This window comes from Camelus bactrianus, chromosome 35 (assembly GCF_048773025.1).
Source record: "Camelus bactrianus isolate YW-2024 breed Bactrian camel chromosome 35, ASM4877302v1, whole genome shotgun sequence".
Taxonomy (NCBI): domain Eukaryota; kingdom Metazoa; phylum Chordata; class Mammalia; order Artiodactyla; family Camelidae; genus Camelus; species Camelus bactrianus.
This window is the reverse complement of record NC_133573.1, coordinates 25,181,432-25,253,520: the sequence shown is the minus strand read 5'-3', so window position 1 is coordinate 25,253,520 and position 72,089 is coordinate 25,181,432. Positions and strand designations below refer to the sequence as shown.

The 72,089-nt window shown below is 38.0% G+C and overlaps 2 pseudogenes; one reads left to right on the top strand and one right to left on the bottom strand.

The window, feature by feature from the left end:
* Positions 1-38,656: 38,656 nt before the first annotated feature.
* Positions 38,657-39,345, bottom strand: LOC105074174 (max-interacting protein 1 pseudogene; annotated as a pseudogene).
* A 261-nt stretch (positions 39,346-39,606) lies between these two features.
* Positions 39,607-60,473, top strand: LOC105074615 (poly(A)-specific ribonuclease PNLDC1-like; annotated as a pseudogene).
* Positions 60,474-72,089: the final 11,616 nt, after the last annotated feature.

Below are 72,089 nucleotides of genomic sequence, written 5' to 3'. Positions count from 1 at the left end.
CTCAGAGTGTCAGCCTGAACTCCAGGAGGGAGTCACATGTCAAAACAATGCACTTCTGAGTATATAAACGGAGCTGACCGGGATCAGGATGGAGAAGGCTTGACAGCCTTTCCATTTTTTCTTTCTAGACTCTCCTTCCCTCCTTCGTGCCCAGAATTCTCCTACCAGGAAGGCAAAAATGAGTGAATTGGCTAAAAGTGTGGGCTCGAGGGTCAGATCACCCACGTTTGGATGGAAGCTGCCTCCACCTCTCACTCCTTCAGGCCAGGTACTTCCCACTCAGCCTGGGAGGCTAGTATCTAAGCGTCATTCTCCTCACGCTGTACCAAAATTCAGTCACTGAATTAAGAATACTCCCAGTAATGCCTACCAGTGACTACAGTGATGGTGAGGCTTGGATGAGACCAAAGGCACAGCGGTAACTCTCAGTAGCTGTTAGATATAATGTTACTGGTCCTTGTTTCATGGGAAAACATGAATTAATCCACATCTTAATTAATTCACAACTGTGCTCATGAATTTCTCCCAAGAGTTTAGCATTAAACAATGAGCAAGGGTGATGCATAAGGATCAAGGGTTCTCTCCAAAGGTGGAAATGTTGGCAGCGTAGTAGATAAGCAGAGGAAAACACAGTCTTCTAAACCCAGGTTTATTTGATCTTGGTGAATGAAGCTTCTAGTCTAAGAGAGATGTTTCTGAGACTGAGAAGGGTGTGGCAGAACTAGGGATTTATCCAGGACCAGGAGGGGATGGTCCCCTTCCCAACTTCAGAGGAGACAGGGGACTGAAAGCATCCTCAGCAGAGGTGAATTTCTTGTTTTTTAAATGCTGCTGAGTGTTTATTTTCTGCCATCTTCTTTCTCCAGATCTATGGCCATAATTTACACTGGACCCCTGGGGGTAATTAAGCCAGCAATTCCTTTGCCAGTGAAGTGAGGAAAGCCAGCTCTCAATAAATTCTGAATTCTACCATGGATGTTGCAGAAACAGGACTACAAAGAGCTGCAGTTTATCTGTGCTGCCGAAGTGACTATAATTTGCTGCTACCCTCACCCATACCACACAGCAATCCGTGTACAGAAGTAGAGAATTTTAAGATGATGAATGTTTTATTTCTTAAAATAAACAGTAGCAATGTAGAAACACATTTATGTATTTTTCATTTATTTTATTTTTTTTTGTATGGTGAAAGTGTACTAGAGACTTCCTTGGTGTCAAAATCCTTCCGTGCACTTGTCAGAAATATCAGGATGCCAAGCTACTATGGAATTCAGATTTAAATAATAGACTCTTCAGAAAGATTCCATGAAATTTCTGATTGTTTTGTTTGCACTGAAGGAGCAATGCCTATTCCTTACACATGGCCGGGTGTTTCAAGGGTGTCAGTGGTAAGAGTCATGCGTTCCAAAAGTTAGTACTAGGCTAAAATGTGAGGATTTGTTTTAAAGCTAACGTTCCACCCATCTAGCAAATTCCAGTCCCTGAATTAGTTTCCTTGTTTGGAGTGGCTTTCCCAGTCTGATAATCCACGTGCATCCACTCACCGTGTTTCTAGCCCTCCCCCAGATCCTCATGAAAGTTGTTTTTTTAAGACTATCTCTTATCAAATCTAAGCTCCATGGATGTTAATATGCACTGATGTTTCATTTACCACCAAATAAGAAAAAGCACTGCCCATTAAACTGTACTACACTACAGATTGTTAAGCTGTCCACCCATCTCAGAGAGAAAAAAACTGTAACCTTAGGATCAGTGAAATATGACATTTCCACTTTTCGGAGGAGAAACGGGTCAAGCGAGTGATCAGGGTTTACACAGCTACTAAGCGGCAAAAACAGGAGAAACAGGAGACTCCAGGCTCCCGTTTCTGACTCCAGAAATCTTTCCAACCTTGCTTGTCCAGCACTGTGACCTTGAGTCATCACGGGTTCTCTCTGTTCTCCCCCTTTCCTTCTTCGTTTCAAGTGAAGTTAACAGTGATAATAACAGCGTAGTAGTGAGGCACAGTGGGATACTGGGCTAAAAAGGAATCTTTGAAGTCAAACAATCCTCTTTGCTCCCTTCAAGGTCACCTGATTTCTCTTTTTTCCAGATTGAATGATGTTCATTTCCCCCTAATTATTAAATATAAATGTTCAAATACTATGTATCAGTGTTTGAAAATTGGAGAGCAGTAGGAGAGATTTCAGCTCAAATAAGTGACCTTTCATCAAAGCAATTAAGATAATAAAGTATGTGACTCCAGTTGAGGATTTGGGGAGATGTCCTTGTATGGACATGGCTGGGTTTAGTACATATGATAATTGTGTGATTTTGTGAGTCTACCCAGAGGATCTATGCCAGCTTCCTTAATACATGAAATCAATCGTGAGAACTCAGCTCAATGTTTCTAAAACGTAATCAGACGCTATTACAGAAGGCCTGCCTGAAGCTCCGAGGGTACTTCACGTGTGCAGTTCCCTCTGTCCTCTGCAGTTCTTGCCGTACCTGGTGGTGGGTTTATTTTTTGTATTTTCAAATCTTTCAAGTTAAAATGCTACAGGCAAAGCGTTTGGTCCTTGCTGCTCTTAGACATTCACATTGAGACAGGAGGGAAGGGGGCAGGGCACAACCACTGAAGGAGTGACACAGAGATTGAGGACACGACAAACTGATTAGAACCAAGATGGGGGAAGATTTGACTTCCAGTAGACCTTGAACCTCATGGCACACCCATAGGCCCTATGACAGTTCCTAGGCTGGTCATAAAATGTCCAAAAGTGGGCGGGGGCCCAACTCCTGGAAACCCTGCTCCTCCCCCAGTGTAGTTGGAATTATTTTCCTGCTCTTAGCATATGAAATTCCAGCCTATAAAAACTAACAATCATGCACCTCGTGGTCACTCTCTCTCTTACCTTCTGAGACAGCCCTCTATGGAGTGTGTATCTACTTTTATTTTAAACTAAACACCCCCACACGTCATGGCCTCTCTCCCTTTCGCCCGTTGAGATGGTCTGCATTCTGCCACTGAATGTGTAAGTCCTAAGCTGCTCTCCCTTCTGAGTGGGACAGCCCACACTGTCTATGGAGTGTGCATCTCCCTGAATGAGCTTTCTTTCACTTTATTATGCCTCGCTCTTGAATTCTTTCCTGCACAAGACAAAGAACCTATTCTCCAACCACAAAACTTGTATGTGTAAGTCCTTGTAAGTAAACATGAATTAGCTGTGCCTTGCCAGGCATCCGGAGGCTATCCTGATCTTGCTGATGAGGAAGTGGAGGGTACAATTCACTTTGGGGCAATAATTTGGATCATGGTGACACAATGACAGTTTCAGAATTAGCATTCATGTCTTTGATCCCTTACTTCTCTGTTTAAGCCACACAATCATCACTGGCTATTTGTTTACTTTGGAAAGGGACCCAAAAATTATCTGTTTTGCCTGCACGGCTCCCCTGACCCTCCGACGACTCCTAGCCACACCAGCTACTGTCCTCACCCTGCGGTGAATCCTCAAGTTCATCCCACTGTCTCCCCAGGTTCCTCTTAGGCTGGAATTCTCTGCTGAGGCTTAAGGCACCTCCTTTAGGAAGTTTCCTGGGCCTCGAAGTTTCCAGAACTTGACCATCTTCTCTTCCTTGTGCTGTTGCTTCATGTGTTGGTTTTCTTTAAGTAAGTTCCGAGAAGCAGGGACTCTGTCTTTCATTTTTCTTTATCCTCTGCCTCCCTTAGATGATGCTCAACATTCAGATGCCCCTCAGTAACTATTGATTCATAACAGGAGGCGTATTTGATCCAGCTGAACACCACTGATCAGCAGGTCAGCTGTGTCTTTGACCAATCAATTGAAAACCAATTCCATGAATGGATCTTCCTACAGCAACAGTCCAGGGCCCTTTATCCCTGTTAATGTCTCCCTTCCCACTCTTCCAAACTGAGTTTTACCACCTCTCATTCCAGAACACTTGAACTCAAGAACTTTATATTTGCCTGCCTTCCCTGAGGATCTAGTGATAACATCATCTAAACCCCTCAGGGGTTCTGTGTACTTGACACAGAATATGAACGAGGCTGTCAGGATGGAAGCCATCAGGAGTGGATGGCTTTAGGGTGTTTGAGTAGGTGATGGAAAGTGGGAGATTTGCTGGCAAGAGGAAGAATCTAGGCTTTGTTTGTTTAGGGAAGGAATCTAGGTTTTGCTTACCTATGTTAATTTTGCACCTTGTTTGGAGCAATTTAGAAGGTGGCAGGATCTCCAGCAAAGTAGAATCTGAGTGTATTTCTAAAAGTTAAAAATCTTTAAAGAAACTAAATGCTTGATGATTTTGATTTCTGACACATCTTTTGATACTATCATCTTGGCCATTTTACTGATATTGGAACTTTCTGTTCTGTGTGGGGATTTCTGCTAAGGTGATCTTGAAACCACAGGATAAACTGAGGTTTCCAGTTTACTTTCATTTTTTGTGCTCCATGGTTTTTCCTCTCCCACTTTATATTAAACGAAGGAGGAGGATTTCACTTAACTGGATAAAAGTAATTATTCTTATGGATTGGCAGACTTCATCTTCCCTCTTAAAAAAGGCTTTGAAACACAAAGTAGTAGAGGGAAATCTTCTGACTCTCATGAGTTGACTGTATCAGGATCAAGGAAATGCTGCTCTTTGGGCAAATCGGGGCTAGGACTACTGACAGGTCTAGGACTAGCTGTGAGGATGCCTTGGCTGTGACATCTAACACCCTGGGATGACTAGAGTTGGTAGGGTGATATCATTTCTTAGGTATGTCATCACAATAAAAAAAAGTGACAAAAATCTCCAGTGCCCTGTGAACCGTTAAGATACATAGAATTTGGTCCATTATTAAGGCTTAACTTGAATCTTTTAATGGACACTGATTATTATTATTGAGCCACACACAGAAAGAACAGTAAATGAAAGAGTTGGTGTCTTGGATGACCTCATGAATCTCCAGAAGTCAGCCACCTTCACTCCTGTTTTATTGTGTCAGATCAATCATTAAACTGCTGGACTTCAACTTTAGACAACAGGCAGCTTCATATAAAGGAGCAAGTGAAAGTCATCAGAAGATTATTTCTTTTAAGCCTGGGATGGAGGCCAGAGTGTTGATTTGACCACCCGCTAAGACTAATAGCTGGTCTTTCTATCTTCTGGTGCCAAAGGAAATTCAAAAAAGGAACTAGAGGGATGACGGTGGTTTAACAGGAGGGTAGGAACTAGCAAACAGCAGAAATCAGAATGTCTTTAATTGGTCCTCTTAGAGTTCTCAGTGGTGTCTACACTGGACTTCTCAGAAGAATGAAGTCTCGTGTTAGATGTGCACTGGCAGCAGAGGAATCGTTTTCTCTTGTCATGGTGTGGGACTGTTGACACTTGGGGCCATGCACTCCAAATCCTGTCACCACAGATGTTGTCACCAGAAGCACAAATATTTACCGAGTTCCGACCATAGGAAGAAAGATTGGAGAAGAAGCGTGCTGTTCGATCACAGAAACTTCCTAAATTGCTTGTTTTATTTATACACTGAAGCAATGAGCTTGTTAGTAGATAAACAATTGAATAACCAGAAGGGAAAACGACGGTAGCTTTGCCAGATTCTCATGGTCCTTCAGGAATATACCCGTTTCGATATTTGTCTGTTTTGAGGTTATGGTAATTCAATTCAATATCTATATATTAAAGGCCCAACCCTTACAATCTCTTGTTGGCTCTATAAAAACTAGTCAGGAGAAAAAGACATGGTTCTCGCTTTCCAAACTCTTTCAATCTGAAAAGAGAAACCATGAATGTAAAGCATTAGCCTCAAAAAAGAAAGAACATCAAGCCTTTCTTGCTCTTACTGTGCGCCGCAGACAGTTCTAAGTGGCTTACTTGCATTTATTTACTTAATTGCTCTTACAACAGCCCTTGAAGTAGGTGCTATTACTATTCATTTTTGTAGATAAGGGAATGGAGACACAGATAGGTTGAAATACCTTATCCAAGGTCTCATCGTGAGACTGGTGTCCCAGCTTGGGAGAGTGGCTCCAGGCCTGTGTTTGTTGCCACTACACACATCACCCCCTGGACAACAAGCCCCAGGCTACAGGGGGCTTTACATTCTGAGTTTATTGACTTTATTATCAGACTCTATTCTTGTTTTTACTTTTCTCTTTTACAATCTGTTCCCCAAACAGCAGAGTGGTAAGTTTTTAGAAACACAGACCAGATCGTGTAACACAACATGCTGGTTTGAAGCCTTGCTTTGTCTCCTCTCAAGCAGAATCCAATCCACACTCACTGCGGCTGCCACCTCTCTGAGCAACTCTAGCCCATCCTGTTCCATCTGCCTCTCCCCTAAGAGCTGCTGCTTTTTGACTCACGCTCAGTCTCTCTTCAAGCCTTGTGCGTCTGCTACTGTCTCAATCCAGAATCTCCGTGATGGCTCCCTGCTCAGATCTCTGCTCAGATATCACCTCCCTTGACATAACCCACAGCAGTCATCCCATGCCTGGCCCTCTGCATTCCCTTCTTGCTGTATTTTCTTGATGACACATCATTTAAGATTTATGACAATGTATTATTTATGGATTTGTTTACTGTCTCTCACTGCTATTAGAATATGAACCCCCATGGGGGAGGGACACATCCTTTTTGTTCACTGCGGCAACCCCAGTGACAATAACACAGCCTATCATACCAGTGCTGATAAGTATTTGGTAAATGAATGAATAAATGAACCAATGGGTGAAATATCACCTTGGGGAAGATAAACTTTTTTATCAATCTAAAATTAATACAATAAGATTTTGATATTTTCTCTCTCTCTGCCCTCATTCTCATGTTGTTCAGCACCATCTCGAGACAACACAAGCTAAAAGAAACACTGCTAAGAGCTTCATTCACTATAGAGAGAGTTGTAGAAGGGGCTAGAAGCCACTGGCTTCCTGAATCAAGTATTAAAGGATGACTTTCCATCAGTGACAATGTCTCATTTTCATTCATAGTAACAGCACTTTGAGTTTTGTGAAGAGCATGTAAATATCATGAGGACACGTACATCCAAAGGGACCATCACTAAAACCAAGCATAACCGAGAAAGAGCTAATAGATTAATATTAAAGGCAATTATGGTTCAGATAAGTATAATTTTTTTTCCAGAAAAGGGGAAAAACATCTAGGAGTATCATGCATGGGTAAGGGCAGGCAGGTTCAAAAGCTGTTTTCTCCCTTGGTCAGTAGAAATGCCCACGCAAATGCTAGATTTTTTTGTGGAACTAGCACAAATCAAGTTCATTGGCAACAGTCACACAAGGTCCTTTCCACCTACTAACTCACCAGTGTGCGTGCTGATGGGGAACCAGAGAAAGATACCTAATTCTTTGAGTCCTCTAGGAATGTGTTCTTAAGATAGCACAGAGATTTTCTGCAGTGGGACTGCAGTGGGCAGTGTCCCACTTTTCTGAGACTGCACCAAAGCTGAAACAGTGGCTTGGCAGGACATGTGGTTAATCTTAAAGGAAGGCTGCCTAAACATGGCAGGGTAGTCTCAGGGATTCTTTTCTAGTGAAGGCTTTCCTTGGGAGCAGGCTGGCAAGTAGTCTGTAGTAGAATCTCAACAGCAGACATGATGGAAATCAGAAGGTTAACTCAAAAAGACCGGGGGATATCCGGTCCTTTCTACCTCAATACAATCACTCTTAAATTCTTTCAGTACCTGAAGTTATCTATGACAGGGAAATCAAACATGTAGGCACAAACAGTAGAAAATAAATTTAAATAGAGCCTCTAATTTTTCAGTGTGTCTGATTCTGAGAAACTACGTATTTTTCAGTTGACAGAATGTTCCAGGCTTACCCAGCCATACAGCCACGTTAGGATTCAAGACACCATTTGATTGTTATTATTTCAGTCACTGGAAATCTTTTTCTTTTCCTTTAAGAAATCTGGGTGAAGGAAGTATTGACAATATAAACAATTAGACCCCAACACAACAAATATCCCTAGCTGACATTCCTCCCTGTGAAATACTGGGGCATCTCCCCAAATAATTCCTAATTGGAGCCATGGTTCAGATAAATCCGACAGTACATTAAAGCTGGCTTGGGCAGTGTGAGAGCACTCTGAGGCTTTCCGATCAAGGTTGTTTGGCTTAAGGATTTGGGGAAGCAAAGGGAAGCAGCTGCACTGAGGATTTTCTGCAATTACGTTCATGCAGATTCTGGAAGTTGCTTATTAGGGCTGTCACTTTCAATCCATCTGGTATTTTCCTGTTCAAGTAGTATTGCAAGTTGCTCAGTGGGGTCAGTGGTTTTCCTTTTACCTGCTAGACAGCACTGCACAACCATCAAGGCTTATCGGCTGGAGGCAGGATGCACAATTTGGCTGCTGATTGCAAAGCACATGAATTTTTGATTTGTCTGAGGGAGACAGCACAGACACCTCCTAGGAGTTCCCGTTTGGACCAGTTCAAGACTTAGGCAGTGTTTCCAAGATGTTCTGGGCTTATTTATTTTTATTTTATTTTTTTTGTTTTTGCAAGTATTCTTTCCCCTGGCACCTTACGTAACACATAAAACCAAAGGTAAATGCCATGGCAAGCTAGTTATTTCCATTTTATGTCCCCACCTGTCTAATACTGATTCGGAAAATGATAGCCTGTATTAAGTAGTAACCTTGGAAAAGGGCTTGATTCCTTCAAACTTCTGCTAAATTTAAGGGCTCTCAATAATGAAGCTCATATCTGATCTCTTAGAATGTGCTAATTTTTAGCACTCTTCTCTCTTTCTCCCCAGCGTGCTACTTCTCACTGTCAGCCTTCAGTTGGATGGAGGAAAACTGAATTCCAAGACAGTCAGAGAAATTCTGCATCAATATGGCACATCCTTCCCTTCCCACAACTTCCTCTCTTTTCCACCCAGATCCCCCAGTTTGCCACACATTTTCAATGCAATCTGCTACACGGGATTATGCAAAGGATTCCGTACCCTCTGGATTATCCAGTTATGAGAACTTTCAATTCCCAGGCCTAAATCTCTAGTATGTTTGGCCTCTTCTGCATTTGTATCTGATCTCTTAGAACTTTGAGAGCTATCTTTTCCCATTAGGCACAGAGTGGACCTGGGCCAGAGTTTATTGGGTTTTTTCCCGGCTTGTTTTATTTCTGTTATCTCATTTATACTCAGAGTCTACATTCACCAAAAGATGATAACCATAAGAAACCTGGTTTCTTATAAGATATACTGAAATGGGTTGCTGCAGGGACAGGGATTGATTTAAGAAGATGAAGTGGCTGCTTATTCTCTTTCATCTTGGCAATTGTGAAGCAGGTTCTGCAGGACGTACGTCTGGCCTGTCCCTTTTGCCAATGCTTCCGTGCTCTCCTTCCCAGTAGGGGTGGGGGTGCAGGAAGGATGGGAAGGCAGGGAAAGTGACTCCTCTGCTTAGCACGGGGCTGCGTGGGAGGGAAAACACAAAACAAAGCAGGTAAACCTGTGAAACTGACGGTGGTGTCAGAGAAAAGTTGGTGGATATTTTGCTTCTCAAAATTGTGGGTTCCCTAAAGGATTTCTGGATGTTAGTATGAGATCTGCTTAGATGCTCCTATTTATGTTTCTGACTTAGAGTGTAACAGAATCAGGAAATAACTACAGCTAGGTTACTGAAACAAGAAAAAGACAGAAAAGAAAAAAAGGGCTCATTTTAAGGTGATGTGGAAGTCCTTGAAGCTTGAGGCAGGAGCAGCTGGAGTCAGGAAGAGAATTCTTTCTGGCCAAGTCTATGAACTGAAAAACCAAACCTCCAAAAGCCTGCATCAGCCAGTCTACAGAGCACACCCCTTGTCTGTCCACCATGGGACATGGCTTTAATCGACGCAGGACTTGGGTGGTGTAGCGGACAGTAGTGTACTATGTCTGTATTTTTCTCCAGAGCTCAGGATTAGAACTTAAAGTTAAATTTCTTCAAGTTCTAGAGCCTCCTCTCTTCCTAACGGAAACTGGGATGAGATAGGAATGAGTGGGTGACTGTGATGACTGTCTCTGGAACTAACACTTCCCCAAGTGATTTCTGGTTGCCTTTTAGGTATTAATTGAAAAGCATCAAATATTAGGCTTTTAAGGACCCTCACTCATTGCAAAATCAGTTGGCTATAGAGATTCAGGAAGATTTTGAATTATTTATTATCACACATACACACACACACACACACACGCACACACATACACACGCACACACACATGCACACCTGACATGAACATCCTGAGGACTTGGTAAGAGCTGAGTGAAAAGCAAAAGATCACAAGACTCAAAGGCAAAGAACTGATGACTTCCTACCAGGACAGACAACCTGAGGGAGTTTTTCTTCTGTATTTTGCTGTTGCAAGAGGTATAACAATTGACTCATAAATAAAATATTTTAAAAAATATATATATATATAAGCCAATACTGACTTCTGCTTCTAGGTAGATGGAGTAGGTATACATATTTTTATTCCTCCTGCTGGAATCCCTGGGCATTACATATAAAACAAGCATAAGAAGACCCTAATAGAATAACTAGACAGAAAAACAGCAAGGGTATAGAAAAACCAACAACTTTGTCCATCAACAGGACCTAACAGACATTTACAGAACATTCCACTCAACACAGCAAAATACAAATTCTTCTCATGTACCCATGGAACATATATCAATACAACCCTTATCTTGTGAATAATATAAATCTCAATAAATTCAAAATAATAAAAATTATATAGTGGGTTCTCCAATCACAAGGCAGTCAAACTACAATCAATTTCTGAAAGATAACAAGAAAATATCTAAACACAGTGAAGTTAAACAGCCCATTTCTACATAACACATAGGTCATAAGGAAGTCTCACAGAAATAAGAAAACATACTAAGTTAAATGATGATTAATATACAAAACATCAAGTTTGTGGGATACGGCTAAAGGAATGCTGAGAGGGAAATTTATCACACTAAATGTATATATTAGTAAAGAAGAAAAGTCTCAAATCAATAATCTAACTTTTCATGTCAATTGTATGGAAGTAGCAGAGCAAAATAAAACAAAAGCAAGCAGAAGGAAGTAAGAAGGCTAAGAGCATAACACATTGAAATTAGAAATAAAAATAATAAAACTATAAAAAACCAATAAAACTGACACATATTTAGCAAGACTGACAAAGAAAGAAAAGGTGTATTCAATTTACCAACATCAGGAACGAAACAGAGGACATCAGTACAGACCCTGCAGACATCAAAAGACAACAGAGAGCCTACGAATGACTTTACATTCATATGCTTGATAATTTAGGTGAAATGGACCACCTCCTCAAAAAACACAAACTACCATAATTCACCCACATGACATGGTTTGAATAGCCTTATAACTATTAGGGAAATGAACTCATAACTTTAAAACATTCCAAAGAGAAATCTCCAGGTCCAAGTGGTTTTGCTGGAGAATTTGCAACCCTGATATCAAAACCAAACATGTAAAAAAGAATTCTCACCAATTCTACACAGTCTCTTCCAAAAAACAGAATAGGAGGGAACACTTCCCAATGCTATTCACGAAGCTAGGATTACCACAGTACCAAAATCAAAGACAGCTCATAAAAAGAAAATTAAAACCAACATCACTCATGAATAGAGACAAAAATCCTTAATAAAATATAAGCAAATAAAATTCAGCAATATATTTTAAAAAACTATACACAAAGATCCAAGTTGATTTTATTCTAGGAATGCAAACCTGGTTCAATATTTGAAAACCAGTTTAAATAATCCATCATATAAACAGGCAAAAGGGGAAAAATAAAATGATAATACCAACTGATACAGAAAAAGTATTTGTCAACCGTTTGTGATAAGAACTCTGGGAAAAACAGGAATATGTAGAGGATAAGTTCCTTACTTGACAAAGAACATTACAAAAAAACAGCAAACATCACACAGCAATGGAGCTCAAACTGTTTTCTCTTAATCAATCCCAAGAGATCTGGACCAGTTTCACCACTGTTAGCCCATCTGCAGCTTTTGGCTGGGACCACCCACCTCCTTATGTATGTCTCTCTCCACCCCTGATGTCATGAAGGCTACACTCCCCTCGTTCTCTTAATATGGGGCTGCAAATGGTCAGGTCATAATCTGCACTGTGATAGGTCATTGGCATTTCAAACTTAATAGCTCTATAAATTAGCTGCTGATAATACCACACACTTGCTGCTCGTCCCCCTCCTCACCTGGTCTGTGAACAAATCCTGTTTGTTTCTCTTCCATATGTATCTAGAATTGGAGCACTTCTCACCACCACCATTCTCACCACCCTCACGCATGCCACCCCTTGCCTGGATTATTGCAATAGTGAAATTACTGACACAGTAATTACAAAAGTAACTGTAAGGCAGGGCAAGTCTCTGCTCAAGCCCTTCCAACAGCTTCCTGTCTTGCTTAGAGTAAAAGCCCGTCCTTCCAATGGCTTGTACCATTGGCTCCTCCCATCTGTATTCTATCGTCCTTCACTTTGATGAATCCACACCACACAGGCCTCTCTACTCCTCCAGATCATGCCAAGCAGACTCTTTCTTCAGGACCTCCTACTTGCCAATGGCTCCCTTTGTCTGAGATTCTCTTTAACAGAGAGGACCACAGCTGACTTCCTTATTCCGTCAGGCCTCCGCAGGTTACCTGAGATCTTCCCCCACACTGTGTAGAAGCTGAAAGCCCTCATCCCTGACACCTCCTCTCTCCTGTTTCTGTTCATTCTTCATTTGGAACACTTTCCACTATTTTCCATAGGATATATTTGACTCAACAATCTTATTTTGTGTCTTTCTCCTCAATTAGGCTGCAAATTCAATGGGCAGATGTTTTTGTTTTTTCATTGTCTTATTTTAGCACCCAGACTAGTACCTGGCACACAGGAGACTTGCAGGAAATATTTTTGTATGAATTGCATAAATGATTTTTTTCTCCATCCCTGTGTCTTTCCCTCTCTGTCTCTCTGTCTCTCTGTCCCTCAGTTGTCTCTTCTCTGTTCTTAGCTTCTCTTTATTTCTCCCCTGCATACATGTGTGTCCCAAGTGTCTCCTTGGTGCTCTCATCTTTTCTTTGTTGCTTTCCTTTTACTGATCCTTTCTTCTAGCATTTCCCTTCCCTTCACCATTGACCCCCACCTCCAATGCACAATCACCCCTTCTCCCTTCTTGCACTTATCACAGCCCTCTAACTGTGGTTAGGGGTGTTACACACTCCAGACCCTGCATGACACGTGGAACAAGGGTACAGACAGCATCCACACAGAGACCATTAGAGTATAGTTTATCAAAAAGACCTTTAATGTCTATCTTGGGTTAAAGGAGTAAGTGTCCGTGTCCTCTTTCCTTCTGTCTGGTAACCTTCTTAGAGGCAAGAACCATACATTATCCTTGCTTGTATTCATCCATCCTTCCTTCCATCTATCATCCACATACACACTCACCAGCAGATATTTGTGGAGTACCCACTATGGTCCGGGTCCTGAGCTAGGGCTCTAGGAATGTGAAAGTTAGGTCAAAACACAGATGGCATTCATTGCAACAGCAAGAACTTGTAGGTTTCAAGTTATGATGATCAGGGATGCAGCTAAGAAGAGACCGATGAGGAGACAACTATGGTATTATAAGCAGAAAACGAAGGTAGCTTCTAAAAGAGGGGTGAAATGATGGAAATGAGTAGACAGATGAGAGAGAGAGCCAATAAAATGCTTACATAGATAGCCTTTCATTGTGGTACTGTTAGCAGTAGATAACTATTTCCTCTGCCAGAAACTGATTCTTTTTCTTAAAGGAAAGGGAGAAAGCAGGTGTTCAGCAGAGAAATTCTGTCCATCTGTGGACTATACTGTCTGCTCAAGAACAGGGAACACGCATTAAATATGGATGATTTTCAAGGCACCACTGAGGTCCTCAACAGGCAATATCTACTTTAGTCATCTTAAGTTCTATACTAGTTCTTAGTTTAGGGGCTATTTTGAGATTCAGAGTGGAAAGGTAATTTTCCTTCAATATACCACATAGTAAGGCCACAGATCTGTTAATTAACATGACCAATGGTCATCTAATGTTCCAGACATAATGTAAACTTTGTTTTTTTTTTACTCTTATTTACAAAGTGATACATCTTTGAATGGGGGCAAGGTGGACTTTAAATGCAACCCTTGATTGCTTGTAGATTAATATTAACTTAGAATAAATCAAGTAGATGGTATCCTAATCCATCCAGCTTGATTTTCTCTATTTTTGTTCACTTAATTTATTGTTCAGTTAGGATTGTTGTAATGTATAGATTCATGTTAATGTTTACCTGGGCTGTCAAAAGTCTAGAGTTTATTCACCTTATGCTTTTATGGCATTTAGACTTATGACATATAGAAAATAAATCTTTGAGGACGCGGATGGTGCCTTTTACATATTTTATCTATCCCGCCCTCCTCTCCCCAAGGTCAAGTATAGAGCTGAACACCTAATAGGTGCCCTACAGATCCTCATTGATTGGCTGAGTGTTTATGAGAACAACTTTATTATAGACTTATCATGGTAAGAAGCTTGACATGTGCATAAAATAATGGACTGAAGGAAGAGATGTCACATCTCCCAATCATATATCTATTGCCTTCTTTTTATGTTAAATAAATCTATTAAATTTCCTGTATATCAATCTCCCATTTGTAAGAGGGGTTATTGGAAAGTGGCCCCAACAGTAAGAGAATTTGGACTATTTTGTGGTATCTCAAAATGCCCATTTCTTTAACTGAAAACAGTCAAAGACATTGAGTTACTCACTGCCAATATTTTACTGATTAGTAATAAAATCTACCAAGAGAAAATGTCCAGATGTTGTTAGGACTAGAAGTGCTTGCACCAACGCAATGCAACTTTAAGGGGAAACATTTTATTTATTTATTTATTTGTTTATTTATTTATTTATTTAAATTTTTATTGAAGTATAGTTGCTTTACAATGTTAGTTTCAGGTGTACAGCAAATCAAATCAGATCAGTTATATATATACATACATATATATATATTTTTTTAGATTCTCTTCCATTATATGTTATAATAAGAAACTGAATATAGTTCACTGTGCTATACAGTAGGTCCTTGTTGTTTATCTGTTTTATATATAGTAATGTGTATGTGTTAATCCCAAACTCCCAATTTATCCCTCCCCACCCTTTCCCCTTTGGTCACCATAGTTTGTTTTCTATGTCTGTGGGTAAATTTTTGGTTCATAAATAAAATTTGTATCTTTTTTTTATTCCACATATAAGTGATATCTTTGTCTGACTTGCTTCATTTAACATGATAACCTCTAGGTTCATCCATGTTGTTGCAAATGGCATTATCATTCTTTTTATAGCTGAGTAATATTCCATTTTACATCTATTTATTTATCTATTTATCCATCTATCCATCTATCTATCTCACATCTTCATTATCCAGTCATCTGTCGATGAACATTTAGGTTGCTTCCATGTCTTAGCTACTGTAAATAATGCTGCTATGACAGCACACGTGCACTTTGGGGTGCATGTGTCTTTTTGAATTAGAGTTTTCTCTGGATATATGCCCAGAAGTGGAATTGCTGGATCAAATGGTAAGTCCATTTTTAGGTTTTTAAGAAACCTCCATACTGTCTCCCATAGTGGCTGCACCAATTTACATACCCACCAATAGTGTCAGAGAGGTCCTTTTTGTCCACACCCTCTCCAGCATTTATTATTTGTAGACTTTTTAGTGATGACCTTTCTGACTGGTGTGAGGTGATACCTCATTGTAGTTTGTTTTGCATAAAGGGAAATATTTTAAATCCCAATATTTTAAAATCCTGCTCCATTTATCTTATAACAGCTACTTGAAAAAAAATCAACTCTTTATTCTGAAGGAAAAATGGTAAACTGTACATATAGTGATTCTTACAGAACAGTCTACATGGTACAGGACCAAAATTCATTCACAAAATTCAGTGTTCATGAAGCATCAACTCTGTTCCAGGTAATGCTCTGCTTCTGAGACATCCAACCTCTCTTGGGGGAGATACTAACATAAACCTCTCGAGTTTTATGGTAATAATGCTGTAGGGCCCAAGAGAACAAAGAATATTGGACCTTCAAGGAGACAGCAATACTTTCTGCTTTGAATTTTTAGGGGAAGTTCAAAGGTAAGTTGGCAAAGTGGCACCTTCTAGGCAGAAGAAACACTGTGAGCAAGGCTTGGATGAAAGGGGGCACAGAGTAACCAATGGATATTAAGGAATTTGGGCTTTACGCTAAAGGCAAAGAGGTTTGGTTTATTTTATAGTGGTAAAATATACATAACATACCAATGGTTACCATTTTAACCATTTTTAAGTGCACAGTTTGGTGGCATTAAGTACATTATATTGTTGGGCAACCATCCACCGCCATCCATCTCCAGACCTTTTTATCTTGCAAAACAGAGATTCTGCATCTGTTGAACAGTAACTACCCACTCCTCCCTTCCCCTGACCCCTGGCATCCAACATTGTACTTTCTCTCTTTGATTTTGACTACACTAGTTTCCCCATATAAATGGAATCATAACACAATGTCTTCAAGATTCATCCATGCTGTAGCATGTTTCATGGTTTCTTTTCTTTTAAGAGTGACTAATACTCCACTGCATGCATATACCCTATTTTGTTTATCCATTCTTCAATCGATGGACACTTGGGTTGCTTCCACCTTTTGGCCCTTGTGAGTAATGCTGCCATGAACTTGGGAGTACAGATATCTCTTCAAGATAGTGTTTTCATTTCCTTTGATAGATATTCAAAAGTGGAATTGCTGGATGATATGGTAATATTATGTTTAATTTTTTGAGGAACCACCATCCTGTTTTCCACAGCAGCTGCACCATTTTATATGCCCAAATGAGGTTTGATTTTTAAAAGGATTTTAAGCTAGTGAAGGACTGATGAGTGTGGTTTAGAGAGCTCCCTCCCTGCCTGCCTGCTGTGTGGAGAATGGAGGAGAGGCAGCAAGGCTGGAGTCAGGCTGTCATGTGAACAGCTCAGAGATGAGGAGGAGGAGGCTGACCCTGTGTGGATAAGGATGGATGAAAGCTTGCAGAGCTTTTTAGAGAAGCACAATCAAGTGCTTAATGAAGGTCCATCATAATGGCATCACTGATAACCAGTCCCTGCCATGGGGGGAAATTAAGGAAAGACCAAATCCTCAGTTATGAAATGCGTTACCTGGATAGGGTGGAGAATAAAATAGCACAAGAAGTAAGAGGAGAGAGGAGATAAGAAATGGAGGGAGCTGAGAAAAGAAGGGAGTTGTCTGGGCAATCCAAGGAAATGGGAAAAGAGAACTGAAGAATCTGATCTTATGACTATGTTTATGAAAAGATGATCATATGGGCTTATATGCAACTGAAAAATGTTTTTACTGTATTAAGATGTACTTGAGAAGCGGCAAACAAAGCAAGAGACAAAAGAGGTAAAAATAATGGACCTAGAGATGATCATAATAAGTGAAGTCAGACAGAGAAAGACAAATATCATCTGACATCACTTTTATGTGGAATCTTAAAAAATGAAGCAAATGAACTTATTTACAAAACAGAAACAGACTCACAGACATAGAAAACAAAGTTATAATTACCAAAGGGGAAAGGTGGGGGGTATAAATTAGGAATTTGAGATTTACAGATATAAACTACTATATATAAAATAGATGAACAACAAAGTCCTACTGATAGCACAGGGAACTATATTCAATGGCTTGTAGTAACCTACAATGGAAAGAGAATCTGAGGGGAAATACACATATACATATACATATACATATACATATACATATATATATATACACACATATATATATATATATATATCTCAGTCACTGTGCTATTCACCAGAAACTAGCATTGTAAATCAACATTGTAAATCAACTATACTTCAATAAAATAAGTAAAAAAGTAAAAAAAAAAAAAAAAAAGTATAAATGGTTTTCAAATATGAATGAGATAATTCTAGGATGACCCAGCATGTTCAATCACTTTTATCACTGTGGCTTAACTGGATGGCCTAGGTCACCAACAGGAAGATCACACTAGTTTTGTGTGTGAATATAAAACACACTTTAGTTTTAGAGATGAAAGAGAGGAATTCACATTTCAAAAGAATTTACAAATACTCCATCAGGGAAGTGAGAAAATCACTGTAAGCAGTTGGAGGCAATGGACTTCTGAAAGTTCAGCTGAGAAAATCCTAAAATTAGGAACAAGGTCCAGTTGCTACCCTGATGCGGGGAAACACAGGGCTGTCAGCTCATGTTTTTAAGAGTGATTAGAATGAAGATTATCTTCCTGAATATACTGAAGAGGAAAAGCCAAAGAGCACCAAATGAATTCAAAACTATTTCCAGTGCAGACGCTGCTGGAAACCTCATTTAGTCATATTTTAGAATGGATATGCTATGCAAACAAGTATAATTTCTGTGCAAGACAATTCTGCATTTATTGGCTGTGTCTGGATGGGATTTTTGAAACACACTGAATAAAATACATTGAATAGATTTTAATGTTAGTGAAAGGGGCTGGATTGAAGTACCTAGACACATTTGTTTGCTCCGCTGGGGAAGTCTCGTTGTCAAGCGAGATTCTCTAACCTTGACCTTGGGAGATAAACTGCCTCAGAGAAGGAAGAATCAAGTGATTTTCTAGCTGGGATGAGATTTAAGTTTTCTTTAACCTGTCCCCCTACAGACATTTAAATAGTATTGATTTTCTTACAATAGTCACCAGGGAGCAAATAATGACTAATTTTGTGAAAACTTCATACCATCTGCCCAACTATGGCTGGATTTTTATGTGACCTTCTCATTTTCAGTTTGGGAGGTCATCTTTTGGAAGTGAAACATCTCGGAGTCTAAGACTTTGCCATTTAAATCGAAGTGTATCTTCACTCCCGTGTAGGCTTTATTAATTCTCTTGGGCAAGTTGTGTCCATTTTTGCCTTTTGTTTTCAGTGTGATGACTAACCTATTCACAGGATTCAGAGGTGGGAAAAGAATGACCATTCTCAGCCAGATTCATAACCTACGCTCATATTCCCTGGCCTGTCCCCTTCCCCTTCTTCTTTATTCCATGTAATGTTTTTTTCTTACATTAATGTGTGTATATATGTGCATATGTGTGTGTGTGTGAATCATTTCCAAGTTACTGTGGATGTGCTCCCTTCCTGGATAGACAAGAATATAGGCTCTAATCTCTGGATTGATGTGGAAGGCACTTTCCCTTCTTTTCTTTTTCTCTTTATTTCTCTTTCTTTCTTTTTTTGTTTTTAGGGGGGAGGTAATTAGATTTGTTTTGATGGAAGTACAGAGGACTGAACCCAGGACCTTGTGCATGCTAAGCACACATTCTACCACTGAGCTATATCCTTCCCCACTCCTTTCTTTAAAAATACTTCATCCTCTTCAAAATTATCAAAGACAGGTATGACTCCATGGTAAATCCCCATTAGTGTGTTTGGCTGAATACAATCCAGAAAAGTAACAATTGTTAAATCTTCTGGTGCAGACCAGGTAATTTTCCAGAGAAAAGCTGATGAGAATAAATGGCAAATTTCTTGTGATAAAGGATTAACATGATTCCTGCTTATGACAGTTTTGCAAGGCATAAAACCAAAATTTCCAACTATAGCTCCCCACCCCCCACTACCTTTTTATGATAAGATATTTTCCAGGTTAGGCAAAACTGACCTTCTCTGACAGCTGGTAATTAGGCAAGCCAAAAAGCTCATCTTACCCACGTCTTCAAGTCAAATGGACATCAGCCTAAGAAATGATGAACAATTTTTTAAAATTCAAATGTTTTAACAGTTTTTGTTTTTTTATATGTCAGGAGTGATTTTCCCCAATGACAGGCCAGAGAATTTTACTGGAAGAATAATCAAGTGTGATTTTTTTGGTAACTAATAAAGGTTTTTGAAAGATGTTAGGCCATAAAACACTCTTGACTCCTCCCAGGCATCTAAATCTTGGTACCAAATAGTTACAGAAATGGATGTTCCTTCTAAATCATAAATAATGTGATATCCTATATATATATCTATATATACTGTAAATACACACACACACATACACCTGCTACACTTTCCCTCCAAGTCTGTGATATACTCATGTAGATTAATTTTTAAATAAGAAAAATGGATGAAAAAAAGAGTTGTTTTGCTAAAATTACAGAACTCATGAGGTTATTTCGTTGAAATGGTTAACTGCTCCTGAAATCTTGCCATTCTCCTGACTTCCTCCACATTTTGTTTTTAAGGACAAGTCATAGAAAACATGTTAGCACAAATCATTCTCAAAGAATCCATGGGCCATTTGATGACAACATTTCTTCAGAATATTAAAACCTGAAGCATTACCAAAAAATTGGCAGAAAGTTTTGGTGTCTCAAGCTTAGATGATAATCCTTAACTACAGTTGTTATTTTTACTTGACTGGCTAATATAAAAAATCAAAATGTAATGAAATTAAGGGCATGTCTAATATATGCTATAAACTTATTGAATTACATGAATATTTGGGGGACCCTCATTGAAATGATTAAATAAGGTGAATTAAAAAATAAGTGAAGAAACAAAAATATAATATGATTGGATGCTATTAAAGCAATAAATGCTAGACTGAGCTGACACTGAAAAATGTGTCTAAGTTTTAAATGACCAGTGGTGAGGATTTTCAGGACACTACACAGTACATATAGACTGTTTTAATTAAAATTCTGAAATCCTGGGGCTTCAACCCTCTGGATGAAGAATATGACCTAGACTCTCTGTGAGAAAGGAGCTTTGTAGAGCTGAGGTTTCATTCTTATTAGGTGGAATGATTATTATCCTCCAATATTCATGTTCTGCAGAGTCTTGGTTATGCAAAGGGGATTTCAGCTGAAAAAGCTGGTTTGAAAACGACTTATCACTGAGATGTTACAGAGTTCTCAGAAGGCATTTAAAAGACTGGGTGTTTGGGTGCATCTAAATGTTCCCTGATGATTAAATGAAGATTTGACAGAAGAGTTTCCCACATCTTTGCTTGGGAGTGAAGTTAGTTACCATCTCACTTACTCTCAACTATACCACTTGCAGTAGGGAGGGGTTCAGATGTGTCATCTCTGTGTCTTGATTGAGGATTTTGACCCCAAACCTCTTGTGTCTCCACCATGTGGTTTTTTTCCCCAAGACTTGAAGAAGAATGGAAAGATTTGGTATTAAATGCAATCCTTACTTTAACATCTAGTTTAATTTGCTAGTTCAAATGAATAGCATCTATTTCTAAAATATATCTGTTTAGTTGCTTTATACTTTATTCCCATAGAAGTAAATCTCTATGTTGAGACAGCAGAAAAATAAATAATAAAAATGTAGAAATAGAGTAATAATTATAATAATAATACCTGCCATTTAATGAGCAATTCATCTCTTTGTGCTTCAATTTCTTATCTATAAAATGGGGGTATTTGTAACTATGTGAGGATTAAATGAGAAAGTAGTGTAAAATGCATAATATATGGCCAAGTACTCAATAAAGGTTCAATAAATCTAGAAACCAGGTACCAGGCAAAACATTCTTCACAAATCAGATTTGCTTCTGAACCCAAGTCTATGAGGCAAGTATTTTTAGCTCTTTTCTTAACTGAGGCATTGGGAAGTTAAATCATCAGACCAGGTCACACAGAAAATGAATTACTCTCCTAGAATCTGAAGCAAGGTATGTCTGACTCTAGATCCATGTTTTTCAACTAGTTTAGTCATTTATTTTGGCTGCTAAATGATTCCTTCAGAATGAGGGCTGGGATTACCACCTCTACTTTATTGTATTGATAGGCAATATAATAAGAAAATACTTCTATCAAATGATTTTTAAAATAAATGATAAATCAAGTTGATGTACCAAAATGAATGCTTCCTAACAGTAGACTATAACAGGTTTGTTTTCACTTTGAGGATTTTTGTCTCTCCACAAACTATTTACTGGAATTTACTTATTTAATTAGTAATACTCAGGTTTTCATTGTTATATAAAATTAATCTTGCATTGAAAAGTTGTCAAAGAAAAATAGAGTCCTAAAAAGATCACAAATAAAAGTTTGCAATCTTTGTATTACAAATACAACTTCAATTTCTCATTCTTGTGTTGAACTATTTGCTAAAAATATACTTTTGTACCACTTAAAGGGTTATTCATAAAAGGCCATCATTACTAATTCATTTGGTATTCATTATAAGACCTTTAATCATGATGTATCAATTTGGTATAAATGTGGATATAATATATAATTTCTAAATGAGTCCATTATAATTTACCAGTTAAAGAGTCTATTGTTATTTCAGTATCTTCTCAAACATGTATCAAAGTATCATGTTTTGTTTCTTTATGAAACAGCCAAAGTGAAGGGAAGAACCAAAGTATTTTCCCTTCTTCAGTAGATATGGTAGCCTAAAATCTAACAGAAGGATGGGATGGTAGAAATCATGAACAAACTAGTCAAAAATGACCCACAGTTAATAAGACAAACAAATGCACTCTGGTGTATTTGATTTGAAATTTCTAAGGAATAACGTACAAACCTTCAGAGACAATTTGGACCATGGGAGATCCAACCAATCAGGCAGCAGTCTGGCTTTTTAAAAGCTGAGACATCAGACAGGGAAGGGAGGTTTGTGACTATAAATAACCACTGAGCTTTCACGTGGTTCCGATTTCTGGTCACTTGACTCATCTACAATTTAGATTCTACATCTGTATTATGAGCGAGACACTGACAACCCTTGCATGATAAAGACATTGAAAACTCAACCCAAGAAGAGGGGTCTCGAATAAACAAAATAAGACATGGCAGCCTCCCACATGTGGCTGTCTGAGAGCCATTCCAGAAATCATGGGAGAAATTGTTTCTACTTCTACTTCTGAGAAATCATTTCTACTTCTCACCATGACGGCGCTGACTAAAATGCTTACACACTCTCTAGCCAAATGAAAAACATCCCTAGACACATTCTATGCAGAATCCCTAGACACAGGCTATAGAAAGTCTATTCATTTTCTGTCCAGGGAATGAGGAGATGATAGTGCAGAAAAGCACATTCTATCTATCTATCAACTTGTTGCCTTGAGTTCTCTGTAATAATTCCTCTCTGCTCCCTTCTTCCATTGACTGAACTTCAGCTGACTAATTCTTGCCCATCATTGTGGAATTTTGCTTTTAACCTCCTGGCAATTGCTTCCTAAACTAATGTACTAACTCCAGTATCACAAACCTAGGGGTGTTTACATAGATTATTTTTTTTAATACAATACTATAAAGACAGGAAACCATACATAAAATACTATGCGATAATGTGAAATGTGTAAGTTACTTTTGTATATAAGACAGGAAATCCAATTTATTATGAAAGACTCACTTGAGTTCTGATGTTTAGCAGTTGTGATCTCTAAAGCACAGATAACTAGATTACAGTATTAAAAGACCATCATGGGGGCCAGTACTAAGCTTTTCTGTGTATGTGTGTCTCTGTGTGTTTAATTAATCAGTGAGAAAATGACAAGGTCTGGGATCCTTGCTTCTGAGTTCACAGTCACTGTTCATTGTTTTTCTTATTGCTTTGTCTGATCCAAATTTAGCAGCAAGGGGATTTGGACCCTCAATTCTCCACTACCAGCTCTTCCACACACTCTTGGTATCTCTCTGACCTTTCAGGAGAATAAAGAGGATAATCCTGCGGAAGCTATCAGGTTTCTTTCATTTCTAGATGCTGTTATTCTAAGTCTCTGTGATTCTAATTCTACTCCAGGCTCTAATGGATGCAATTAACTCATTTTAAAATGGTGTTTTTCTTCATGTGTTTGCCAAGTATAGCATCTAAAAGTTTCTGATCATAAACACTGATGATTATAAGGATGATTTCATTTGCACGCCTGTATTTCTCTACACTGGAATCGTCAGACTTTTTTTTTTTTTTTTTTTTTTTTTGCACAAATAAGCTTCCTATTCATCTTGATTATGCTGATGTTCTGAAATTTGGCTTTTTACTTTTATGCCTCTTTGGAAGATGGACAGGACCTCAACAGTTAACTTCAGTGACTACTGCTGCACGACTCCTGGGAGTGCTCTGAGAAGAGGTGCTCGATGAACACAAAGCGGTCTGCAAAGACGGCCGTATTCATCCTCACCACTCATGAGGTGGCTGCGCGGTGAACACTGTTAAGACAAATCTGGCAGTGCCACAAATAGAACAGAGATGATTTTCTCTCACTGCGTGAGGAATAACAACTTTTCCCTCAAATTTCTTAAGGGGGATTATCCACTGGATTGCTTTGTGGCTGTGTGTGTGTGTCTGATTGCTCACAAATGTGACCTAAAGATTTATTTGGCAGAAAAACAATATCCAATTTGCTGATACACACTATGTTATATAAAACAGATAAACAACAAGGTCCTACTGTGTAGCACAGAGAACTATATTCAATACCTTGTAATAGCCTATAGTGGAAAAGAACATGAAAATGAGTATATACATGTGTATATATATATCTGACTCACTATGCTGTTCATGAGAAGTTAACACAACATTGTAAACTGACTATACTTTAATAAAAAAGAAAAAAAGAAAAGCAATATCTCAAACATAAACATTTATACATATACAGGTGCTTCCTACTGCAAACCAGATTGGAAGAGGCTAACCTGAGAGACTGAACTAAGAATGTGTATAACCATGTATGAGGAAGAGCATCTGATGAACGAGGAAATGAACACACATCACCTCCGAATATTCACACCTGATAATTGCGGGTCCTGGACATCACTCATCATTGGTTTTAACATTTTAATAAAAATTATGCTTTAACAGGGTGAATTTTATCCCTGCAATAAGGCTCAGAAATGGCAGTCAATGTAATTAAGTCTATTATCAATGATTGAATAAGAAGTTGACTCATGTGAGGCCAATCCCCTTAACAGAGACGTAAAATTTATTACTTGGAATGCCCCAGTGAAATGTCATAGTGTCCCTAGAGGGTATTTCCTGGTAGCATCAGAAAGAGTTCATAAAAGAGATAGAAAGTACAGATTGCCCAAAAAGCTTCATCAAGAAGCTATCAAAAAGAAAAAAAAATCAACAAAAGGGATCATATTTCCACTGGAGAATACCCTCTTCCTCATGACTTATTGGGAATACAGGATTTAAAGTAAAATGCACATCCAGAAAAACAGATATACTGCCTCCCTAATTATTGGGTATACTAATTAAGGATGGCATTTTACGATTTACGACAGTAATTTGTTTGGTATGTTTAATTTTTAGACTCTTCACCTGTTGAAATTTGAGTTAATTTTTGATCATTAAGATGTACCAATGTGGTTAGCTGCATACAGACAGAAGAATGGCTTGTATTCCTAACACATCTAAAGGTCCCAAGTACATCAGTTGAAAGCTATCTTAAGAGAAATAAAATTGTGTATCTTACAGAGATCAAGAGAAACATCTTTTTGAAATGGAATACTTAGAATTGTTTAATTTCCTGCATTTTTGGAGTCCTCCTTTCATTCTTTTGTTGAACAAACACAAGTCTAGGGACCAGCCTAGTAGGTGGAATACATAAAAGGTGAAATTCACCTTAGGAAGACTTGACTTTTCTCTTTCTGTTTCACTACCAAACTAAGGTGAAGCAAGACCCAAGACACAGAGAGCAATCTTAGAACGGTCTTAACTGGTTGATTTTATTTACAGGCAAGTTAGCATGACTTCTTTCTATCTTGAGGGTAATAACTGGTCAATACAAAACTTCACTCACTCTTATGTGTGTGCACCCTCCTATTTACAGACTGAGTGTAAGCACATACAGAGACACGGAAGTCCTATCTGCCTGTGCTTTAGATATCCTGTCTTACGAAATCTTCAGAGCACTTTCTTCTTTTTTTAGGTTTACTTATTTGTTTATTTATTTTGGGGGGGGTGGTAATTAGGTTTATTTATTTATTTTTAGAGGAGGTACTGAAGAATGAACCCAGGACCTCCTGCATGCTAAGCTATACCCTCCCCCAACTCCAAGCACTTTCTGAGAGATTATGACTATTGTCTCCATGAGGAAATAGATGCTTGGAGAAGTTATCCCATGTTATTTCAGATAGTAAGAAACAGAGCTTGCTTTGATCCCCAGTTTGACTCCAGAGTTTATTCTCCCTTTGATGCAGGAAGCTCCATAAAAAGACTGGCAGGGCCACTACTCTCCTGCCAGCACCACCTGGTTCCCTGGCCAGGAAGGCTGTATCTCACTTTTTGTCTGAAACAGCTTACTTACCCCTAAAATCCTATTGGTTCCCTGAGCTCACTCCAGATTGGCCCGTTTCCCTCACTCCTGATTGGTTATTTCTCTCCCTTCTGATTGGGCTATTTCTACAAAGCTTGTTCCTAGTTGGTCAACTTTTGTTATACTTTATTTGCATACGATGTTGCAAAGGATAAACTGGCAGCCTATAAAGGCCTGCGTAAACCTGCAGACAGGGTCCAGAGTTTGGAGTGTTAACTCCTCTGGGCCCACTGGCATAATAAACCTGAGTTCTCCAACTCTCCAAGTGCTGCTTGGTCTCCCGCCCAGATCCAGGTTGCTGTCACGACTGAGCTGTAACACCAGGCTTTAACACTGAGCTGTAACACGTTTTTCTGCAACACCTTCTGCTCTACCAGTGTTGCCCAAACTATGAAACTGTTCTCTCTTGATTGCATCAGTGTCATTTTAATTCCTTGAGTGACTGAGTGATGACATAGAGAGGTCCAAGCCGCTGAAAGGAGTCTTTATTATCTATACTTTCCAACAGAAGAGGGCATACCAGGCCAGGCAGGGATACCGAGGGAAGGACCAGGTTTGGTCAGGAGGCAGGAGAAGTGAGAGAAACATGGTCCTGAGCCTTTATTATGGCTTCCACAGAAAGGAAGGCATGAAGGAGGTTAAGGGGCTTCATAGCTGGATACCTGGATTGATTTCAGTGAGCTCCAGCATTGGGCAGTTCCTAGTTTTATTGTACCTAACCTGGAGGTGATCTAGGGCAGGAGAGATATCTAACTGGTGTGTGAGTTAGAAGAAGGTCCTGGTTGGGGGTGCGGACTCCAGATATGAAAGGCTTGTTTGCAGGTGTTGTGGTTTGAATGTTTGTGTTCCCTTCAAATTAATACAGTTGGCCCTACATGTCCTCGGGTTCCAAATCCATGAATTCATGCAACCGCGGATCATGTGGTATGTTTACAATTCGAGATTGGCTGAATCCATGGATACAAAGTCCATAGGTGAGAGGGCCCACTATGGGACTTGAGCATCCAAAGATTTTGGTACCCATGGTGGGTCCTGGAACCAGCTACCCATGAATACTGAGGGATGACTATATGTTGATACCCTAACCCTCAGTGTGATGGTATTAGGAGGTAGGGCCTTTAGGAGATGCTAAGGCCTTGAGGGTGGAGCCTTCATGCATGGAATTAGTGCTCTCATAAAAGAGACCTCGGAGAGCTCCCTCACTCCTTCCTCCAGGTGAGGACACAGGGAGACATTGCTAGATATGAACCAGGAAGAGGGCCCTCATCAGGATGCGATCATGCTGGTACCTTGATTTTTCCAGAACTGTGATAAATAAATTTCTCTTGTTTATAAGCCCCTGGTTTGTGGTATTTAGTTATAGCCACAGAATGGATTAAGACAGGTGAAAAATTTATCGTCTTGTAGAATACCTGGCCCTGGGAAGGATAATCTGTCAAGGATTAGCAAGGCCCCCAGGATGTCCAAGTATCATAAAATACAGAAAAAAAAAAAAAAAAAAAAAGAAAGAAAGAAAAGAGAGAGACACTGTTGTTTGAAGAAGAAAATTGTCTCTGGTGTAAATTTGGTAAAACATGCAAACTATGCTTGATATGAATATTCACAATGTCTATTAGCATATTTAAGTTTCCATGAAGTCTTATAGTAACCTTTTTAATATTGTTTAACTCAGAGTTTCTTAAATTGATTTGACCCTTTGCAACCAACCCTTATTAACACTTAGCAGAACGTTAATGTTACAAAACCACAGTTTTTTAAACCAACTTTTCCCCATATTTTAAATTGGGTGATTGTACCAATGTGTTGTTGAACATTAATCACTACATACATTCCACACACTTTGTGTATTGGCAATGATTTATAATGTTCCAAAAAATTAGCATAGGCATTAGGATACTTAGGAACAATTATCTTTCTAAACAGAACTCCTCCCCATTCAATGAAATATAAACAACAATTTCCAAAATGGAATCATCTCCTCAAAAACATTTACTATGGGACCATTTGCAATTCTTTTCACAGACATGAAGTATATGTGCAAATCAATATCATTCACCCACTTACAGCAGTTCCTATAATTCTAACTCCTATATCTGCTTAAAAATGTAGCAAAATGATCCTTAACACTAGCAGGTTTAAGAAAACCCCAAATGTGGACATTGAGGATTCAGAATCATGCCAATGCTAGAAATAACTTTTGCCTAAATTGGACCTTCTACATATGCAATGAGACCTGATTCTGTATTATTTCATGTACTGCTAAGCCTGTGTTTCTGCCAGTGAATAATTATTTTGAGTTATTACGAGGACAATGAAGCATAACATTTGCATGATTTCCCCCGTACTAGAGAATTGAGTCAACAATTTACAATTAAAAGGGGGAAAAATCATCACACAAAACCTTGAGCTCTGAAAACAAAGGAACGATATTATTTCTCTTTCTCCTCATCTTCCCAAGTCTTGCTGACCTAATTATAAAATTTCCAGTAATAACATATTGACCCAAATGGCAAAAGTACTGCCCCAAACTTTTAGTCTTGCCAGAATACTTGTGACTGGGATGATAATGTCAAGTCTAAAACAACCAAATCAAAAGGAGATGAGAAAAGTTGATAACCTCAGCTTTGGAGTAAATTGTTGCTGAATTATTTCCTCCAATAATTCTCTGTACAGTTCCTGAAAGGGAAGGCTCACTAAATATGGTTCATTTATTCATTCTGTATTCAGTAAATATTTATTCTGAGCCCAAATGTCCAGGCACGTGGAAACAACCAATAAGAAAATAAACAATTAAGTTTATAAATAAATAAATATGAAAATACAGAGACATAAGTGATATACAGAAAATTATCCATTTGATATGAGGGTGAATAACTTGGTGATTGTGGATTCAGAGGTCCAGGGAGATGATTATTTAAACTGAATGACAAGATAGGATCAGGGAAAAGCTTTCCATTCTAATCTTTCTCCTTCCAAAATACACTGGGCAAAATTCCTCATCATCTGAATAATACTGAGGTGTAAAAACAAAAAAAAGATTAGTGGTGTTTGGAGATGGAAGGTAAGCTAACGGAATGTTCAGAAAACAGTTCTCAAAAAATGAATTTATTGGAATGTAGATGACTCTTTTTCCACTTTGCATTTTCCGTAAAACATATAGATTTTAGTTATTCTTTCTCCCTTTCACTTTTAAAGGTAGTTGTGAAACAGCCATCCTCCAATCTTTATGTTCCATACAGAATGAGTTTGTTCCCTTCAGTTTGGGAGTTAGGAAATCTGTGATTGTCTCATTCCTTATACCTGTGATTCTCAAGCAAGGGAGCAGCTCAACTCACGGGGGATACATGTTAAAATCTGAACACTTCATCCATTCCTCCAGTGATTCTAAGAAGGGCTACATCTCAGCATTGCTCTGACTTACCCTCAAACTGAGGGAGCACCAGGCTGGGCCAGCAGAGTTTGGGGTGGAGGAATCTTCATGCAGGGAAAGTAGCTGAGTTAAGCAAGGAGAGGGCTGAGTCGCCGGTGAGTCTGGACATTGAGTTAAGTTCACCAGTGGTTTTCCAAGGGGACTGATGGAAGTCTGGGGCCCTTCAGATGCTACTCAGAGGCCTGTAGGGTGAGGCTTGGGCTGGCATGTCTACACGAACTAGTGACACTTCCTTCACCTGATTTGTGTATTGGTGTTACACACGTGATTTCACTTGGGAAAAGTTCCTGCTTTTAAGCAGATTACACATCATTGAACTACATAGTGGAGAACGAGTTGGGAACTACATTTCTACAGACCAAGCGAGGTCCAGAGTCTATGAACAGGATTCTTGACAACAGAAATTATAGGTGTGATCCTGGGAACCAGGCCAAATCTATAGGTCAACCTTGCTAAGGCTTGGTTAAGATCTTTAGTGCACAGTTATGTTTTCTTTGCACAGAAAAGGGTTAAATTATGAATAATAATGCCCACTCATTAAGGAATCATTCAGTTACAGAACTGCCCACTTTAGACCATTAATTCGGTACAACCAATCCTTGAGGAAGGTGTTAATATTCCCATTTTCTATGTTGATAAGCTGAAGCTTAGAGATGTTAAATGACTTGCCCAAGGGTTCTTGGTAGGTCTAGAATTTAACCCTCGATCTGTTTGGTTCCAAAGCTCATGTTCTTCATCACAACTTCTAACCAGATTAAGCAGGGCTTTGCCTGTTTTCAGTGGTGACAATTTAGAAAAGTTGATGGCATAGTAGTGATACTTGGCTCATTCCTTTATTATGAGCTAGACTTGTAAGTTTTCTGAAGTTTGGAAATCAACCTAGATGAACTCTGTCTAATGAAGGAGGTCTGGTCCTTACTTCTCTATCTGTTTCAGAATGCAACAGGCAGTCCTTGCTCCAGGGGAATGGAGGCAGGGCCACAAGTCAGAGCCGCACAAGTGACTGGACTGAGTGGAGGGGCATGGCTCGTGGGGCAGGGTGCAGATGCAGAAGAAAGATTAAGAAATCCTTCCAGTTTTACCAACCCATACCAAACAAAACCAATCATTTTAACCTATTCCTGCTGCTTTTACCCTCCTACTGCTCCCCAACCAAACCATAAAATCTTCAGTTGCTGTCAATAATTTATACTTCACTGTGAATTCTTTGAAAGCTGAAATTGTCCCAGGCAGGATTGATGGAGGTGTTTTGAGAAATGCCTGGAGCTACAGAAAAGCATGTTCATGAGTTACTGACTTCTTTTGGCCTTGGTCCCTCCCTGGTGGTCACTTGTGTTATTCTGATTTAATCATTTATTTAGAATTCTCTTCATGTACTGTATTCATGATGACTCCTAATAAAACTGAAAAAAATTTTCCTCTAATGACTATAACTCAATTTTTATATTTGGGCAAGTTTAGAGAGGCTTTATCATCTATAACTGGTTTTTCTTTTTTTTTTTTTTTTCTAATCTAAAATTAGATGTAGTAACAATACCCCAACTGCACTGAATGCTATAAAAGAGAAATGCATACATTAGGCCCTTCCATCTGAATTAAGAATTTTCTGGTAAATGTTTGAGTCTCAGTAAGCATAAATCAAGTGTACAAAATGTGGAATATACTTTACAATGAGAAAGTATATTCCACATTTTGTACATAAGCTTAAATAATTAAAAGAGCCTTAGCACGGCCAGAGTTCAGGGTGGAAACCCATAATGTAATGGAAAACTAAACAGCATTGGGGTCCATAGATTTTTTTCCATCCAAGCCTTGGCTTACTTGCTGACAATAACAATTTATATGCTGCAAAACATAACCTTCTATCAGATAAAAGATAGAAAAGCTGATGGCTATCTGTTTTTCTCGGAGGATAGGTCAGAAAACTACTCATATGGAAACTGGAATCTGAGTGATTTTTTTAAATAGTTACAATTAAAATTTCATTATAAAAATACAATTCAGCAATAGCTAAATGGAACAGACACACAGGGCAAGGTCAGGGATCAGGGAGAGGAGGAGGGGACAGAGTTTCCATGCCTCCACTGGATGGAATCTGGGGCATCACCATCCTGGCACATGTGTGATTATGAATCAGGAGGCCCCATTGAGACTCAGATCCAAAATATTTAATGGAGTTTCACTGTGTACGTGTGATTGATTTTTTAAAATAAGCATTACTATTGTTTGAATTTTAATTTTTTAAAAGAATGCCCTCCTCCACACACCTATTCCCCTCCATGCACCTATTACTGTCTACCAGAAAAATGAAAGAACTGAGGGATATTTTTAATTGGGGTTCAGCAATGACTCAACAGTAAGAAGAGAGAATCAAAACAACCTCCCAAAGAATCATGTCTATAGCATTAAATTGTATTACAGATATTGTCAGGGCAAGAATAAATATCCTGCCACATTATATGCACGATCTATTGTCCTTGGGGAGCAGTTATGGATATTCTTATTAAAATAATATGAGGAATGTAAAGATGCTATCCTATAGAGTTTAAAATACAAATCCTACTGCTCAAGGGTGGGCAAACATTTCTATCAAGAGCTGCAAATTTTAGGTGTTGTGGGTCAAACACAGTTTCTGTCTCATACTTCCTCCAGTCCCTTCCCTTCCTCTCTCCTTGCTTTCCTCCTTCCTTCTTTCCTTTCTTCCCTTTTCTCTTTCTTTTGTTTTACAACTCTTAATAATGTAAAAACATTCTTAGCTCAAGGGCCATTACAAAAACAGGCTATGGGTCTGTTAATCATATTCACTTTTTAGGGAGATTACATAATGATAATTCTCTGTTGGAAAATTGCCGAGTCAAGAGATAGGGCATGGTGAAGATGCAGATATAATTGATAAGGGTTTTAATTAAGAAAGGATTACCTAAAAAACTTGGAATGTCTGAATGCTCGCCAGGTGGTTCTACTTCTTCGCCTACTTCACTATGAATATATCTTGGGCAAACCAGAGAGGGAACATCTCTGGATTCTCCCATTATATCTCAGCAGTTAAGGAAAAACCCTCTGAATCACAAGTGGCACCAACATAGGATGGACAGAGTTGTAATTTTAATTGTCTATTATCTCTAACAATTTTATTTTTTTAAAGCCTTAACTTGTTTTGTAGAGCAGTTTTAGGTTTGCAGCAAAATTGAGAGGAAGGAACAATGATTTCCTGTATACCCCCCGCTGCCCTCCACATACGCATGCAGAGCCTCCCCAATTATCAACTCCCCATCAGAGTGGCAGATTTGTTGCAATCAATGAACCTACATTGACCCGTCATCATCCCCCAAGGTCCACTCTTGGTGTTACACATTCTTAGACTTGGGTCAAATGCATAATGACATGTATCCACCATCATAGCACCATACAGGGTGATTTCACTGCCCTAAACAATATTCTGTGAGCTACCTAAAGCAGCGATCCATAGTTAATTTCAGTAGACCAGGTGCCAAAGTGACTCAGAAGCTATAGTATACAATGTGAAAGGGAATTTTCAACAACCACCACAAAGCCTAGCGCTAAACAGTTTAAAAATGGAATATACTAAAGAAGGGGAAGAAAATGTCTGTCCAAAGGAAAATGCACTCCCTGAACTTAACTGCTTAAAATTGAGCATTTAAGGATTCATTATTTAGAAGTTTAGACTTTTATGTCCTAAAAATAGAGACAGGATCTGAACAAAGTGTTATCCAGTAACCAGGAGGAATTTTTTTGTTAGCATTACATTACTTATAAGCACAGCATATATTCAGTATATGAGTTACAGGGCACAGTGTTTTAATTATGCTACAATGGGTTTTTTGGCCTTGTTCTACCTATGGACTGAATGACACTTGTTCCCCAGAAAGAGGCCCTCAAATTACATAACTGCATTTTTGTTTCTTCTGAGATAATGATGCAACCCTGAAAAGTTGATATGGAAACAGAAGGAGAAAATGACTTTTCTACTGTTATTTCTCTCAGTGGCCAAGCACAAGAGCTTGTATAATTCTGCCAATAATTGACTTGTGACATTGGTGATTCAATTCATTGTCTTTTTTTATACATCCACATCCATATACGTGAAGCAGAGGCACATTGGTGTGGGTCATGGTCAAGGTGTCAGAGAACATGGGACTGGGGAACTTTAGGATGAGACCATTGAGAAGGAACCAACCTTGTGCTTCTGAGTGAGTTCTGTCCTCCCTTTCTGTCCACTGGCTTCATTTTTAGAGTGAATATAACAATGACTGCCCTCCCCAGATCAGAGAGATGCAGAGGGAAGTCCTGACGTGTGTTCATAGCAAATGTTTGCAGAAATCAGAGTTCAGCACTGAAAAAGCACCCAAGAACAAGATAATTGCAGACAGATGAAACCCCAAACCCATAGTGTCTGGCTGACAGATAAACTATGCATGGTGAGGAGAAATTCTATAGGGCTTGACAAGGAAGCAGGAAGAAGTCAGAAAGGAATATGCTCTTGAAAGATGAAAGATGCAGTGTGCAAGGTATATATTTTTGCTGCTCTTTTAAGCTGAATACAACTTGCAGTTACATAAAACATAACCAGGAAAAAGCTGAAGCCTCGGGGATTTGAAGTGTCAGAAGTGAGACCCTAAGGATATGCCGTAGAAATTAGATTTAAAGGAAATTCCTAGAAACAAAGAAACCATTGAAATGGTGAGCCCCCAAATATGAGTAAAATCTTTGCCGAAATCCCTAGTTGCCAAATTGCACGGGCACAGTGGAGACTTCCAGGAAGTCAAACAATAAAATGCTAATAAAAGTAGAATCTGGAAGCCGTAAGAAAAGACCAGAAGTAACAGTAGCTATATTCCACAGAGAAAATAACCTGCACTTCATATCCAGGCAGATTAACTGAATCCTGGAACAAAAAAGCAGCATTTTCAGAACACTACAGAATCCACAGTCAGAACAATGTATTATCTTAAATGTTCAGTTTACAACCAAAAATTACTAGATAGGAGATGACACAGGAAAATGCGACTCATAAACAGGAATAAAGGCGTCAATAGAAACTGACTCTCAGTGGTCCCAGGTGTTGAATTAGCAGGTGAAAACTTTAAAGCAGTGATTATAAATATGCTTAAAGAATTAAAGAAAGTATAATATCAATGATTGAAAATATAAGAGAATCTCAAAAGAGAAATAGTTCCATAGTAAAAATAGAAATCTGGCCACTGAGAAATTTGATGAATTTTAAAAGCTTAGTAAGTGGCCTCAACAGCAGATTGGAGATGGTAGAATAAAGTATCAGTAAACTTAAAGACTGATAAATACAAATTACCCAAATTGAAGATCAGAGAAAAAACAACTGAAGGAAAATCAACAGAGCCTGTGAGGGCTGTTGGAGAATATCAGTCAGATTATCATGTATGTAATTGGAGTCCCCAAAAAAGAAGAGAGAGAGACATGAGTAGAGAAAAATATCTGAATAAAGAATGGCAAAATCTTTCTTAATTTGGGGAGAAAATATTAAATTCAGATATAAGAAACCTAGTAAGTTTCAAACAGGACTAAAACAAAGAAAAGTATTTCTGAATAAATAATAGTTAAACAGCTAAAATCCAAAGATAGCAAACAAAATCTTGAAGTCAGCCAGAGAAAACACACACATTAATAACAGGGGAAGAATGCTATGATTTACTGCCTTCTCCTAAGAAAATTAAGGAGGCCAGAAAATATTGCAATGATACCATAAAAATGCTGAAAGAAAAATAAAGTTGCCAATAATAAAGTGTATATTTAGTACAGTTATCCCAAAAAGTAAAGATGACATTAAAACAGTTTTAGATAAATAGAAAGAGAAGATTTGTTACCAGGAACATTTCTTTACAAATAATGTAAAGGAAGGTGTTTAGATTATATAAACATATCTCATTCTCTTAATTTCTTTAAAAGAGAAATGATCATTTACAGCAAAAATACAAATTATTGATGAGTTTACAATGTACATAAATATAATATATATGATAATAATATCTCAAAAGAAAGAAGGTAAATAAAAATATATTGTTGAGATATTAACAATATTAACTTTAAAATGTATATTGTAATTCCTAAGCAATCAAGGGAAAATAATTCAGAGAGCTATAACTAGAAATCCAATAAACAGAATGGTAAAATTTTCAAAAATTTTAAAAACATCTGATTAATACAAAAGAAAAGAAAGAAAAAATTAACCAAAATAGAGTATTTCTAGAGAAAAGAGGGATACTTCATAATGAAAAAAAGGTAATTCAACAGTAGTATATAACAAATATAAATTTATATACACCTAATAATTAAGCTTCAAAATTATGGGACAAAATCTAAGACATACTAAAGGGGAGAAGTAGACAAATCTACAATTATGGAGGGAGACTTTCCACTACTGGCAGTAACTGATAAAACAAATACACAAAAAATCATTAAGAAACTGTAAGACCAGATGGACACTACGAACAGAAATGGCCATTACAGAACACTACACCCAGTAATATACATAACATACATGCTTTTTAAGAACATTTGGAATTTTCACCAAGGTTAGTTAGATGTTGAGACATAAACTTAAAATTATAATTTTATTAAGTTCCCTAATGAGAATGGAATTAAATTAGAAATCAGCAACAAGCATACATGTAGGAAAAGTCCTTGTTATCTGGAAATTAAATAACACACTTCTAAAAAACCATGGGAAAAAGAAGCAATTACAATAAAAACTGAAATCATTCTTTTCAAAATACAGAATAGAAAAACAAGATTGTACTGTGTAGCACAGGGAAATATATACAGGATCTTGTGGTGGCTCACAGCAAAAGAGAATGTGACAATGGATGTATGTATGTTCATGTATAACTGAAAAATTGTGCTCTACACTGGAATTTGACACAACATTGTAAAATGACTATAACTCAATAAAAAATGTTAAAAAAAGAAAATGAATAAATAATGAATATTATTATATGATTATATTGTATTTATATAGTTCATCTGAGTTATTATACTTATTGCCATAAAATGTTCATTATGTTCCCTTATTCTCTGAATGTTATAAGATCTGTAGTAGTATCTTCTCTTTCTTTCTTAATATTAGTAGTTGGTGTTTTCTACTTCTTTTTTTAAAAAAAAGATCTATATTTATATTATAAATTCCTTCTTTTTTTTTTTTTTTTTTTTTTGCTAAACATGGTTGTCTGTATTTTCTTTTTCCTTGCCCAGCCCTATCTAAACAAAATAGAATGCAGGACTGAAATTAACAACCCATTAAAATCAGCAATAAGTTATGAAAATCATAAAGCTTTTTCTAAATTCTTTTTTAAGTAATTAAGGGTAGTTAAATTATTTAAAGTATACAAAGTTCAAAGAGCCAGGGTAAGGTTTCCAAGGCTTCCTGGGGTAAGAGATAGGGCCTTGGCATTTGAAAGATAAAGGGAACACATGACATGAAAGTGCAGGCTAGAAATCTCACTTAAAAGAAAATAACATTTCTGAAAATCTTGACAAGAGCAACAATAGCACCTGCACAGTGGGATTGGGAGGAAGGAGAGAGACTGCCTGTAGGAAAATGGAAGCAGATCTTAACATTAAAATGAGACAAGTGCCAAACTTAACTATGTTAACTATGATAGTGTGTCTACTATATTTATCAGATGGTTAAAAGATGGCAAAAAGGTAATGATTCTAAAAGAAAACAAAAACAGCATTGTCCTTTCTTCTACTTCACCCAGACCTCATTCACTTTGTGCGTTATAGTGAGGTCTGAGGTGTTTTACCATTACCAAATGCTGCATCAAAATAGACGATTTTTTCCCATGTGTTTTTTTTGTTGTTGTTGTTGTTGTTGTTTTTTTACTATAAAAGACATCTATGTTTTTTATGGACAAGCTTTAAAAAAAAGTCATTTTGGATTTCAACATGTACAAACATTTATTAAAATCTGAAATAAAAATACTGCCCTGGCTCAGACCTTTGGCCTGCAAATCTGCGTGCACAACTCTTCTGGCCCACACAGACACAGAAGCATGTGGATCTTTTTCCTTCTGGCCTCTCAGTCTGAACTGAGGCCCTGTGTGGTAGAGGCTGTCATGCACATGGACTGCCCCATGCTGCCCAAGGGCCTTAGGGCAGCTGACTGCTGAGCTGGCGGTTGGGTGCCCTACTGCTAACAATGCAGGGCGAGGTTAGCTTGCTTAGCATGGAATCCAACAGAAAGCTCAGCTGCACGATGACCCCTTTCAAAAGGCTTTGTGGGAGTCTCTCCTTTGCAGAGCATGACATGAGTTTTGTTGTTGTTGTATTTTTAAAGAATTGTATCCACAGGCTTCATGATAAGCTGTCCCAGACTGAGTTCTAATAGCTCTTTAGCCATCCAAGGTTAAAGCCTGATTATCTTGTCTTGTCATTACTACAGGTTTGATTTTTGTTTGGTTTTAGGACCAAAAAGCTCAGGAAGGGCTCATAATCCTATCCTTAAATGTGTCTGCTCTGTGTAGTGTGAGCAAACTAGGAAAGAAAAAGGGGATGGAATTTCCAATGTCCTCTTTTGAATCAACTCAATCAAATCAAGATAATTTCACAAAAGCTTTCTGCTGCCATTAGAAACTGTGATTTTCAAATACGAATATTACGAATATTTGTTCTGTTGGGGAGGCTCTGCCCCACTTTTTGCTAAATATTTGCGTAAATGGAGGTCTTTTGACACTTTTTGTCCAATTATAGTTTTGTTTAGTTTTAAAGGGGAGACTGCATCATGAACCCAATTTAAGAGCTTGTTCTGATTGAATTGGCCCAGTCAATGTTTTGCCCTGCACTGTTATGTCATTCTGGGTTCTAGGAAGTGAATGAAAGTTTGACACTGGAACTGGAGTAACCCTCGTCACTCCCAGTACTCTGCAGGCTGCGGTGGTCATCGATGTCACTGATGCTGGTGGTACTGATACTGTCCACTTCTCCATGAAGAACTCTGTGCTTTCAACACCCACTTCAATCTCCTCTCACTCTGAAGCAGAATGATCTGAAGAAATAGTCGATCCAATGCTGTCCATTCGTATTCGTTCCATCTCCTGAGGACCCTGCAGCTGTTCCAGTCACGGCTTCAGAAGTCTCTGTTCTCCTTCCAAGTTCTCTAGCTGCTGGTGCTGGCTCTTCCTTTCAGCTTCTTCAAGTTTCTTGATGTGTGCTTTGGCTTTGTTGAGCAAACCTAGCGTTGTGTGCCTGGCGCAGTCTGGTCCTAGCGGAATCAGATCTTTTAAGCGTCCTAAACACAGGCAAAGATGAGCTCGTCGATTCTTTTCCAGCTCATTGCGTGTAGACCTGTTGGCAGTGCTGCTGCTGCTGCTCCCGCTGCTATGTTTCTCTGCCAGGCTTAACATCCGTGGGGTCTTTGAATGCTGCAGCCGGGCGCTTGGCATGCAGGGGAACGCTGAGGCGTAGCCATGTTCACACTCTCAGTCCCGGAGCTCCAAAAACTCGGCCGTCCCCAGCAGGCGCTGCACGATGATCATCCGCACCCGCTCCATGGGCACCGCGGGAGGCGACCGGGGCCTCTCCGCACTCCCGTCCCCGGCCGACAGGAGGCGCCCATGGCGGCTACAGGCCAGCGCCGCCTGGAGACCTGTGCGGGGCGCGCGGGTGGGCCGGCCAGCCCTGTCGCTGCTCGGCGCGCTCCCCGCCGCCCCCGCCGCCCCCGCCGCCCCTCCGGCAGCCGCGTGCGTTTTGTCTACCTCTCCCCGCGAGCACGGGGGAGGGGCGGGAGCCTATAAATTCCTTGAATAACACAAATGACCAAAGTTAAGGTAAGAGGAAATAGAAAATTTAAATAACTCTGTTATGTATGAACTAAATTGAATTTGTAACCGAAAGTCTTCTCACAAAGAAAACTCCAGGCCTGGATAGCTTACTGCTACGGTTTTACCAAACATTTAAGGAAAAAAAAATCCTACACAAAATCTTTCAGAAAATAAAGGAGGCAGGAATACTTCCCAACCTATTTTATGAGATCAGTGTCCCTCTAAAAGCACACTAGACAAAGACGTTACAAGAAAAGAAAGATGCCAGGCAGTATTTCTCATGAACAGATAAAAAAATCCTTACTAACATATTAGCAAACCAAATCCTCAGCATATAAAAGGACAACACACTTTTCTTGTGTGCGCTCTCAGCAAACTAGGAGTAGAAGGTGACTTCCTTATATGCTAAAAGTTATGCTTGAAAAAACCTCAATTAAAAATATACTTTGTGGTGGAAAATTAAATGTTTTTCCCCCTATGGTTGGGAACAAGTAAAGGATGCTCACTCTATTTCTAGTCAACATTTTACTGGAAATCCCAGCTATTTCAGTTAAGAAAAGGGATAATAAGATAGTTTGGAAAGGATGAAGTGTTTTGATCAAAGAGTAGATAGTGTGTTTAGAAAGTCCTAAGATACGTGTGTAAAAAATATCCACTACACTAGTAAATGAATTTGTCAAGACAGCAGTATAGGAGGCAATATACAAACACCAATGGTATTTATATACAAGAACAACAAAAGCTGAAAAATGAAATACCATTCCACTTTAATAATATCCCAAAATATTATAGACTTAGGGATCAACTTAACAAGCTGGTGAAATCCTTGTATACTCAAAACTATAAGCCATTGCTGAAACTAAAGACTAACTAAATACATGGGAAACAACTAAATAAATGTTTATGGATGGAAGATTCAATGCAGTTGAAACGTCAGTTCTACAAATGGAACTATATATTCAATGCAATTCCAATAAAAATTTCAGCAGGCTTTTCATTTGGGGAAACATTTTAGAAGTTACTAATAAAATTTATAAGAAAATGAGAACAACTCAGAAAAACCAGAACAATTTTGAAAAAGAAAAACAAAGTTAGAGAAGTTATATTGCCTGTTTTCAACACACACATGGTCAAATGAATTTTGGCAAATTTGGTCAAAAGTAATTAAACGGTGAAAAGAGAAAGGTTTTCAGTAATGGTGCTGGAGCAATTGGATATCTATATAAAAACTGAACCTAGATTTTTACGTCACATCAAACGTAAACATTAAGATGGATCATAGATTTATATGTAAAAACTAAAATTCTAAAATATGTAGAGGAATGAATAGAAGAAAAATCTTTGTCATCTTTCAATAGGCAAATATTTCTGAGAACACACAAAAAGCATGAGCCATAAAAGAAGAAAATAATGGGTACATTGATTGTACGGTATGTTTAATTTGGTTTAATCCAAATACTAAAATATTGGCTTCCTGAAAGACACCATTAAAAAATATTGGGAGAAAATATTTTTCATATTCATATTTTAAAGACTTCAAATCAAAATATGAAAAGAACTCTTACAACTCAGTATCAAGAGAGCACACAGCACAATAAAAAATGGGTTGGACAGGGGTTGGACAGACACTTCACAATAAGCCAATGAGCACATGGCAAGATGTCTAAGGCCATTGCTTCTCTGGGGAAAGCTGATTAAAACCACAGTGAGATACCACCACATCCCATGAGGAAGACTAAAATTGAAAAGACCAGTAATGCCAACTGTTGGCAAAGATGGTACTGTTATACCCATAATAATATTTTTCTGTGTGTTAGAAAAACATTGCTATATATTTCAATTTTAAGGAAAGAGATAGTCTCTTTATTTTCATGGTCCCATGTAGGAAGCATTTCAATAGATGGTAGAAAAGCTCTTTTTTTTTTTTTTAATACATGTGCTATTCTACTGCAATGTTTCTCTCTAGTCCTGCCAGCTTTACCGTGTCAGTAGGTCAAAAGGTATGAAACCAAGGATTGGCATGACCACCCATCAACTTAGCCCAAATGCAGAGGCTACGGCTTGCAATTTATTCATTGATAATTCTCTTGTATTTTGTTCAAACCACTGGATCACAACCCCTTCCATTACTGACATTCCCCTTTGCCTTCCTTGGAAGTTACCCATCTTTATGTCGGTGGAATTGAAAATTTTTACTGTTGGATGAGGCCACTTCCTCTATGTAAAGATGAGGAGACAGAGCCCCAAGAAGATTAAGTAACAAAGTCAGTGGGTATTTAGGGATTCAGGTGGATATCTCCTGATATCCAGTTCAGTACTTCTTGCTTGTCTTTTATAATATTAAACAGTATGGATATTGGCTATCTGTATAATCATCATCTTTTAAAAACACCAGAAATAGAAAACACACATGGATGAACTGAAGCAAGAGTGAAAAACATGCCAGTTCCCAGAGGTCAGAAACAGAAAGTTATCATTTTTCTTGATCCCGAGAGGCTAACACAATGTTAAGTTCGTCACAGGCTAATTAATCAAATTACACTTTCCAGTCTACCAGTTAAACTTTTGCCACATTGCAATTCCCTGGATCACCAAGATTTGGCTTTTTCATTGTTCAATTTCCCATAGATCCTAACACAGCTGACACCTACTAAACATTTATAATGAATTGAGCAAATGTCCAATGTCATATTTTCAGAAAGCATCACTTATACTTTTATTACCAAATTGATATTTTCACCCTGGCATCCTAGATAATTTTGTCTGTTTGTATATCTGTGTGTAAAATAACAGTGTTTACTCTCTGCATAGGGTATTTTCTGTTTCAACACCTGTGCAATTATAAGGTGAGAACTACTTCCGATCACCATAAGAGCTAAGCCATAAATGCAGAACCGATGTTGAAGAATCTTGCTTTTGAACTTGTAATGTCAGAGCACCTCAACCAGGGCAGAAGCAAAGACTTTCTTATGTTAGATCTGCTTAGGTACCAGGATTTGGGGATATTCCTGGTTCTTTTTCTCTTGAAAAAAAAATTGGAGACAGTAAAAATCTAACTAAAGTCATTTCAGGGTTATTCAATATTTTACTAATGGGGGAAAGCAGCATTTTAACGGCAGCAATCTATAGAATTATGGACTGATTACTAGTTCAAATGACAGAGTTGGACAGTGAAACCCATAATTTTACATTACGTTCTGCAAGAGATGAAAGCAGTTCTTCACATGTAATGGTATTTCTTGCCCAGAATCTTGTTAGCATTCCTAGTCTGAGCGGTTGTGCTCATTCTTCCTCATTCTTATTTTGAATCAGAAAAGAAAATGTTTTCAAAGATCTCCTGGCCTTGATTTTTCACATAAGGGCTTTTAGTCAATTAGAAATTTTTATAGAAGAGGCACCGTGAGTTGAAAAGTCAAGAAATTAAAGTAGAATAATGAAACTATTAAAAAAATGAATATTTTTATTCTAAAATTAAGAAATGCAAGGCCTATGGTCTGACTTGCCTTTACCTCTTTGTAGCTATTTCTAGTCACTGATTCCTCTGCAAAGTAGCTTCAGAGTTAGTTGCTTGTTACTGGGCAGCAATTTATTCCAATTATAACTGAAATGTCCCTAATAGACAGTTACTGGTAGATAAAAACAGATTTTAAAAATGAACTATTAAATCCATAGTATTTTCTCTTGTTGTAAAGAGGCAGAAATTATTCTAACAATTGACATTTTCTAATGTTCCAAGGTCTTTTTAGACATTTCAAGTGATCTGGGGCATCGGTGAGGACCTACGGGGCAGGACGGTTCAGAGCTATTAACTGTGGGAATGACGCAATTACACAGAACAGCTCCAGAGACTAGGGACCGAATGTTACCAGTGTATGGAATGCCACATTGTCTACCAGGTGCAAATAGCATACAATATTTCAACTTCCAAAATTTTTCTTTAGAAAGGTCTTAATGGGCATTTGGTAACTACATTCTATTTTCACAATCTCCCCATTTGTTTTTTACTTATGTTTTAAAAACCAAAACCAAAAGTACAAAACCAAAACCTCCACAGTTTACAAACAACAACAGAGGACAGAAAAAAAAAAACAACCTTGATATTTCATAGATGTTTTTAAAGGTGATAAAAGAGAAAATTGGTCCATAAGTTTCTTGCCCCAAATTCAAGCACACTCACTGACCAACCTAAACCTTTCCTTGTGTCTTCCAGCTTCTGAGGCTGGAATCTGGGTAAGCTCAAATTAAGTTTGCCAAATGAATATATTCTCAAATGACATACTTGGTTTGCAAGAAAGGTAAGATTTCTGTTTTCTTCTTTCTTTATAATATTCAAATGCAGTCTAAAACGTACTGACCACAGGTACAAATTGACATAAACAAAACCTACATGCATGGAAGGAAGAGAAATACATTGATCATAGGACACTTAACCTTGAAAACTTTATCTCATTGTCAACAGCCATGCATTTTGAAATGTGTCTTAAATGATCTGATCAGTTCTAACAGGAGTAAGAAGAGCCAGTTGCTGAAAATTCACACCACTTAGCTTCAGTTTCTCCCCATAACAGATTAAACAGGCAAGACCATTCTCATTCCCAGTTCCAGAGAAACAGATTCAAATACTTGTTGAACTTAATTGGGATGCATGAAAATTTGCCCTTTTAAAGAATAAAGTTGGCATCTCAAGTTCAAGTTCCCCCAATGATGGGGGCTGTCCAGAGTTAACTGTCTAATGAACTCCCCATGAGTTGTAGAGAAAAGGGATTAAAATAACGCTGCTCAGAACTCACTTTAGTCTGTTTCATTATCTGGATTACGGAAGTCGAGGATAATTTCAGTGTTACTTTAAAAAAAAGTTTCCTCATTGTACTTCCTATTTGGCTAGTAAATAACAAAACAGTTGTGGTCTGTAAGGGACCTATTAAAATCCGTAATACCCCTGCCAGAGAGTAACCTGGAGAACTCAGGAATTCTCCCTGACAGGACACTGAAACGCCAACCCTAAACGATCAACAACTCATTGCCATAGTGCGACAGTCTTAGCCCTGTTGCAGCTGGTGACTCCTCAATTCGCAGAGAGAAGCATCATCAGGGTATCCAGGAATGCTGTTATTACCCATTATAAGTATGACGCGAAGGTCACATATCAAGCAATTACACCTTTTCATTACATGCTAACCCCTCACGGCAGGGAAGCCACGCTTATGACTGCATTAGACAGACAAAGCCTTCAAGCTCTTTAAAAAAAAAAAAAAGGAAAAGCAAAAAAAAAAAAAAAAAGATTAAAAAAATTAAATTTATTTTCTTACCAGCACGTTGCAGCACCAACTCAGTCACAGGAATGTTGCCTTTACAGGTTTCTCTTTTAATTATCCTGGAAGCGGGGAGACAAAAAAAAAAAAAAAAAAAAGGCAAAGAAGAAGCAGGGTGGTTAAATTAGCGTGCTGGAATCTTTTCAGTTTGTCGCAGAGTAGAAAAATAAAAAAGGCAAAAAAAGGCTCAGTAATTTAAATTTGCTCTCAGTTCAGGCTGCGTGGTTGGGTCCCGCCCCTGCCTCCCGCTGGGTTCCACTACCTGCAAGGCTGGAATTGACAGCTACTGTGCAAACAAAAAAAGGCAACAAGCATGCTGGGACCATTCTGTCTGCTGTTTGGGTCTCCCTTGTCCTGACAACTAAAAATCATCAGTGGAAAGGTATTCTATATTTCCTATTTAAAGCATTTGCATGTAATTCCTTTCCACTTTAATTGATACACCATAGCTCAGGCTGATGGGGTTTGATTACTGTTTGGGTTTTTTCCCCCTTTTTTCTTTTTCTAAATCTGAACAATAATGATAGTTATTATCAATATTTTTACTTCTGTTATCTGTTTTGTGCCATCTTGTACACTCCTTAATGTCTCGTCCTCTTCACCAAGACACACTCTCTCCTGTCTTTTCCTTTAACTCATCAACGTTAAAAATTCTAGGAATGATGGAAATACCAAGATTGCCAGGGCCTCCACTTTTCCTCTGATACCTTATTTACTTATTTATTTATTTATTGAGCATGTAGTATTGAGAATAACTCGAGAGGCAGAGGGCCCAGGAAGAAGTTTCCATAAGCACCAGAAAGATCTGAGAAGGATGAAAGATTAATATAAAAAGTCTGCAACCAAATCCAGTAATTTTCAGATTTATGAACTGGGCAAGGAGCTAAAAATTGTAGAGATAAATTTGGTCTCCATGGCAAAATTCATGTAAGGCGTCTCCTATAGAAAACCGCTTTAATTTTAGCAACAGGAGTAAAATGGTTACTTAACGTGCAGCAGATTGTCATTCTGCAGCAGAGGAATTAGGAAAGATAATTAAGCCCATCGTTCTTCTGTCGGGATGTGGATGGCCTACCCAGAATTTACAACAAGCTTTTTTGTTGTTGTTTTGTAAATCATCTTTTCAGATGAAGCAGTTATGGGCTACTTTGATATGCAGCTATCACAAAGCTGTATGGAGTACGGATTATCTACAGGTTTGCTTCTCCATCCGAAGCAGAAGCATCGCTTCCACAGTGGTAGGTAGCACTGGTTCTCCTATTAAAGGACTGGGTGTCTTTAGTTCATCCTACTGCTCTAACATGAGTACTGTGCTGACGTGTCGTGCCACATAGTGGGGGGTGGGGTGACTAAGGAGTGAAAAATAAAATGTACATGGATTTTTGCCAGTGGCGAAAAACATGAAAGAAAGTCACTCTTACCAATGGGACAGTGTTTAACTTATCTTTGCTTGTAAGTTTCTATATATTTAAAAGCATTTCCCCCATCCCTACCTCAAGCCATTTAAATGGATTTCACTATTTCTGCACAACTTGTCGGATCCCTGAAAGCCAACAGTAGATGTAATGTCATGGACTTTAATGTATTTCATTCTTTAAGGTCAGATTTTCAAACCAAAATGATTTAGTATAAATTAAATGACCATAATTTAGCTTTCTAAATTGGCAAACCTTTCGCTGAATGCCAGGTAACCATGCTGTCATTTGAGGTTTCATCCTAAATGCAAACCAATTAAAAATGGAAAAGAGGCACAGAACAAAACTACATATTTTTCTTGTATTATCACCTTTATCAGAATTATTTTTCTGTTGGTAATGAATTCTCCATTCCCACAAACAGCTGTAGTGGAGGAAAAATACGGCTGGTCAAGTACTCAAGAAGCCATGTTAACTTCCCAGGTAGTTAGGCAATCAACTTTAATGAAACAGTGGTAAATTACACCAATGTGCTAATTAGGCTACTTTGTCACAGCATCAAATGCAATAAAACCAACCCATGCTTTGGCTTGGAAAGCGTCATGCACAGATTTTTCAAAAGATTTAATTGAAGAGAGATTTTATTTTCCTGAAGCATTCTGTAATTTCATGGGGCTTTTTCGTCATTCTTTCCTTTTAAAGAAGAGTTCTAGAAAGCTATGTAGAGCTGAAAATACATGCAGAAGGGAAAAACATGTAGAGCTGCCTGAAAAAACCAATGATAATGCTTTTTTAAAAAAATTCATTACCTTACTTTATAGTTACACATTTTTATGACAAATATGCTGGAACAGTATGAAATACTCTGGTCTCATTGTGGATACTAGAATGCACTGAGAACACAGGTGAGGTAAAATACAAATTTGCACAGGATAGCATGTGCTTGTTTCTGTTCTGTTTTAAATGAAGAAGAAAGAATATTTTTATGGTTGCCAGTGCTGCCTGAGTACAATTAGAATATTGTTTGTCTTAATCAAATACAAAATCCTGACATTGAACTTTAAAGAGGCTTCAGGAAATGTATGAGCCCCACGATTCCACTAGACATTTAGCCTGTTAATTCAGAAGTTTCTACTTGGTATTGGGGGAGCAAGTAGTATCTTACTGAGAATCTTATAGCTATCCTGGGGGAAAAAAAAACTTCATAAATATCCTACTGACTTGTTAGGGAATTCTGCGTAGGGATATATATTTATTTGGCTTTCAAATCAAGGAGATGTGTCTTAAAGAAATACATTGAACAGGTGTATTGGAAATGTGTTTTAAAGAAATTCTTTCAATAGGTTTAATGTCATATACTATCTAAATGTTCATACCTATGGAAACTTGACATCAGGGTGGGAAATGCAAGTTCAGTTTTTTCATGGGCTTCTAACATATATATTTTTATCTTCTTAGTTAAAAACAACAATGAAATTTTTCAAAGTTATGGCATGTTTTAAAATTAGTACTTTCTGGTAAACACCTCCTTCATTTGGAATCAGCTGTCTTCAGGGTGATTTTACTGTTTTGTCTTTGGGGGCAGCAAAACACTCCCTAATGAATGATATTTTGTGACCCTGATGTCTTAAAGACTACAATGGCCAATGAATACTTTTTAAAAAAAATTCAGTGGAATATTGAGAAATTGCTCACACTTATTGTAACACTTAGCTATCATAATTAACCCCTTTAAACATGAATGAGAAAAATGTCTCTCCACTGTCATAAAAATGGTCTACAGCCCTTGGGCGGTCTTTTGAACAAGGTTCCCATTGTTAAATCAATTTTATTAAATTCATGGAAATTTTAACTTGAGTTTCTAAATGTAAACATACACAGAGACATAGAATTCCTTATTCTAAGAAGATCTTAATCCTTTCTTTGGGGCCAGGTACATAGAGTGTTGTGGACAGGTTAGTCTGAGCATTTAGATTATAAACAGATCAACTCAAAAACTGATGTTTGGCTTAGCATAGAACAAGGACCACAAGGATGCCTTAAACCTCCATAGGTCATTTCTATCTTGCTGCCATATTCTTACACAGATGTGCAAACATGCCAAAATTGAACTAGGCTTTTAGACTAAATTCAGTTCTGAAGTATATGGTAGCCTGGATGAGAGCGGGTTCAAATGTGATGAAATAGAACATCCCTTAACCAGTGGTGCCGCAAATGTGATAGACCAAGGATCATGGCACTTTGCAATGGGAGACAATATTGGTTTCTACTTCTAAACTGAAAGTATACATGGCTCCTCTGATAGGCACAATAAACATACAAGATGTAAGCCGAGAACACTGTCAGCCACGGAAAATACAGAGAACACCCAAATGACAGAGACACATGAAGAGCTGAGGTGTTTTACAGAACTGCATCTTCTCTGGTTAAACTGGCAGCCAGGTTTTGCAGAGTGTATGGGGAGGGAGCAAAGCTTCCTTACAAATCAGTTGATAAGAGACTGTATTTTAAGAAAGTTTAAGTGAAGACACAAGCCTAAGGAAATTCCAACCCCTATACTGACCAAGGTGAGAAGAGTGACCTAAGTCTTATCAGATGGGATGAATAGAACACATTCAGTGCTCAAAAGGAGAGGGGACTTCTCACTGGGGTTCTGAGGTGGATAGTTGCCCAACTCATCTCTGTGGGGGCTACAGGGAGGTGCAAGTTTTGCATGGTGAGTGATGGTGTGGTTGGTTTGGGACACGTTCATCCAAGAACTCAGTTGGACAAAGCAGAGGAGAGGCCAGGATCTGGTCTAGCTCTCAGGAAAAGTGATCAGTGGAGAGACCACAATGATGGGAGTTGGGAGCAGGTTACGGAAACATAATGATGAGCTCTTCAAGAGGAAGCCAAGCGACAAGAATTCCAGGGATGCCAAAGGAGGAGGAGCTCAAGGGACGGACTTGGAAGTGGCCTGAGAGGTGAGAAGGAATGTAGAACAAGAGGGGGGCACTGTGCTGTCTCCCAGAAATTAACACACTGTAACTGACTGCGCTTCAATTAAAAAAACCCACAAAAATAACTTCATAGGGAACGAGAAATGAATTTAACCACAATATTAAACAAAAATAACATTAAAAAAAAAAATAGAGGGGATGAAAGAATCCAGGCAGATGACTTGGACTACTCTAGGGTGCCCAACTTGGCAAAGATTCCAAATGTGTATAATCTGGATTGGAAGAGACTAGAAGATACTATTTCAAAATACCAAGTTGAAGGCTATTGGCAAAGCGATTTCATTGTAGTGGTGGGGTCAGCTGCCAGATAGCAATGCTGATAAAAGGGCATTGTCAAAGATAAAAATTCATGGAGTTTGCACAACACAGCTTGATTTAATTAGAATGTACTAGCCATCTTACTGTGGTCCTATCTGGCAATGTAGCTCAGCTTAGTCTAGGTTTCATATAGGTAGTAAGGGATACAAAGTGACTAGACTCCAAGGTTCCTATTCACAATCTATTTGTAACACATGGTGATGTATTTGGAATATATACCACTGCATTTTAACCTTTACTAGAAATCTTTTTGTCTCATGTGGAGAAAATGGTATGAAAAGACATCAAATGGAAGGGCATATAATATATAACTATGTTATCAATGTATGGTATTCAACTTGGCAGAGACTATGTATGTATATAATTTCAAGTGAGATAATTTTACGGCATACCTAACAGTCCGAGGAAATATTTGTTGGATAACTAAGTACATAAAGTGTCCTATAATGCACCTTATATTTAAACAAACATACCTGAATTCACACAAGTGTAAATGTATAACATTGCTTCAAACAATGCACAAACCAGTTTGAGCTGGGATTACTCTCTCCTGTTTCAAGCTGTTAATTTTTGTTGTTGCTTATGACTTTTCTCAAATTAGAATATTTGTCAATTAAGTATAAGAAAGTTTAACCCTCCCGACCCACAGATGCTCTGCAAATTCTTCTTCAACATACTTCTCTTTTCAGATCCTGTTATAAAGGTGGAATTAAATAACTTTTTTTTTTGGCATTTTATCAAAGGAATATAGCCTTTTATTACAAAACTTATCATTTCCTCTCCAGCACTGGTGAACAAGTCAAGTTATTTTTCCCAAATTATGATTTTCTGTATTTATCAGAATTGACATAATATTTCTGCTTGAGATGTAGGAAGAAAAATAAAGGGGTTGATATAGTGGGGAAGATTCAGTTTGAATCCTGAAAATATTCTTAAATTTTTTTCTGAAAAATTTACCACTTTCATTTAATTTAAAGTCATTTCAAACTTGGTGACTGTAGGTACATGTTCTTCTGGACTCTGAGTTAATTTATATATACAGTAGTTTGTTCCATAGGACACAGCACATTAAGGTTTTATTATTTATTTAAACAAGAGATGAACAACTGATGGGTATACTCTGTCTTGCTTCTTCTCCATTTTTTCTGCAATAACAATACACTTTCTAGAATTTCCATTTCTTGCCAAATACAGTCAACTACATATCACTGGAGAAAAAACAAATCAAAACAAACAAGAATAAAACTATCCCCAAGCTCACTACTGTAAAAAGAAAGTGTTTCACTCTATAATTTTGATAGAAAGATAAACCAGTATATTTTCATAGACATTTATTTGTATATTTTATATTCCAAATGGTTTATCAAATACAGACGTTTAAATGATCATAGGTCAAGAAAGCACTGATAAAGGGTGCCATGAAAAGCCACGAGCACCTTTCTAAGAATTTTGCATCTCATTTTAGAAGCAATGGGTGGAGGAAGGTAGAGCTCAGTAGTAGAGTGTGTGCCTAGCATGCATGAGGTCCTGGGTTCAATCCCCAGTACCTACATTAAAAAAAAAAAAAAAGGTTAAATAAATAAATCTAATTACCTCCCAAATAAATAAATAAATAAATAAAGCAATGGGAAGTCAATGAGGTATTTTATACAAGAGTAAGACATAATTATACATGTCCTGATGAAAGACAAATCTGCTAGCAGCATTTAAAGTAGGTTAAAATGGTGAGAATGCTTTCAATAATATATTATACTGATAATGTTTTACCTTGCTTGGCTGAAAAAAGATTTAAGGTGGGTTACAGAGAAACACATCATTCAACAATATAAAATACAATTTAATGATATCGAGGAGAGGGAAAAAACAAAGGTACAAATACAAAAGAAAAAGAGAAATTAAGTGGAAAAAAAAGATACTATAATGTTGTACATCCTGGGTAGAAGTAAGTTGCAATTTGGTTCTAAGTTTCCCAAACAATGTGAAATAGACAATATAGTCAGCTTCATGTGTCACCCTGTCCATTGGAGAAAAACAAAGTATTCGTTTAGGAGAAATAGAGATCTTTGAGGTAAGAAATGAGAGAGGCGTTTCTCTCATATCCTCACAGAGAAGTCCCAGTGTGGGGAATTAAACAGCTTTCTCAACACACACATTTCTATTTTAGATACGCTGGGCCTGATTTTGGTCATAAATAAGCCAAACTTCTTATACCAAAGTGCAAAGTGATTATAAGTTTAGGCAGAAAAAGAAATAATCTAATGCTGTGCCTCAGCCCAAAAGATACTAGGAAAATAGAGTAAGCCATTAATGAATCAATTAAACAAATATTAAGCACCTAATTCCTGCCAGGTACTGTCCCAGTCACTGCAGATACAACAGGGAGCCAGACTCAGCGTTTACTTGCAGACCTCTGGGGAGGAGGACAAGTCAGCAGATGACCGCAGTCCTAAGTGAGGAGGGGAAGGATGGGTAAAGTCTAGCACACTGTGAGAAGACCAAGGGGACAGCCCCGACTGAGACCTGAGGGATCAGATGTGGCCTTCAACGGGAAGTGGCATCTATGTAGCATCCTGAAGAGGAAGAAGGAACTGAGTTAAGAAGGAACTAGGGAAACAGGAAGAGATGAAGCTACCACACTCAAAGGGAACAAAGAAGTGGATAACTTTCTTCAGACGAGTTCACAATTGTATCCCCAGGGCTTAGAACAGGGAAACCTAAACACATTCTAAACCAACTCTTCAGTAAAAATAGTCTCTTCACAAATGTTGATAGAATAACACTTGCTTAATACAGTTAATGTCATTTACCTAAAACGTATCACAAGAAACTCAGAAACACTCCCACTAGAATCAGGAACAAGAAAAGAGTGACTCCTATCATCCTGGTTATTTGACATTTTCCTGGAGATTCTAGCCAATATAAGAAGACAGGAGGTAAAAATAAGCAATGTATATTTTAGGAAGAAAGAGACAAACTCAATAATTTATCTCCTCTTTTTTCAGATGATATACTTATCTGTATAGAAAATTCAAGGTATTATTTATATAAATGGTTATAATTCATAGGAGATCATTAAGGTTACTGACACAAAACAAATACATAAAAATCAAGAATATCTATATACTTAAGCAATAAACATAAAATTTAGTGGAAAACACAACCCTCTATATACTGGGAACAAAACTGCGAAGCCTTCAGGAAAAGATTTAACAAAAGATATACCAGATCTTCTTGCACAAAATTACAAAATATTATTGAAATATATAACATAGGACATGAATAGGTGAGTGACAACTGTTATAGGAAGTCAATTTTCCTCAATTAATCTATAAATGCAAAGCAATTTTGATCAATATGTGATAGATTAGAACCCAGGGAAGATCCCAAACTCACTGCTTGAACCTACACCAAATCCTCTATATAAAATGGAGATTTCAAATTCAGACTCTTTAAATAATTTTATCACATTTAAATGAATTAAGGGGGAAAACAAAATAAATGTGTTAACAGATGAAGTAAAATTATCAACTGACATTTTAAAAACTGTCAAAATTTGTTTAAAAATAGAGTATTATAATAAACATAGTAAACATTGAAACAAATATATTCAAAACTTTAGAGCAGTGTTAAGAAAGTACGAGGAAAACCTTCAAATAACCAAAATCTGCATATCCCCCCTTCCTAGGAGGAGTACTCTGTCTGGTCCAAGATCAGATTCTTAGTACTGACATGTTCAGGATTGAAAACGACCTCTACGGAAAGCTCAGGTTCTCATTTGACATCTGAAAGCTTGTCTGCTCTTTAGAATTTGACTGTCTTTAGCCTGTATTGCTTCTGCAGCTCTATGGTGTGTTTAAATATTTTTTAAAACTTTTTATTAATTTCTTACTGAAATACAGTCAGTTATAATGTGTCAATTTCTGGTGCACCGCACAATATCCCAGTCATGCACATACAGCCGTATATTCGCTTTCATATTCTTTTTCATTAAAGGTTATTACAAGATATTGAACGTAGTTCCCTGTGCTATACAGCAGAAAGTTTAACAAAATCTATTTTTATATATAGTGGCTAACATTTGTAAATCTCAAACTCCCAAATTTATCCCTTCCCACCCCCTTTCCCCAGTAACCATAAGATTGCTTTATTTTTATAATGTATCTGGCTTTTCACATTTTTCTCAATGGGAGGGTTGGCATTCTAGGAACACTTCCATTCTGTCCTTTCCAAAATATAATGTAATTTCTATGTATTTTTGATATCATGCTGTACTTGGTCTTCTGAAATTTGTTGTTTCACTTAGTATTATATTTCTAATCAGCCTGCAGATGTTGTAGCCGTGGATAATGAAGAGTCACTCATGTGGAATATTCCATTGTTAATACAATGTAATTCACTTTCCTAGTCTTCTGTTGATAGGTATTTGAGCTGTTTCTAGATTTTTGTTTGTTTTGGTTTTGGTTTCTACAAAAAGTACATATATCATATAATCATCTGTTGCACATTTCTGGTTATTTTGCTGTTAGGAAAAGTACAGGCTCTGTTAAATATTTCTTTTAGCTTTTGAACATTATATACGAAGGGTTATATTGTGCATTTGTTGGATACAAGGCTCATGAGTATGTACTTCCATGCCTACACTAGAATAAACAGACAATTGCAGCAACCACAGCAAGACAAGGGCAAGGCAACAAAAGCCACAGATCCCCCAGAAATCAGAGGATCTTTATCCCTCACCTAGCAAGCAACCTGGATCAGCTGAAATACTGGATGACGGTAGGGAGTCTTAACAAATGTATCAGGAGAGTTCCATAAGATAAGAATAAGGATCAATGAGAGCCAAGGTTTGGGGGGGCAATATTTAAATAAATAAAATTTTCCCACTAATTCATGATGAAAAATATGAAACCACAGCTTCAGGAAGTACCCAAAGAAAATGAATAATAAGAAATCTACAATGAAACACAAGGAAACAAAAAGAGAAAACATTGTTTAAAAAAAGCTTCAATTTCCAGCCACAATGCAAGAACTGAATGTTGGACTTAACTTCCTGCCATGAATAATTTCACAATGGGGTAAAATATATGAAACAACTGTGTACAGATCTTAAACTATAGGTAGCTCAGGACTGTCATCCTGGAGAGAAGGGAAACACATGAGGTGAGCACCACCTTCACCCCAGCACTCCACCTAGGGAGAGACTCTCACATGCAGCAGAGCAAAGCCGAGCTAAAGCAGAGCATCTTGATCTCACTGACACGAGGAGGCTGAAAACAGAGTTCAAGGCTACGGAAGAAGCTGAACTTTGCAGGACATGTGGCCAGAAAGGAGGAGGCAATGAAGAGAGAGACCCTTGAGTTCGTGTCCCTTGTTTAAGGTGAGGGAGAAATTCCACATTGCCTAGCAGAGAGTGGCTGCTGCAATACTGAGAGTGGAACTAAGAGACTGCACAGTTCCAGGAAATGCTGGTGTTCTGACTCAATCATACTGGAAGGAACTTGTTAACACCCTGGACATTCAGCTGATGCACCAGCGCAATTTTACCTTAGAGGTAACACTGTGTCCAGAAGTTACTGTAATGTTCCTTGACAAAAACTCAAACAGAGTTTCAAGAAAATCAAGTAGATACCAGTGAATTAACTTCCTGTTGTAACAAAAAGTAACACTCTTTTAAAAAAGATATTAATCCAGACTTATTATAATTGATCATGCATACTAACCAACATTCTTACATATTCCCGAGATATTAGAATAGGCAATATATATACATATATATACACACACACATACATACACATACATATACATACACATATATATACACAGAATAGGCAATATGTATCCATATATGTATATATATATATATAAATATATAGGAGTATATATATCTCAAAAGAAGGCATGAAAAGAGAAAACAATAGGACAACAGTAAATGAGACAGAAAACAAGTAGAAAGATGGTAGAATTAACCCCAAATATATCAATAACTACTTTAAATGTAAATGAATCAAACATTTTAACTAAAAAGCAGAGATTATCAGGCTATATAAAAAAGTAAACCATCAAACATGTGAAAGCATATAAAAGGCTAAATGTGTATCAAACTAAGTAGATTTTCAGATAAGAAGTACTAGCAGAGCTAGAAGGGAAATATTATATTGATAAAGGGGTAATCTCAACAGGAAAACATAAAATCTTAAATGTGTATGTGTCTAATAGCAGAACTTCCAAAAAATGAAGCAAAACTGACAAAACTAAAGGGAGAAGTAGACCAAATTTAAAGTTAAAGTTGTGAGATTTTGACTCTTTGTACAGAAATGAGTTAAATAAGCAGACAAGAAGTTAAAAAGGCTATAGAAATTCTGTTCCCCAAACAGTACACCCAGTAACTGAACAGATGTTTTTCTCAAGTGCACACAAAGCAGTCACAGATATGTCATACGTTGGGCCATAAAACAAGTGTCAATAAATTTCAAAAGATGATGAGAAAAAAATGGAAAAAATGATGAATATCAGGAACAAAAGAGGGGATACCACTATACACTCCCCAGACCTTGCAAGAATAAAGGAATATTATCTAAGACTCAAAGTCAGTGGCAAATCAGGTAAAAATTTACACATTTCTCAAAAAATTCTATTTATCTGACACCACAAGAAATAGAACATGTGAAAACCATTTATTAAAATAATTAGATTTGTAATACTATATCTTCTTGCAAAGAAAAGTCCAGACCCAGATACACTAGTGAATCCTGTCAAATGAATAATGACCATTTTTACAAGAAGTATCTTGAAAAGGAGGAAGATGGAACACTTCCTCAATTAGTTTTATGAGGCTATCATAACTGTAATAACAAAACCTGACATGAACATTACAGGGAAGGAAATGGACAGTCCAAAGACTATTGTGACTTAAAGATGTGCCTACCCAATGCTCTGTAGTTGAACTCCCAGGAATTTAACTAAAAGAAGTAAAAACATATGTCCTCAAAAGAATTTTACCTGATGTTAATAACTGATTTATTCACAATAGCCAGGCACTAGAAATAGGAACATGTTTAAGAGATGATGGATAATCAAATTTTGGTGATGCCTGGAATGGAATACTACTTAGCAGTAAAAAAAAAAAAAAAAAAAAAGCAAACTGAAGATACACTCAAGAGCACAGATGCTTCATATAGGTATTATATTCAGTGAAAGAAGTCAAATATAAAATAATACCTAGAGTTTAGTTCTGTAAATATAAAGTTCTATAAGAGTTAAAAGCTCTATAATAGTCAAAACTAACTGATGTTGATAGAAATCAGATCAGTGGTTATATGGGGTGGGGCTGTGAAGACTGAATGCACAGATATGAAGGAAACTTTCCGGGGAGAAGAAAATTTTAGGGGTGGTTGTTACATGGACATATGTATTTGGCAACATTCATTGAACTTAATTAAATCTATGCACATTATTGTATGTTTTGTATGTAAATTTTATTTATAATAAAAGTGTTGGAAAGCCAAAGAGAATTGTTACAAAAGAAGGGCAATTGATATACTGCATATAGCTTAAATACAACAATGTAAGTCAGACGAAAATAGAATATTAACTTTAAAACACAGAAAGAAAAGAATATTCTAAAAATATGTAAATTTAAATTATGCCTGTATAAAATATTTTTAGCATCCAATTACTGAGATTTTCATCAAAAGTGACAATTTAAATGTGAGACAAAAATAGTATGTTTATCAGGGGAAAGGTGATTAAAGTCTTCTTAGAACTTGTTTTCTAGAAACAAATCTTGTTTTCTAGAAAGGCTTTATTTTGGTTTTTACCTTTGTAAGTCAAATATTCATGGAAAAATTTCAATAGTAGTCACTAAAAAAAGGAAATCAGGCACATCAATTTCAAATCAGTGGAGGGAAAATATGGAAAATAAAACAGGCAAACAAAATGAAAAGGTTGTAAGAGAAAGATAACTGATACTCATATAGTGATTCCTACAACCCAGACACAGTTTAATCATTTTACACATATTAACTAACTGGATCCTCACCAAAACTTTATGTTCTTACTTTACAGAGCAGGACACATAATATCATAAAGCTACTAAGTGGCAGATTTAAAATTAGGCAGTCTGGTTACAAAAATCCATTCTTGGAACTAGTATCTTATCCTTCCACCAAGAGAAGAGCAAAGATAAATTAAAAAGGGATGTAATGATGTGACAGGTGAGAAAGATTAAAATGTACAAACTTTCAGTTACAAAATAAATGAGTCACAGGTATGAAAAGTACAGTGTGGGGAATATGGTCAATAATTATGTAGTATCTTAGTATGGTGACAGATGACTAGAATTATCATGGTGATCATTTTGAAACATACAGAAGTATCAAATCAGTATGTTGTGTACCGGAAACTAAAATAGTGTTGTAGGTCAATTGTACTTCAAAACAAACACGAAAGAGATCAGATTTGTGGTTATCAGAGGCAGGGAGGAATTGCATAAAGGTGATCAAAAGGTAAAAACTTCCAGCTACAAGATAAATAAGTACTAGAGATGTCCAGCATGATCAATATTAACATGGCTGTGTGTTATATATGTAATCACCATATTAATAGATTTAAAAGATATCGACATGATCACCTTAATAAATGTAAAAATTAACTAATTTTAATACTAGTTCATGTTTAAAATTCTTAGAAAACTAGAGCACTTCTACAAAATATTATTCTTAATGATGAAACCTTTTAAAAATAAAAAAATTAAAAAAAACCCTAAGAGGTAAGGGCGAACACCTGCGGGCAAACACCTAGGGGCGGCGGGTGGACAGCGCAGCCGGCCGCCCAGACGGAGGCTCCCGGGCTGGTGGGGGGCGGCGCGCAGAGTTTCCCCGGTGCGAGCCCTTAAAGGCGGCGGCACGGCCGAAGCGCGTGGCAGCAAGTGGCCGCACCGGGCGCCCTCGGCCGAGCTGCGTGGCCATGCACGTGAGCAGAGCCTCCAGCTGCTGCAGGAGCTCGTCCTGGGCGCGGACTTCCTGGATATAGAATTCACAGGCCTTCGTTCTAACCTGTCCAGGCCCCAGCAGATCAGTCTTTTTTGACTTGCCGTCGGAGTGATATCTAAAGACTCGTCAGAGTGTTCAGTAATTCCCAATCTGTCAGACAGGATTGTCAGTGTCCTCAAGTATTGAAGGAGAGTTAAATAAATGTGTAGCCCATTCGTGTAACTTCTTTCTCTTCCCTACAATGTTTGGGATTTTGGATTCAGAGCTCTCTTTCCAGGCTTCCAGCATTCAGTTTTTGAATCAGTATGGCTTCAACTATAACAAGTTTCTCAAAAAAGGAATCCCGTATATGAACGAAGGACAGGAGAAGACAGTTAAACACAACATCCTGACTGGGAAACAGAGAGTTCTCAGTTCTCTGCACAAAGACCAGATCAAGGTGGTGATTGGAGACGTGACACGCTGGCTGGACTTGGCCGAGGAAGGCGACTGGATGATCCTCCCTAATATCGCTGGCTTCCAAGCCTTCGATGTCCAGCTCGTGCTGAGGAAGGCCCTCCCCGACGTCTCCACGATGCTGAGAGACCAGGGGGTGATAGTAAAGAAAATGAGTAAACAGCATCGCTGGTACCTTGAGAACACCTCTTGTGATCGAGAGAGCTGTTGGAAGAAGATTCTCCTCTCTTCGAGGGGTTTCTCTGTGTTTTTCCAGATGCTGGTGAAAGCTCAGAAGCAGCCCTGAGTGGGACACAATGTGATGATGGATCTCCTGCATCTCCACGAGGAGTTCTTCAGGCCTCTCCCAGAAAGCTGTGACAAATTCAAGCTGAATATCCACAATCTACTTCCTATTCTTATTGACACCAAGAATCTGACAAAGGACATCTGGAAGGAACTGAATTTCCCAAGAGTTTCAAATCTTTCAGAACTTCATGACATCCTAAACAGTGACTTGAATCCCACGAAGAATTCTGGGCCAGTGATTATTCACACAAGCAAATGTGAAAAATATACTGAGACAAAATACCCCCATGAAGCAGCGTACGATGCCTTCCTCTGCAGATCAGTTCTCTTGAGGGTGGCACCCCTACTTCTATGGAGAGTGTACGGCTCTGTGCCCATACCCAAGCCCTCCTTCCCTCTCTACTTCGATGTACTGGCTCCCTATGTGAACCAGGTGAACCTTATCTGAGCCAGGGTCCCCAAGATCAGTTTTTCTGGTCCAGATTATCTCAGCATCAGACCTCCCATCCTCATCCTCAGTGTCAGGGAGTGGCGTGGGGTCAGCAAGCAAGCAAGTCTACCGCAAGTTTCAGAATCTCTGCAAATCTGACGTCAGGAGACTGATGCAGAGCCAGTTCCTGCTCCTGGCCAGCAATTTTAAGGAGTAGGCGATGAGGTTCCGGGCCGCCCCTCCTGCCCGCGGCCGCCCAGCCTCTCTGCCTGCAGCCACACTGAGCAGGCCTGGCACCGCGTGCCTGCCCCTGCCCCTGTGTCAGCAGTGCTCCAAGCATCCTGAAGGAGTACAGGTGCCACCCGACCCTGTGCATCTCTCTGTACCGGTGCTGGAGACACTCCCCGAACATGAACTGCTTGTTAACAGAATTTCCCCCAGTACCGTCCTTGCTTCCGCACCCTCCTGGTGCCAGGAGGCCCCATAGCTGGCCCCACGCACAGCACCATCTCTACTCTGCGGAGGGGAAGGTGGAGAAAGACTCGGGGTGGGACTTTGAAGTGACTGAACCGAAGATCTCAGTCGCCTACCAACCCAAAAGAAACTGCTTAAACAGTTTGATGAGTAACACTGGGGTGCTAAGATGAAGGATATTTACAGAACAAAGTAGATACAAGAGTTTAAGAGCAAATAAGCTTGGTTCTAGAAAATCAAAGACTAATGTATTTCTCACTATCTGAGCCAGAGCGAACTGACCGCCACCACATTCATTGCGCTCGGAGCCTATCTGAGCAGCTCTTGACCGTGAATCTGAGGCCATTCTCCTGACCTCTCACCTCTACTGCACCATTGCTACATGCTGGCTCCATGTTGTTAGTGGAATGGAGCGTTGAGAAGGGAATTACGTCTTAGAGTGGATTAAATAGTGTTTCCCTGCAAATTCACATCCACCTAGAGCCTCAGAATGTGAACTTATTTGGAAATAAGGTCTTTGCAGATATAACTGAGGGTCGAGCTTGGGTTACGCTAAATTAAAGTGGGCCCTAAATCCAATGAGGGTGTCCTTGTAAGAGTCAGAAAAGGGCACACAGACACAGGGAAGAGGCCATGAAGACAGAGGCAGAGAGTGGAGTGATGCTGCTACCAGCCAAGGGATGCTGGGAGCCACCAGAAGCTGGAAGAGGTAAGGAAACCTCCCTTGGAGCCCTAGGAGGGAGCCTGGCCCTCCTGATACCTTGACTTCAAACTTCTGGCATCCAGAACTGTGAAAGGGTAAACTTCTGTTGTTTAACCCACCCAGATTTTGGTAATTTGTTATGGTGGCCCCAGGAAGCTAAAACACCTCTCCAACATTATTATAATGATAAGACCAGGCCCAACCCTAGCGATCTGGGGGCTCAGATAAGAGTACAAATCAAAGCCCACATCCTCTATGTCTTAAGTATTTAAATTCATCCCCACTGGGATAACTGTTACTTAAAACCACAAAATAGCAAGTGTTGGCAAGGACGTGGAGACGCTGGATCTCTCGCACATTGCTGATGGGACTGTAAGATGGCGCAGTCACTGTGCAGAACAGTTTGGCAGCTCCCCAAATGCTTAAACATGGGATTACCATCTGATCCAACACCCCTACTCCTAGTTACAAAGCCCCCAAAATGGAAAGCAGGGACTCTGCTCCCGTGTTTGCAGCATTAATCACAGTAGCCCAAAGGTGGAAGCAACCAAGTGTCCATCGACTGCCAAATGAATGAACACTATGAGGTCTATCCATGTGGGAATATGATTCAGCCTTGAAAAGAACGTTCTGAGACATCCATCTACAACCTGGATGGACCTTGGAAACATCATGCTGAGTGAAGTAAGCCAGACAGGGACAAATATTGCATAATTCCTCTTACATGAGGTGCCTAGAGCAGTGAAACTCCGAGACAGAGAGCAGATTAGAGGTTACAGGGCTGGAGGAGGAGGGCTGTGGTGTTAGTTTGTTTAATGGGTACAGAGTTTCAGTCTGGGAAGATGAAAATCTTCTGGAAATAGACAGTGGTGATGCTTGCACAGTAGTGAGATTGTGGTTAGTGCCACTGAACTGTACACTTCAAAATGGTTAAAGTAGTAAATTTTATGTCATGCATATCTTACCGCACACACACAAAAACACAAGGTACCAAACTGTTAAATAAAATGCATTCTATCCTTAAAAAAAAAAAAGCCCTAAGAAATGTCTAATATCACCATATCTTTTGAGCTTTGTATTGGATGCCCCAGATCCTAAAAATTGAAAAGTAGTTGCAGAGGTATAAGAATGAGAAAGAAACAAATTCTCTTATTCACTGAAGTCATGATTATCTATGAAGAAAATGGAAATGAATCTGTTTATTAATTATTATCAACAATATGTATATGTGGAAATGAAGCTTGCTAAAGAAATGTCAAACAGAATTTCTGCAAGATAAGAATGTAGAACAATGAGATAATTTTATTGAGATATGTTAAGAAACAATCTAAATGAATAGACATAATGTTCATGAATTGGAAGGCTCAGTATTACAAATATTTAATTCTTCCTCAAGTTGATCTATCGATTTAGTGATATTTAGACCCAAATTTCAAAAGAACATTATGTGGGCATTTATAAGTTGATTCTCAAATTTACATACAACACTCAAAGGCCAAAATCTGCCAAGAAATTTCTGCTAAGAATAAGATGTGCATATGTGTGTAGTTTTGCTTTCCCAGGTACCAAGACCTATTATTAAGCAGTAGACAGTGTGGCATTGGTCCAGAGATAGAGAAAATGATCAATGGAACAACACAAAGAGCTTAAAATAGATCCATCCAGCCATGAAAACTGGTATCCATTTTCACACTAACTTTGTAGTAAAATAGGTCATTTAGCTCAAGCTTACATTCTGTGGGATTTCAGTCAGTGACTGAGTATTCTATAACCCCCTGGGGGTGATGCTGGCAGAAGCACTGAGAGTAAATAAAGAGAATCCATATCTTTATTGTCAGTTCTACTAAGAATGAATCACTGCACCTCTGGGATAGAAAAGGTCTCATGCAATAGATTTTACCTCAAGTGGCTGGCTCACCTCCTTGCATGATGGTACCATATTAAGAACTCAGATTTCATCTTTGCTGCTGACAGGGTTAGATATTCAGGAACAGCAAAAGACAGTTGAGCCTTAGTGAGAAAGAGCTTTGGTGTGAAAGTCACTGGGCTCATGCATGGCCTCCATCTCTGTCACCATAACTTCTCCATCTATAGGCCAATCATGCAAAGACAGAAGATGACCAAGGGTAGATATTTACCTGATATTTACCCCCAAACTCAACCTATTTACCTAGCTGTTGTGTACACCCTTTCCTGGAAGGTTTCGGTTGTTTGTTCTTACACTTATGGGTCCATCAAATGTCTATCTTCCTCTTCTTTGTTTCTAATTTTTTAGTGTGGTTGCTTCCAGGTTGTTATCAGTCATCCAAGACATTGCTACAGGTCACAAATTCATGTATTTTCTCTCTTCAGTTTGCTTGTCTTCATATGGTTCTCAAAACCTAAAATACCAAAGTGATGACCAAGTCTACTGCTTACAGTTCTATGAATAGATTTCTTTTCATCATGGTTCTTTGAGGTTATTCCTGAGCTTTGGAGGCAGTCCCAAGGCTGCCCAGCAAAGACCCCATAGCAAGGTCTTAATGTGGGAGGCTGGTTACATGCTGGGCCATAATGATGCAGGCATACTATGTGGAGATAATGTTGACTGGCTGGCACTGGCATGGCAAGTTACAAGCATTTGCAACACTCAAAAACGTATACAAATGTTTAGCAATGGGAAGGTTCCTCAGGGTCTTAGTCTACCATATTGCGCAGATGCAATAATAGCCATAGTTGTCATGAGATGTGTTCACCAATATTCTGGATCTTTTCTCCACCTGGTACAAAAAAAAGATTACATTTCTTTGCCCCTTCTGACATGAGGTAAATCTATGTGACTTACTTTGGCCAGTGACACATGAATGAAAGTTGTGTGCATCATTTCTTGCTAGAAATTTTGAGTCAGTGTGCTAGTAGCCATGTCTGCATCCCGTTGCCATGGTGATAGTAAAAGTGTTAATGTGCAATGTGTCTCTGTGCATACTTCCTGCTTCAAATAATCCTGGTTGGGCAGGTCCATGTGAGCAAGAAATAAAACTTTGGTTGTGTTAAGCCACTGAGATTTGGAGGTTATGGGAAATCTTAATTTAACCAGAGATTGGCAAGCTATGGCCCACAGGCCAAACCTGGCCCACTGTCTGTTTTTAATTAATAAAGTTTTATTGGTACTCAGCCACACTCATTTATGTATGTTTTATCTTTCATTGCTTTAATGCTATAATGGCAGAAATGAGAACAGTCCATATGGTTCTTATAGCCTAAAATATTTACCATCTGGCCCTTTATAGAAAAAGTTTGTTGACTTGGTATATAACCTATACTATCATGATAAGTAATGAACAAAGACATCTGAAATCCAGTATAGCCCCGAACTGACTGTAATGAGAATAATTATCTGTTTTTCTAAGCCATGGTATTTGGGGATGATTTGTTATGCAGCATTATTGTTGCAATAGCTAGTGGATACACCGTATGATTTAAATTTTATCAAGTTCAAACAGACAAAACTCAACTACGGTATTTGAAGCCAGGGTAGCGGTAACCCTTTAGGGATAGTGATTGGTGAAGGCCACAAAGAGAATTCCTTGATGACTGTTGTATTCAGATTCCAGATTTATGTGCATGTTCTATGGGAGTGTTCATATTTGAAAGTTCATCAAGTTCTTTGTGAATTTTTAGTTTTTCTTTTGCATGTTATAGTATTTCAAAAAACTTAGAAGTGGGTAATATTTACATGTATTTATAATGAATGGTTTTCAAGATAGACTCTTAAGAGAAAAATGCAATCTGGAGAATAGTTAATACGAAATATTTGCCACAATTTGAAAAAAAAATGAAAAGGTGGATATATATGCTATATATATATATATTCTGATATATAAATAAAATCACTGGAATGTAGTTGCCTCTAGAGAGGATAATTGGTAGGTGAGAGTGAAAATAAAGCTTAATTTTCACTGTGGAAACCCCTCTTTTTTTAACTGCTAAATTTTTTTTTTACCATGTGCATGCAATAAATTTTAAACATTTTTAAAATAGCAAAACTAGAATTCTTATGTATATATGTTATGCTATCACATATTCCCTTTTATTACATGTTCAGTAGTTTCTAATTTTGATTACTACTATCACTTAAATAACAATGTGATTGACATCTTTGTTCATAAATCTTTGCCTCTTGAATCATTTCTTTTTTTCATTGAAGTATAGTCAGTTTACAATGTTGTGTTGATTTCTGGTGTACATTTCTTTAACATAAATTCCTTTAGCTTATGACTGGGTCCAGCAATGAATGTGAATTGGATACTCCTGAAGACTGAATGATGTAAGTACTGTTGCTGACACTTTTATTTTACTGTGTCTTCTCCACTTTATAAGTGAAAATAGTACTTAATTCTTAAATAAACTTTTAAATTTGGGATTACAAATTTAGGAAGCTTTAGGACCAGAGTTTATAAAATAATCAGAGTTCTTTGGGTGATTTATAATCATTTTGGTTTGTATCATTATTTAATGTTGCTTTAAAATGCTTTTTCATTGGTCTCTGATCTTGCTATTTAAAGTTAAGAGCATTACTTCCATATGTATAAGGCTGAAGGGTGATTTTCTTTGATGGAAGCATGCATGGGGTTTATTATCTAACCACTTTTTAGTCTATTCAAGAATCACTACACATAATCATTTTTTATGTATACACACAAAGAGCTGTATATGTTTTTGGTGTAATGTGATTTTATCTACCCAAAACTATATGTCTAAGAGGCTTATATTTCTCTTGGGTAATTTGGCTTCCACGGTAGGTAATGTGAATTAATTATTTATTTTGCCTAAATGCGATCTTCATCTCTTTGTCTAGAGGGAAATGAGGACCTGATTGTATCTTTTGTGACTCCCATCACTGAGAGTTTCTTTTCTCTTCTGTCAGCTTCTGTCCTCTTTTCACAATTTCTCTTGGCAGAGAATGATACTCCTATCATTTTAGTGATCAATAACTGAGATTATAAATCTTCATTCTCTTCCAGTGTTTTGCCGGTGGAGTAATTTATTTCTGCCATGCATGTAGTCATGCCTTAAGGGTTATCACGCAGTGTCTACACAATAAAATTATCTGACATAAAATTCACTGCAGATTTTTTTTCCCTGAAAAACAAAAATTCTCCAAATTGTAATACATTAGGTCTGTGATTATTTTTGCTTAATCTTAAAAAAAAAACAAAAAACTGATTGGAAAGGCAATCAGGATGAAGAAAACACAACTCTTAATTATCTTACTTTTCCTTGGAATCATGTTGTTAAGACCTTGATATCTTTCACTTTAAAAGTAAAACAGAAATGAATATCTTTCCTTTACAATGAATTTTGAGCCTTCAGTGCAAAAGGTGATACTATCAATTCTAACACACTCTATTTAACAAAAAACTTACTGAATTTTATGGGTAGAACACAAATAGTTAGTGTTCTTTCTAAATTAAGAAACTAAATATAGGACATAGAACCAAGAATTCTGGGTGTCGGTGCCAACTGCCCTGTTGGAAAATTCTTTTGTGCACATCACTCCATTTCTCACAGAGTGTGTATTAGAAGGAACTGGCAGAAGTTTCTTCAAGATTCTTGTGTTTCCATTAAATATTTTCTTGGTTATGCTATGGATACTCAAGTCATGCTTTTACATTATTCACAAGAATATTTAGTTGCAAGAAAAGTTATACTTCCCTATAATGGCTTTAAAGACTCTAAGAAGTAAACATCACTGTGTGAAGCTTAATCCTTAGAAAAGCTTTCAGTGTTGGGTGCACTTAAGTTCTGTGTATAAATGTAGAAGAAACTAGTTTGAGATGCAAAAGAGGTAAGTGATAGCTAAAAATAATACGGATTTGTGATAAATTCATATTGGATATAGTGTTTCTTAGTGGAAACCAGTGTTCTCTAATAAAAGTCAAAAGTCTCAGAATTCTTAAATCACTTGTTAGCTGAGTGATATGAAAAAGTAAAGCCAGTTTTCTCCCATGAAAATTGAAGAGATTGGGCAAGATGATTGTTAGAGTACCATCCTGTTAAGAAGCTCTATGTGCCTTTTATCCTTTGAGATTATCTTCTGTTTGTTGGCATATTTAAGTGCCTTGATCATCTTCTTTGAGATTTTTTTTGTTGGCACAAATAAATTTAACTGTTTTGGTGCTTAGAGAAGTATGTTATAAATCGCAGTTTATGTAATTCCCAATAGTTTTTTTGGAAATTTCACTTGAATAAATATTTTTTGACTCAAACCACTGCATCAAAATCTAAGTCATTATTGTAGCATAAAACTTCATCTTCTATTATACAGAGAAACAGATCAGCTCTGAAGCTCTAAAGAAATGCTGCTGGAACTAAAAGATGCTCCGGCCAGTAATCCCTGTCCATTACGCATTTCTAATAGACTTACTTCATTCAAATCTACCCCTTTAGGAACACGACCTATTACCATGCATTTTCAGACATATTCAACATGGCAACTACATAAGGAAATAGCCTACTGTGTTAACTGGGGCTAATTTTAACTGCTTTAATGAATAACAAACTTTCAGCAGTTCAGTCCTACTGAGGTTTCTTTCTGGCTCAAGTCACAGTGGGATGTGGATGTTCCTGGACTATGGAAAACTTTCCTCCACACTCTGATGTAGGGACCTACACGCTTTCCCACTTGTAGTTCCATCAGTCTTGAGGGTTGTAGCATTCTCTGCTTCCAGCCAACAGATACGGGGAAAGGGTGTGGAGAAAGCAAACTCTTTCTTAACCTCCTTGGACTGGAGGCACATACATCCCTTCTGTTCTCATTGTGGTCACAGGGAAAGGGAAGTGCAGTCCCTGGCTGGGCAGTTCCTTTCCAGAGGGGCTCTAGAGTACGGAGGGAAAGCACAGATGTTGACTGCTGTCTCTGCCCCACCCAATGTATCAGTCTTAGGATGCTTGTGTCCTGTCTGTCCTTTACAGTTCAGGTCACTGTGTGTCTTTATTAAGTGACCAGCCACCCATGAGCTTTTACCAACTTCATTAAACCATAAAATGAATTGTTGGCTGAGTCCTGTCCCAAGACTGATAATAGTATTCCTCCATTAATTACTTGTATGACTCTCATTACATTCATTACTAAAATAGGGAGACATGCCAGAAGCATAGTGGTTATTAGACAAAGAAGTCCTGGATGTACTTATATGATAGCAATCTCCCAGCAGATGGTTTCCCTTTTTGATTATTAACTCAAAGTTCCTGTTTAATAACGGAAGGAGGACCACTATCCTTGTCGTTAAGAGACCTGGCACAGAATGTTTCCCTCTTTTGACCTCAGTTTTCTCACTGCAACATGAAGAGTTTAGACTGAACCATCTCCAAATTCTCTGGATGCTCTAAAGTCACTACAGAGTTTGGTGGAAACCTATACTATTACTTGCATGCTCGAGGCCTTAGAAATCCTGCTCTCTTGTCTTGTGTTCCTCCCCACTGATGTTTTTATTTGCACTGGCTGTGTTCATGCCTGAGTCCATTTGCCAGTATGGACTGTCAAGCACTTCCTAGCCCCCAGCATCTCTGCTGAAGGGTTTCAGATAGCGAAACATCCTTTTCTGCCACCATTTCAGTATCTGGAATCTGGCCTGTCTGCTCAGATTCCTTGTCAGTTTCCTGAAGCTTTATGTCTGAGCTTATGATAACCGAGCTACTTAACCCTTTAAAACATACTCCCCAGGCAGACATCACTTTTTTCTCTCCGAATCTAATTTAATGCCCATGAACGTGATCCACTTGATGGGACCATCTGTTTTTTTCTTCTGCCAAAGACACTCTGCACATTTTGGCAGCTTCCCTAAGTGTACTCAATAACTTGTGCCAAGTACAGTTAGACTGCTTCATGAGTCCAAACTCTGAAAACTAGTGAACCAAGCAGTGCTCATCTCAAACTGATGGTTGATTTGTGGTGAGTCAAGAAGCACTGGATTATACATCGTAAGGTCTGGAAGAGCAGAAGGACAAGCTAACATGATAACTATGCCCTACAGACAAGGTAGAAATTATTTAAATCTATACAGTAGTGACATTTATGAGATTGTATTCCCAGAGGTCTGTGCCTCAATTTGGGGATTTATAGCCTCTATCCATGTAAGTACCCCTGTGATCTCTTTTGTACACATAACCCTGTGCACAGAGACACAGCTGATGTTCCAAAGAGGGTTATCTGACTCATGCTGGCTCAAGCTCAGCCCTTCCAGGAATGAAGCGAATGCAGAACCCAGATGGTGTCTGTAAGAAAAACAGCTTGGATGTAACAGGTCATCAAGAGTCTTGTCCTGTGGACTAGAGATGGGAAGGCAGCATGTCTTCCACAAGAGAGGGGGGAGGCAGAAGGGGGATGAGAGATGAGGGAGGGAGGGAGGAAGGGATAGAAGGGAAAATAGAGAGGAACAAAATGGTAAGATAAAAACAGGGTTCTGATATCATCCGTGATTCTGATTTTTCCTGAGCTCAACCACATTTCTCTTCTTAAATCCCATGAGACAGTGAACTATTTTAAGAGTAAACCACTCCCCTTTTTGCATAAGCAAGTCATATTACTTGCAAATGAAATATTAATGTATATAAACAGGGAAAATAAAATTCGGTATCTTTCCAGTCAGTATGAGGCTTGACTCATATATTATGTCCAAAGAGCTTGGATTAAAAAATAAATTTTGAAGCATCTGGAGGTTTGCTCTTTCTTGAGGAAACATGATGGCAGTTTTCATAATTCACCTGTTATCTAAACAGTACCTATTTTCCATCTACCAAGATTCTGGAGAGTGAATCATGGAAAATATTTCCATCTTTAAACTGGACTTTTAACATTTCACTGGATAAAAAATTAGTATGCAATTGATTTTTTTCCTGCTTTAATATTAAACTAAGGTTAAACTTTCTTAAAAGGATCTTATAAGTCTTAAGAGTTACTCTTACTCAAAAGACTCATTATAGCTTTCATTTTGTGTAACAGAAAAACCAACCACAAAATTTAGCACAAAATGCAAAGACAGTTTTGTGAAATAAGCTTAAAATGAAGCTCAGTGATTTTTTAATGCCTTTATTCAATTTTTCTTTCTTCCTTTTTTTTTTTTTTTTTTTTTTTCTTTTTGGCATGTTAAATTTGCCTCATTTTAAATTGTAAAGCCCTTTTAGGGAACATGGCCTTTTCCAGTTGACTTGATCCAGGATCTCATGCACTGAGGTGTCAGTATGATGCAATGAAGGACCTCAGCTTTTTGAGATGAAGCTCTATTTTGCAGTTCTGGCTTAAGAAATTCCCAGTTATTTATCTTTGGGTGTTATCATGTAACCTCTTCAAATCTTATTTTGCTCATCTCTTATACAACGATAATAAAATTTGACTTGAAAGGTGATTGCAGAATTAAAGGCAAGGGCACAAAACACCAGATACACAGTAGGCAGTAAATAAACAGTTGACATTATTATTCACTGGTGTCTTCAACCAGAATAGGAATTCTCTTTGGCCCTCACAAAAGTTTTCATAAGTGAATTGATTCATTCTATTTTTAATATCCAAGAACATTACTCCTTTAGTGAAAATGGAAGAAAATTTTTTCTCCTTTCCCAAATATTTCCATTGAATCAGTGATTTGCACGATGAGTGATGGTCTTGGTAGGCTTAGAATTCACTCTGAGAGCAGAGGATGCTGAGTGATGGAGCTCTTCCCTCCTAAAGTTGTGCCAGTAAAGAAGGCTTAATCAAAAAGGCTTCCATCTTCTTGTTTCCTGTAGAGATTTGCTGAAAATCACCCAAATACTTGGTTTTCTTTTAACAACGCACTCTGTCAACAGGGTTGAGTTCTTTAATTTATCATCTGTCTTGAATTTCTGTTACTCCATATATATTAATAAGAAAACATCTTAGTCCATTCGGGCAGCCATGACCGAATACCAGAGACTAGGTGGCTTGTAAACAACAGACATTTATTTATCACAGTTCTGGAGGCAGGAAGCCAAGATTGATGGTCCAGGAGATGTGGTCTCTCCTGGTTCAGAGGCGGCATCTTCTCACTGTGTTCTCACATGATGGAAGGCAGGGTTGCTCTGTGGGGCCTCTTGCATAAGGGCACTAATCCCATCCATGAGGGCTCCACCTTCAGGACGTAATCACCTCCTAAAAAACACACTCTCTAATAACATCACATTGGGGGTTGGGATTTTAACACGAATTTTGAGGGGACGCAACATTCAATCTATAGTAGGGAAGAAACATGGTAGAATAGTTAGCTTTTTGTCCTTTCTCAAAGATTGAAAGATATAAAAACATCATATTTTCACTCGGTCAACTGGAAAATAGAAAAATGCATATGCAATTTTCAAGAAGAGTTTTCTATTCTTTCCTTTTTCTTACCAAAAAAAAAAAAAAGTGATGCTAAAAAGGAAAGTACATTCCAACTCGATGAATGAAAATAGCCTCTGAATGACGGATTAGAAAATGTATTGCATTCTTTCCATTAAAAAGTCTCATGGTAGAAAATAAAATTGCTCAGTACCAAGGTTTTCAATTATTATCAAATAAAACATTTGAGTCATGTCTTTCACTATTAAAGTCAAGGAAGGCATCAGTGTCCTGTTGTGATTCACAGCGAGTTCAGCGGATTCGTGATGGCTGGCTTTATTCAAGTTTATCATTGCACATTCAAAAACAAGTTTGAAAACAGATTTTCTATTGCTTATTATATAAGTCAGTACAAGCAAACCATCCTGATGTTTAAAGGCCCAAACATTCTTTATAAATATCCATTCTGTATATTTTAATGTTACTATTGGTTGGAGACTTAACCCTTATTTTGCTGAGAGCAGGCTAGTCCAGAGAAGTGACAGGCACATAGTCAGCACTCAAAACTATTTCTTGAGTTAAATTTATTTCCATGTTAGAAATGCATATTTTGACCTTCAGTGTTTGAAATGTTATATCTCTACCGAACTGATCACTTAGTTTGGTTATGATTATTACTTGTCTGCTTCACTAAGTTCTAACCAAGAGGACAGTGCTGCGTAAGAGTTAGATGCAACCAAGAGGGAGAGAATGAATAGGTTTGCATTTATTTTT